The following is a 72,089-nucleotide window of genomic DNA, read 5'->3' as shown; positions in this document are numbered from 1 at the left end:
TTTCCAAGGAACTGCTTTCAATGTCTCAGGCCAATCAATTTGGTTTAAAACAGGATCTCTTATTTCATAATGCAAAAATAATTCATTTAGAGTGTATCCCGTTACTTCAGATACGGAATTATTTAAAAGTCCTAAAACAAAACTTAAATATTTTGACCAATGTTCATGATTTTTGCTTATGTACAGTCGTAATAATCTAATTAACTCCTTGTTGTATCGTTCAATAGGATTGGCAAACGGAGAATAAACTGAAGTTGTGATATGCCTTATTTTAAATTCTTCCACAAACGTTTTCCATTCTCGTAACTTGAATTGCGAACCATTATCAGACAGTAGACTATTACATACAGGATAATGATAAAAATATTGCAGTTTAAATTTATTAATTACTTCTCTAGATGTTGCTTTCCTTAAAGGATATGCCATAAGAAACTTAGACATTACATCTATTGCAGTCAATATAAATGTGTAACCTTGAGATTTCTGAAGTGGTCCTATCAAATCAACTGAAATCAAATAATGTGGACTGGTAGAATAAACGTGTAAATCATCCTTTTCATTTTTCAAAACAGCTTGTTTAGTTCTGGCACAAGTTATACAATTATTCAAATACTGTTTAATACTAAAGTTCATCTTTGGCCAATAATATAATTTCTTACATTTACTGAATGTGTGTGTGTATGTGTGTGTGTGTGTGTGTGTTTTGTGTTTGTTTGTTTGTTTGTTTTTGTGTTTGTTTGTTTGTTTGTGTTTGTTTGTTTGTTTGTTTATATTGTGTTATAGTTGTGATGTGTTTGTGTGTGTCTTGTGTAGTAGTTGTGATGTGTGTGTGTGTGTGTCTTGTGTAGTAGTTGTGATGTGTTTGTGTGTGTCTTGTGTAGTAGTTATGCTGTCTAATGTGTTTGTGTTCGTCTTGTGTAGTAATTGTGCTGTCTAATGTGTTTGTGTTCGTCTTGTGTAGTAGTTCCTCCATTCATATTGGGGGTTAGGCGTAGAGCTGACAACTCTGCACTGTAAAAAGACATGTCAAGAAACAGAAATATAAGGCCATGGATGTTCCCAAGGTAAAATATTCCGGAGGTAAAATAGTCCCCCGTTCGGATCTCAGGGTGGGGACTACTTTGGGAGGTCCCTGGACTAAGGATAAGATCTACGTTAGGAATAAGGATATTAAATTAGGCACCTGGAATGTTCTGAGCCTTTACCGGCCTGGGGTATTTCAGTGTACAGTTAATGAGATAGTGAAGTATAAATTAGATGTAGTAGCTATCCAGGAAGTTAGGTGGCCAGGAGAAGGGAATTGTAAAACTAAAAATTATACTTTTTTCTATGGTGGTACTGAAAATCATAATTTTGGAACAGGCTTTTTCATAAATAATAGAATTTTCTCGGCTCTTAAAACAGTAGAATTTGTTAATGATAGGATATCATATGCAGTTTTACAGGGAAGGTGGTGTAAAATTATTTTAAGAAACATACATGCACCAACGGAAGATAAAGATGATAATACTAAAGATGATTTTTATGCAGAGTTAGAACAGGTCTTTGATAAATTTTCTCAGTATGATATGAAAATTCTGTTAGGTGACTGTAATGCACAGATTGGCAAAGAATAGACATTTAAACCCACGATTGGTAAAGAAAGTCTTCATGAATTAAGTAATGATAATGGTATAAGATTGATTACTTTTGCAACCTCAAAGAATTTAATTGTGAAAAGTACCACTTTTAAACATAAAGATATCCATAAATATACCTGGTCTTCTCCAGATGGTAAAATTCATAATCAGATAGATCATATTCTCATTGATAAGAGAAGGCATACTAGTATAATTGACGTTCGTACACATAGAGGTGCTGACTGTGCCAGTGACCATTATTTAGTAATTGCTAAATTAAGAGAAAGACTCTCAGTGATAAATCATAAGCAACAAAATCTAAAAGTTATGAAATTTGATACAGGAAAGTTTGCTGATGAAAGAATTAAGAAAGATTACCAAATTAAACTGTCAAATAGATTTGATGTTTTGCAGGATTTAAATGATGATGAAAATATAAATGAAACAGACGTAAATAAGAATTGGGAGCACATACGTAATGCAATAGAATCAGCAGCTAAAGAAAGTATAGGATACCATAAACCAAGAAAAAGTAAGCCATGGTTTGGTAATGAATGTCATAATCTATTAGAAATAAGAAATCAGGCTAGACTTAGGTGGTTAAATAACTCGGATGATACAAATCTAAGCAATTATAATAGAATAAAGCGAGAAGTTAACCGCACGTTTAAAAGTAAAAAAGAGATTACTTGAAAAGTAAAATAAACGAAATTGAAACAAACAGCAAAAATAAAAATATCAGAGATTTATATAAAGGTGTAAATGAATTTAGAAAGGGGTGGCAACCTGAAGTAAACTTGATAAAAGATAAAGACGGTGATTTTCTAGCTGACCCAAGAGATATTCTAAATAGATGGAAGAACTACTTTAATGACCTTTTAAATGTCCATGTAGGAGATAAATCAGAAGTAAATGAAGTACACACAGCAGAACCTTTAGTTCCAGAACCTAACTTGACTGAAGTTAAAGATGCTATTAAAAGGCTAAAGAATAACAAAGCACCTGGCATTGATTTAATACCAGCTGAGTTAATTAAATATGGTGGAAATTCATTAATATGTCAAATTCATAAATTAATTTGTTTAATATGGAATAAAGAAGAAATCCCTCAACAGTGGAAAGAATCCATAATTGTTCCTGTGTTTAAAAAAGGTGATAAAATGAACTGCAGTAATTACCGTGGAATTTCTCTACTCTCAACAACATACAAAATATTGTCTAACATTCTTTTAACAAGACTAACCCCATATGCTAATGAAATTATAGGTGATTATCAATGTGGATTTAAACGTAACAGATCAACTACAGATCAAATTTTTCACATCAGACAGACACTTGAAAAAAAGTGGGAATATAATCAAAATGTCCATCAGCTATTCATTGATTTCAAAAAAGCATATGATTCGGTCAAAAGAGATAAATTATATAATATATTAGTAGAGTTTGGAATACCTAAGAAGCTTGTTAGTATGATAAAAATATGCACCAGTGAAACAGAAAGTAAAATTCGTGTGGGTATTAATATGTCTCACAAATTTACAATTCATGATGGGTTAAAACAAGGAGATGCATTATCTCCATTGCTCTTTAATTTTGCCTTAGAATATGCTGTAAGGAAGGTAAAAGAAACTAAAGAAGGACTAAAATTAAATGGTGTGACTCAGTTGTTAGCATATGCAGATGATGTAGACTTACTGGGGGATGATGTGAATACAATTAAGAATAATGCTAAAATACTTTTCAAAACTGCTAAAGAAATAGGTTTGGAAGTTAACAAAGATAAAACTAAATATATGCTTACAGGCCGAAACCAAGTGTTAGGTAATAATCAAAATCTAATTATTGATAACAACTCGTTTGAACCAGTTTCCAAATTCAAATACTTAGTAGTAATATTAACAAATGAAAATTATATTAAAGAGGAAATAAAAAGTAGGCTTAATTCAGGAAATGCATGTTACTTCTCTCTTCATAAACGTTTGTCTTCTCGTTTAATATCTAAGAAACTAAAAGTTAAAATATACAAAACAGTAATTTTGCCTGTAGTATTATATGGATGTGAAACTTGGTCCCTTACATTGAAAGAGGAACATAAATTGAGAGTATTTGATAATAAGATCCTTAGGAAAATCTTTGGACCTAAAAGGGATGAGGAGACAGGTGAGTGGAGAAGGTTACATAATTTAGAACTACATAATTTGTATTCATGTCCAGATATTATTCGAATAATTAAATCAAGAGGACTTAGGTGGGCAGGCCATGTGGCACGAATGGGAGAGGAGAGAGGAGTTCACAGGATTCTTGTTGGGAAACCAGATGGTAAGAGACCTGTTGGAAGGCCAAGACGAAGATGGAGGGACAACGTTGAGATGGACCTAAAGGAAATCGGTAGGGATGGAGAAGAGTATATAGATCTTGCTCAAGATAGGGACAGATGGAAGGCCTGTGTTGCTGCAGCCATGAACCTTCGGGTTTAAGAAGGCTAGAGAGTTAGTTAGTTTTTACATTTACTGAAAACCTTTCTATATCCAAAATGTCCTTGCAAATCATGCAGTTTATGTAAGATTTTCGGTATTAATGAAACTGGCACAACTAATCTCCAATTATTTTCAGAAACACATTTAAAAAAAAAATGCTGTCTTGGAAAGCATACTGAGTCTTACAAGACTTGGAAAGATTTCCGTTCTCAATCTTCTGAATTAAAGCACTACAATAGGCGTCACGATGTTGAGACTCCTTCCAGAATTCCAAAGTATCTTCTTCAATAATGTCCAATTTTAAGTTATTAATAAACAACTCGGATAAAGAAATATTTCCTGTAGTAGTATCGGGATATCGACTTAATGTGTCAGCCGCTTGATTGTTTACTCCCGAAACATGGTGGATATCATAATCAAAACCTTGCAGTTTTAAACACCATCTATTTAAACGTGGATTTAAAGTTCTTGCTGACTCCAGCCAAGAAAGAGATTTGTCATCTGTGAACAAATTAATTTTAGTTCCGGCTACATAAATATAAAATTTCTCAAAAGCAAAAATAATTGCTAAACATTCGATTTCATGTGTACTGTAAGATAACTCATTACCACGAAGAACTCTACTTGCATATTGAATAATCCTGGGATTATCTTCTGATGTCTCTCCATTTTGCCATAAAACACCTCCAATACCTTTCTTTGAACCGTCTACTTTTATGTTAAAAGGTTTAGAAAAATTAGGCTGTGCTAAAGCTTCTGGAGATATAACCAAATCACGTAACCTTTCAAAAGCTTCTACATGGACTTCCTTCCACGTCCAGAGAATATTCGACTTTAGAAGTTCATAAAGTGGATGGGCAACTTCTGCAAATTTATTCATGAATTTTCTTCTCCAGTTAACTAAACCCAAGAATTTTCGAAGTGACCTTTTGTTATTTGGGGTTGGAAAATTTATTATAGCATAATTCTTGCTACTATCTACCTTAATTTCATTTCCAGAAACAATATGTCCAAGAAAAGCAATTTCTTTAGAAGCAAATTTGCACTTTGAAAACTTGATGGACATATTAACATCTTTCAATTTTTGCAGAACAGCTTCCAGGTGTGTTAAATGCTCCTGCCAAGTTTTACTAAAGATCAACAGGTCGTCTAAATAGCAAACAACAAAGTTGTTGAATTCTCTAGTGAAAATTTTGTTCATCCTGTCTTGAAAAATGGACACAGCAGATCGTATGCCGAAGGGAAGATATCGAAATAAATATTGTCTACCACGATATGAGAAAGCAGTATAAAGATGTGATTCTGGAGTTAATGGGATCTGGAAATAGCCACACGATAAATCAATAGAAGAGAAATATTTTGATCCCAAAAATCGTTGTAACATTTCATGAATTGGTTCAACTCTAACTTGAGGACTGATGACATGCTTATTCAAATTTCTAAAATCCACTACTGGTCTCCATAAACCACCTTGTTTTGGCACAATGTGTAGAGGATTTAAATATGGGGAAGATTCTTGATATATGATACCCCAACTTTCCCATTTGGCGAGTTGTTCTTCTAAATTCTTTCTCCTACAAATTGGTATAGAATAAGGTGCCGTGGCAATAGGTCTAACACTGTCTAACTGTATCTTATATGGTTCTTCCTTGGCATGTCTTGGTTTGTCAGAAAATTGTTCGTGATAATTCCATAAGAGTGAAAATAAATAACGTTTCTGTGAATCACCGATGTCTTCAATTGCAAATACTTTCTCGTGAATATCCATCTGAGAAGGCATATAATTTGCTTCAATATCTAACATATGTACATATTTTAACATCCTACATGACTGAAATTCATTCTCAGTTATGTCAGTATCATGCTTCACACCAGATACAAGCTTGTCAGATTCAACACTTATCGTACTAGAATACTTATTATCTAATGTTTTATACACTTGCTTTCCTGATGAAGTTATTGAACTTATATTCTGGTTCCTAAAATCCACAATTGCTTTGTACCTTCGTAAGGAAGGAACACCTAAAATAATGTCTGCATTAAGTTCTTTTAAAATGAAAAATTCCATTGGAAAGTATTCGCTGTTAATCTGAATATTTATCGTCTTACAACCGACAATTTTGCACTTTTTATTTCCAGCAAATCCAGATAGTCTAATGTCATCCACCTTGTCCAACGTAAGATTACCAATACATGATGATATCTTACACCAAACTTCATAATTCATAACATTTACTTGGCTACCACAATCTATTATAGAAATGATAGGCAATTGACATATAATTCCATGTACAATTGGAACTTCTGTTAAAGGTACAGGAATATCTTCATCGTTAATAACCCAGTCAGGTTCTTCCTCAAACCATTCTAACAAAAAATTAATTTGCAAGTTACTTAATGCATTTTCATTCGAAAATTGCATAGAATCACAAACATTAAATAAATCATTTGACTCTTCCTTGTGCCTCTTGTAGGTAGTGCAGAGGGAAAGAGGCTCTTCCGACTGCCACTTTAATTTAAAGTAGACTGCCTTTCCAACTGCTGTTGCCTAGCATCATTAAATTGTAAAGACTGAATACCAGAAGTTGGATTTTGAGTCAAATTAGGATTTACACCAGTATTAGATGTACTCGTCATTATATTACTTTGCATATTGCTGGGCTGATTCCTCATTGTATCACTCACCACTGGCACATCTCGATTTTGTGGTGGACAGTTTTCGTAAACAGAGGGAAACAAAGATCTGTTACTATTATAGTAACCATTCCTAGAAAATCTGTAGTTAGGCTGCCTAAAATTAAGACCATTATCTTGTCTGGAATTCTCATTCGGGATATTTCTATTATTATTACGGTAAAACCTGCCAGTATTGTAAAAATTCCTAGGAAACATCTGATTTCTATTTCGTCGGAAATTTCCAAAATTAGTAGCATTATTTGCATTATATCTTGAACTCATAGATTGGTTTACATTGTCTGAACTATTTCCAACAGAGGCATCCAAATTATCAGAAGGCAGAGTTTGAGTAGAAGAAGAACTAGTACTTCTTGCTTGTCGAATATTTACTTGTCGTACATTTAATCTTTGATGTTCATTCTTCTTAAGACCTTTGTTAGACTTGTCGCAATCTAAATCTTCAGGTAAATGCATAAGTCCTTTCCTAGTAGTTCTAATAACATCTAATTTACGAAGCATATTCGTAAGCTGATCCATCGTCTGAACACTATGACAAGCGATATTGTTAGCAACATTATCAGGCAACTGGCTCATTATCAATTGTATAACATCAACATCATTCGGATTGTTCACTAAATTACAATATGTGGAATGTGTTTTTAGTGCAAAGGTTTCTAAACTTCCATGTGCATTTTGGTCGTATTTTTGATTCCTTAAAACAGCTAACTGTGACTGTAACATTTCAGGCGAAGCAAACTGCTGAATAAACTTACTTTCGAAATCAGTGTAAGAACAGAAATATCTTTTGTGTGTTCTAAACCAATAAGCTGCTCGATTTGTAAAACAATTCTGAATGCTCTGCAATCGTTTATCAGCAGGCACTCCTATCAGATCTAACGTTGAGTTTAATTGTTCCAAGTATTCTCTTGCAGATTGCTTTTCAACTCGACCTGAGAACTTTGGTAATAAAGACAATTCATTTAACTTCAAATGTCTATCTTTCCTCATGTACAAGGGCAAAGAATCAGAGTTCGGTCTTGCATTACAATCTTCTTGAAAATTATGTGTACCATTACAATTTTCTATTCCATTCACAAATGCACTATCATGACTGTTTGGTGACTGTTGATTACCAGCAAAATATGTGCAAGGGTAAGAACGATTAAACAGTTTCCTTCTAGACTCATCGTTATCATTATGAGAATTAAATGCTCTCTGTGTATTATTCATTCTTGAAGCTGTGTTATCAGACCTGTCTGGATTAATTTGAGTATAATTAGTAGAACCGGAACACCAAGTGCAAGGATAGTTTGTGTAATTCAAATTACAATATCCTCCATAACTGCGGAAGTCCTCTGGCCTACCTAACATATTTGATGTTGTTTCAGGAAATGCGTTATTCGAGGAAACATCAATGTTATTCTCAGTTTGCACTCTGTGTTCGTTTAAAATACAACTAGATCTATTCATACAAGAGCAATTAGAATTTACTTGCGTCTTTCTAGCATTATGTAAACTAGATTGTTTGCGAATTTGCTTCCAACTTACATGCTTAAGATGCGGTTCCCTTACATAACACGTTTTTACTTTAGTAGTATCCGTAAAGTTAATAGAACTTCCATCTTAATCACTCAAACCAGAATCATGATTATGACCAGTTCCAGAATCACGCCTTACATTTAATCTTCTCGATTTTCGATTTGTAACTTTATCAATACCATGAACTTGAGTGTTCGTATTAGAATATTTGTTATGAGAAGTACCTGTAACAGCACAATCAGCACCACCATAATTTACATTAATTGGTTTGTGCATATTATTCTCAATGACATCAACACGGAATGCAAGCTGTTTCAAATTATTATCGTACTGATTAACAATTTCGAAACACTGTGAAACCTTAGAATCGAATGTTTCAACTTGCGTACAACAATCATTAATTCCGCATTTGAGTTTACCTATATCGTCTTTTGCACCTTGTAGAGAACCTTCAATTTCATTTATTTGTTTCTTACGAAGATCTTGTATACTAAGAATGTCTGATATTTTACAGTCATAATTTTGCATGCTTTCTTGCAACTTCTGGTTTAATTCTGCATTTGAACTTACACACGTTTCTGCTAAAGATTCGATTCTTATTGCTACATCAGAAGCCAACATGTCTATACGGTTATTAACCTGCTTAAAATCAAAATTTATAGATTCAATTTTAGACTGTAATTCGACATTGGAAGCTTCAATTTTGGATTTTAACTCTTCGTTGGAAGCTTCAAGCTGATATTTTAATTCTTTGTTTGAATCTTCAAGCTGAGATTTTAATTCTTTGTTAGAATCTTCAAGCTGAGATTTTAATTCTTTGTTAGAATCTTCAAGCTGAGATTTTAACTCTTTACTAGAATTAACTACCACGAACTGAATGTTCTTGATTGTTTCTAGCAGATCGTTAAAATTAGGACTAATACTCTCTTTGTAAGCTGACAATTCATATGGATTATAGCTAGGTTCACAAGATTTACAAAAGTAATTCTCTACCGTAGTAGAATAAATAGACCAATGTACAACTAACAACTTAAGACAAGAAAAATGAAACCATGAAAGACATTTATAGCACTGAACAAATCTGATGTCAGCTTTCGTATCACCACAACATTCCAGCTTGCGAGTACTGGTATCATCAGAATTAACTTCTTGACCTTGAACGTTTGTAAACGTTGCTAGATATGTGCCCTCGTATTGCATAGCAGTCTTCTTTCTGCTACGAGATTTAGATGAATCTCTGGAAGACATTTTTCATTAACGAAAAAAAAACTTACACACACACTTAAAAACTTGAATATGAATCAAATGCAGTTAGAATCCGCTTCAATCCCAGACCTACTGAGATTATATTTCACATTATTTATCCGAAGAACTACTTAACTTCAGAGTCCTGTCACGGTCGCCACTTTTTTTGCTAGTGTCGTAGAGGTTTGAGCATTATACATTATACTCAGTAAATCACTGTTCTACCACACAGCAAATTATGAAATAACAATAATGTATATAGTTCAAAATTACAACACTGTTCTCTGATGAGTATACTTATTATTTGCACTGAATAAATACATTAATTATGCACCAATTAATATGATTCGAACTATATGCAAAACGTTCTTGTTATCTCTTTCAATTGTTTTTCAACAACTGGTTGCTACGCAACAAAACAGTATGCTATGACATTTCTTTCTTTTTCTTTTACACAAGAAGTGATTATACATTTTACAATTTGAAAAGAGTCACAAATATGAGGATCAAAGAACAGCCTCGTTGCGATCGCCGTCTATCAGCATCAACTAAATGCAAGAAGGAGAGATTTTCTTGAACCTAGGCAAACCAATAATGCTACTAATTATGTCCAGACGCTGTACTCTTCGCAACATGTTATTTGTCCACCCTGAAATAATTCAGTCCTGAATTCGTAAATTTGTAAACATGGCACTTCAGAGCAAACATGTAATAGCCAACTTTGCAACAATTCTTCTTTCTAAAAAAATACAGTTGTGATGTTTTTAAATTCTTTCACATTCCATGAAGTTTGAAACCCTAAACCAGTAATACAATACAGAATGAAACAAAAATCGTAATTAGAAATGCGAATGTTGGAAAAAAGAATAGGATACTTTGTTCTGAAATTGAAAATAGGAAACTTTTTGTGCAGTTTGAAACACTGAACATGTTCTATCCCACCTGGAGAGAATTGTCGTCACATTTGAATGCAAAGAAGCAAATTTCTCACGATTTTAGGCGAAATTTCAGTAAAGATACTTTGCACAATACCGGAAATGCAAAGTGCGTCTTTTCTTTGATCTGTGGCGAAAGTGGTTCGGAACTCCGGCACATGTTTGTTTTCACTGAGATGGGCGTGTTTTACAAAACTTGTTAGTAATCTCATAGAGTGGTTGGTTAGACGGCCAACCTGTTATACTTTCTCGTCAAGAATGAAACATCGTAGGTTCAAATCCCACCCTCTCCTGTTTATTTTTTTTTCTTGTTATTTATCCAGTACAAAGTGTCGTAATAATGTAATCCTTAGCGTATAATGAATAACTGTCAGTATTTATGCATTTGCTCGAGCCTGTAGAATAGCTGGGTACAGCATGTAGGCTTAAACATTGTACCCATTGAATAAGTTGAAGCGAAGACGGCGGTTTACGTAAATTTTCCTTGCTGAGGGATAATATATTGCCACTTTCCCACTTTATAATACAGAAAAATCAGGTTCATATTTCGAAAATGACTTTAAGACCAGTTTTCCACCACGAAAATAGGTTTTTCATAGAGGGTAGTTCATTAATATGCCCTTGTATGATTTTCCATTGTTTTAATTTCACCCATATTTTATATTTCAGAAGTTGAATATTCCTTTCCTCTCTCTCTCTTTCTCTCTCTCTCTCTCTCTTTCTCTCTCTCTCTCTCTCTCTCTCTCTCTTTCTACAGTATTTGGGAAGGCTGAAGTTCCTTGGCAGCCGGGGTGTGGTTCAACTTCATGCTTATCGCTTTCGAAATCCTACTTCCAACAAACAAGAAAATATTTCCTAACTAATCGATTGTATGTGGTGACGGAGGAACAGTGTGGGAGGGAGACCAGCAGTCGGTAGGTAAGCCAAGGCCCTTCAAGGTGCTGTAGATCTGTGGGTTATTATTATAATCGATTGTATGTTCAAAACACGGCATTCGCACATCATTCACAAAATATGACGAAACACCAATATAAATGTTCACCATTCTTCCTTTATCGATTTTTGATGAATACGTTTAGATTTAAAAAAAATATAATGAGGAGATTATAGACATAGTATCTCGTGTGCATTGTCTTCTTTAAACTGTTAGCTGATGTGAGCTATTTGGAGAAGAGTTAGCGTGCTTGATTCTGACGAGGGTGGTAGTGGGTTCGATCCTTCGACGAGGCAGGATTTTTTCAGGAGTCTAATGTCGGGCGTAAAGTTTATCCACCTTGCTGATAAATGAACGTTGGTCTCTGTATTTCACGAACTGAAAGGAAAGAATAGGAGGGAATTTCCGGAAGCTATTTCGATGGTAGGAAAAAGTCACGTGAAATGTGCATAATCAAGTTACGTAGAGCTAATGTGGTGATTGTTTTCAATATTGCAAATTTAGTAAAAAATTTGTTAGATCTAATACTTTTTGTTGAAAGAAGACAAGTATTTTGGATACAATACAGTGGCAAATTAAGTTCTGCAAACTGCTCTTTCTGAGATTTCTCATGCTCTGACAACTTTTGCCTTAAGCTGTCATTCGATGATTCTTTCAATTCCCGAAACATGACTAATAATTTAGCATTAAAATCTGAAGTACCCGTAGGTAATGGCACAATAGGAACATTCTTCGTTGACATTACACTAATTTGTATTCACAACAACAGAACGAAAATATGAAGTACACAAAGAAAGGAACACTAACAAGTCTACATATTATAATTCTTCAGTGTAACTAAAGTCCCGCACACTGGCCACCAATTTCTTGCAACTATACTTCACACTGAATATATATTGTACGTGAAGGATGAGCAGACTTTAACACAATTTTAAAATTAAATTGCATGTCCTCAGCGCTCAACTGGGTTCCATAATGTTATTATACTTACGTTACAAGAAATTAAACAATTCAACTCAGCTTCCTAAATATTATTTTACTTTAAATCATTCGTACAAACTCATTTTTGATTTTTAACACAAGACATTTACGTCAATCTTCTTACATATGACAAAAACGAATCGAAATCAACAATTTAAAACAAATATTGACTTTGATACAGCGTTCTTAATCTGAATGGTTCCCTGTTAATTTTATAAACTTGTATACAATAGAAATAAGGTAAATGTTAGTTTCTCGTGAATGTAGAAGACAGTCACACTATTCAACGTCTCGCGAAACTTAGCATACACCATTTGAATATTTGGGACTACAGCACTGAATATAATATAATGTTAATGAACATTTTAATACGTTATAGTACTGGAATAATTGTAAGACATATGCTGAAACAATGACACTAAAGAATACTAAAATAATATTTGAACGGACTCCACGTAATTCTTGTCCAAAAGAGCTAGGATTCAAATTTACAGAGTGACCTTATGCACCAGAAGTGGTATTCTGCGCGAAGTGTGACAACATCCTGTGTTACGGATTTTGGGGATTTCAGGTACCCCTACCAAATAACATTCATTAAATTACAACTATTAATAAAATATCATTTCTTGTAGCGTGTTAATGAAACATTTTTTTTAAAAAAAAGAATTTATAATTAATCCCTTTATTTTCAATTAGCCTTTTCCTGCTATTTGAAGTATTTACACTGTTACCATTTGTTCTTTAATAACTATGAAAAAATTCTTCTTAAAAGTTTGTTCCCTTCACCGAAATTTATCATCAGTTGAGATGGATCACATTTATAACTAATAGTTAAACGATCATCAATTTCGAGAAAATACTAAAAATAAATGCAATTTGCAAGACGAAGGAAAATGTTTGTACTGAAGTATTTACTTTAAATATACGGAAGCTGTCATGACGATAAAATCTGGTCTTTCTTATCTGTTTGTGATAATACACACTTTCGCCTTTTATCAGTTATAAGTGACAAGTGACAAGAGAAGTGTTAAATGTTTCAGAGTAGTATATAAAACAATATTTTTTTACACCGAATATAATCCTGGGCGCTAACTTTTGAAAAACCTTTTGTAGGCCGAAACACTTTTGAGTTGCTATACGTCCCGAATTTTCCGGGACAGTCCCGGAATGATATAATTTGTCCCGGTGCTCCGAAAAGTTTCTTCGGGACGCACTAATATTCCGGAATCGAGTGGGAAAGCATAAACGATTAACGATAGGCTTTCAAGAACATAATTTTTGTTTAAATGCGTCGACGTAATTTTAAAATGTTAAAATGTTAAAAATCGTTACTCCAGGAGCTCTTCGTTAAAGCTCCACACCCGATGACAATAAACAAATAAACAATGAGCTATTTAAAAATAAAAATAAATAAAGATGCAATAGTTTTAAAGGTTAGTTGCTTTTCCGAATGATTTTTCAGTTGATGTTGTTATTTACTTAAGAAATGCTGTCAATTCCATTTTCTTTGGCGGGGATAAAAACATCCCTTGCGCGGATTTTTAAAAAAATCTTCTGCCGGGAATAAAAATAAATTTTGAGAGGGAAATCGCCAGTATCACCCCCACCAATTCGCACACATCTTTGACATGTTATGATATTATTATTGATATAATTGATGATGAACATTTTTTTCGAACAATATAAAGATGAAGTTTTTTAGAAAATGATTACATTAGAAAGGATTGATTCAGTGCCAAGACAGTGATATTGGTTCCTTAATGAAAGAGATGTGAGTCCAAATGTTTAGGAAATTAGGCACGGAAGGAATAGAGGTTTCGGCCTTTTCTTCTGTAGTTGAATTCGGCGTCACTCTTTCCGGCACCAATGTATTAGTGGAGCGGTCGTTTTCTCCCACAACCCACCGTGGACAGATGAGCGAAATAAACTGGAAATAGATAACATAGAAGCTTGTGTAATTCTTAAATGATCATGTGCCCAATTGCAAAAAGGGATTTCCAAGCAGAAATTTGCTTGAAAAATCTACAGTAAAGACGAGATGACGGACGTCAAAAAGTCCATCTACGTCTACATAACCCAAGTTTTCATTATTTATCAATTACATTCCTATAAGGTGAAGTTTTCGTTTTATATTCCCTCAAATTTTGATGTTGTTTTCTACTGCAATTCGGTGTTATTTTCAAGGCAAAATTCGGTGTTATTAAATAAAAATTGCGGTTATTTTTACATGTATTTTTACTGTTCCTTTTAATGCTTAAGATGTTAGTTCTCGAAAATTGAGAGACATTTTAGTTTTATTGACAAAACAAATGGCTTACCTTTGTGAGAAATAACCAACTTTTCTTTCATTTGGAAAACTGTTTCATTTCATCAGTCACTTAATATGAAATGTTTATTGAATGACAACACCCAAATCTTTGAACACAATCATAAACATCACATTTTCCTAACAATGCCAAAAAAAACCTCCGCTACCTCAAAATACTGCACACATACACGACTTCTCAATCTCCGCCGAAACACAACAGGTGCTTCTCCCTGAAAATTCTCCCGTTCATATGAAATTTCTTTTCTGGGAAGATCTCTCGGAGCGAATTCTATTTCAGGACGAGTTCAAAGCACTGTCACGCATGTCTGCGCCAAATTGCAATAAATGAAGCGTGACAATCTCTTTGGAATCGAACTATCGCCAGCTAGACTACAAATGACAGAATTGCACTTCAGGAAGTTCTTTTGAACGTAAACTTCACGACCCTACATATAACATCAAAACCGTGACATTTACACAGGTCTCATCTATTGAAATTATTTTGAATCATTCAATGCACTTCCAGTTTATTTAGTTCAGTACTTTCTAGTCTAAGTCGAATTGGTTCTTTCCACAATGTCAATTTCGGAAGAATGAAAGCGACCAGAAATTTTCACAGGACTATAATTCGAAGTCTTGCCAATCTAACCATAACCAGGATGCAGCTGACGAAGCGAAACAAGTGAGTTCTCTGGATTGGGAGATCGGAACCAAGGGGAGGTAAGAATCCGTCGAGCAGTGACCTTGCATTAGAAACTATCATCATAGCAACGTTTAACGGCAAAAGCGTCAGAGACAGAGATATTGGTACTATTATAGTATGGGGGAGACACCTATAAATCATATATTTCGCATTTTTTTACATTGCTAACGTACTATTTTGGAATGCGGAACATTTCCTAAGGTGAAATAATGCATTTCTAACTAAGATAATGTATATTTCTTTCATTTACGAGTACTTACTGTTACTTGTTATTTCGATTCTTTAACACATTATGGCGGGCGATAGCGTACTGGTTCAGGGCGCGTTGTGCGAGTGTTTTGTCGATTTATGCAGTGCTGCAACCTCGTTCACTGGAAAATACCTACTTTCGTGCCCAGATTTGAAATTATGCTAATACCTCGCAAACCATTGACGTTAGCCTCACAAACCATTGACGTTAGCCCCACAAACCATTGACGTTAGCCCCACAAACCATTCACTTTAGCCCCAAAAACCATTTTTCGTAAGGTTAGGTTAGGTTAAGTTAGGTTATTCAAGCATAGTTAAAAGAAAATAATAAAAAAAAATACTCGACACGTCATGTTCTAGTGAAAACACGGCGAGGAGTTTGAAACACTGACTATGGGGTTACGTCATCTTAACACACGGAACATTGTGCTCTCGTGCAGAAAGCAAATGGCGGCAGCAGAAACAGCGTGTCGATTTTCGCCGAAAACAACATGTATTCGCATTAAAATGGATCAAAACTTCATTCACGAACTTCCACAACGCTACAGAAAATGATTTCCGTAAGTACTTTCTCCTGTACATTTGAAGAAATCCGTCTCCCCTATACTATAATGTTACCGATATATTTTTCTAGAAACAAAAAGAAGAGAACAATGACATTAGTATTTTTTGTTGCACTGAACACTGATTAGTAAAATATGAAACAAACTTTAATTATATCAATATGCATTGCCAACGTAATAGTAGGCCAAATATAATAAGAGGCGGGTCTTTAAATTTCATTCAGAATAAACTTAAAAGTAACGTAGTTGATATAAAGCAAGCTATAGAGTTGTCTGCTGAACAAGACTTCGAATCTGCAGCGATTGAAATAACTAATTACAACTTATGTGTAATATCAATATATATGGAGAGTCATTTAACATTACCACCGGAAATATTTAGTCAAGAACAACAAATATTGAAAAAAATACTTTCGCAGATATAAAGGTATTAGAGGGCTCATGAAATTAGTGGTCACAATACGTTCAACTAGGTAAGGAAGTACGATTATCAACACAGGCTTACGTTTTCTTAAAATGGAAAAACCATATTAATTTCAGTGCAATTGAAAGTAGGGAAAATGTCATTAAGAATGGCGTTTGTTACATTGTAATACGTCAAGTTTATCTCAAGTAATTGTAAAGTGAAGTTGATGCTTGAAAGAAACATCTCAGAAGGGCTGTGCGATAATTCGATATATCGATGTTGAGTCGATATTTTTAAAATATCAAAGCGTCGATATCGTAAAAACATTACGTCGATATTCGATACGTCAATACTATCGATATGGACATGTCGAATATCGAAATCGATATCGAACAGTAATATTGTGTCTTTCTGCTCACTACTGGTGAAAAATATGGCTTACACTATCGACCAATAATTTTTGTACACCATGTATAAAGGGCTCGACAAGCCTGTTATTAGTATTTTTAGTGCGGCATAGTGTTTTATTGTATTGTGGTTGCTTGGGAGGAATATTGATTGATTTGATTGATTGATTTAGTTTATTTTACTTCGCGTTTTGTGCTTCTTGGCTAATTTGCGAAGATGGGGATGAGTGATGAAATGATGAAATGGATGAAATGGACATTCACAAACAACCATACCCGACCGGGATTCGAACCTGGGACCCTTGGCGTCGCAGCTCGATGTGCTAACCACTTGGCCACAGGGTCGGGCCTGGGAGGAATATTATCTGTGAATTACCGTCAAACAATATTTTATTTGCACTATTTCTAGTACTTCTACACTGAAATAGGAAAGATTACAATATTGCGGAAAGATAAATCTCTTTTGACACATATGCAATGTGAAAATATGTTAAAGATTAGATGTGCAAAATATCCTGCTCATATCGTGAAAATCAGTTAAAAGATCAGGGGAGAATTATATTTGACACAAAGGTCAAGTTGAATTGTATACATTCAATTATTTTCTCAATTCATGTGCCAGTTATATTGAATTTGATTGACAGGATTGACAGGACAAAACATGTATCTCAAGTGCTGTACATTCCGCTGACATTCAGTTCATAAGCTATAAAAGAAAGCCTTTCGAGCTCAAGTAAACACATATTAAACGACTTCTTAGCAGACACGGAAACATTTGGCCTCTGTGACATTTTCACCAGGATTGAGAATACAAAGCAAGTTTTATTTCTTGTATGCTGTAAGTTGGTTATACTGATTTCAAATATTGTTGAATAATTGAACTTACTGAAACGAAGTATCAGGCAATAAATAAGTTCAGAGTTCCAATACGTATATTAGTCAAAGGCTAGCTCATGTTTCGAGTGCAGTGAAATAAATGTAGCTACTTTCAGTTTGACTTCAGAGACTTTTAACAGACTTTTGGTCACATGACTAGAATTTTGATTGATTATCTACCATATTGGATTAAAATGGTGGTATTCAAATCTAAAATCCCTTGCTTTCAGGCTATTTCTCGAATAATTTCAATATTTATTTCTTTGTTTGAATGCTCTAAATAAGATAAATAAGACCTTTAATTGATCTTATCATTTCCCCCTTAAAATCATCCGTTCTGCTATGATTTTGTAAAATTAAAATTACATATAAAATTTACAATAATATAGCCAATTCAAGCTTTATCTGAGAAATTCACCGGTTATGGAAGATTATGTGCTTCTTAGATCAGGAAAATCATTTTTATCCGAATTACGCTGGAGGAAAGCCGTTTATGGTGCAGGGTGCCTCGAAAGCAGAGCGTTCTGATTCCGCATTTTGCCCGTTTCGGTGGTAACGATGAATGAATCGGCTACTTTCCGTTCGTGCTCAAGAGATTTGCGGACACCAGTGACAATTTTGCATTAGGACATCTTCTGTATACCACGGCCAAGGACGTACTTAGGGGAGGGGTCCATGGGGTCCGGACCCACCCCCAAGAGACTGACCAAGTCCATAATTAAATTTAAAAATACTTTCTTTGGTAGGACAACTATTTTTATACAAATGTTAGTGACCTTAACTACACATAAGGCAGATAAAGACTACATGAATTTGTTTATCTGTGGGTGCAATCATTACATCAATAATAATTCTGCCCCTCAGTGCAAGATAATGGTAACACATAGTTTGACCGAAATTGAGTTACAATTGTTTCACGAGCCTACATATGCTAATCTTCCTTCCTGTTTTGTTAGAGTTCGCATGTGATACTTCCATGCATGTTTTCCGGTGTGAGCGAAATTATACCATCACCACATATTCGTAGCAACATGATGATGACCTACAAGGAAAGATGGCCAGCCGTGATGGGGAAGCGTGCATGTCCATCGGAGCAATTGGAAATTGATCTAGTCGGAGATATAAGTGATTTTCAAGATAGTGATTCATCGTACAAGTCATCAAGCAGTGGAAATTCCTGAGATAGTTATGAAATCATAAGTATTTGTTTCTCATTGTGTTGCGTACCATTATGTTGCACCGGAAAAAAAATATGTTGAATATCATTATCTAGCACCTAAATTATCTGAAAAATGTTTCGGTGTTGCCATTAGAGCTTGCTCCCATGACCTCGGAGTTACTGCTACATCAGATCTCGAGTTTACTTTTCAAAGGAAATCACCTAGAAACAGGAAAAGGAAATGCAACCAGTGGGTGCGGTATCAACAGAAAAAATTGCGGAACAGTGGCCATGGATGCAAATCAACTGCAAAGAAAAAGGTGAAAGTAGCTGCGCTCCTGGTGAAGAAAGAACTGCCAGGGTCTCCCCGATGGTTGCGTCCTCGCCTTGTAATCAAGGGGTCCCGGGTTCGATACCAGGTGGAGGCACGTAGTGGTTCGGATCCCACTTTATAAACTGTAGGTCCAGTCCCGATTAGCCTTACTGTGCATAAAGTGAACTTAAAACATCAAATCAATCACTCAATCAAAGAACTGCCTGCTAATCAAACAGAAAATCTGTTTACGGAGTTCTGGAAACATGGCAATATTGAACTCCAAAGTTCATATTTTTGCTCCTGCATGACACTGATTTACACTAATTCTTTAAATTGTAAGATAAAGTATTTGTGTTATATTTAGCACTTTTTTAAGTGGAAAAAATATCACCGAATTATATAATTGACTTGATTCATTGATGCCACTTTTGGCTAATTTTCAAAGATTGGGATGAGTGATGATATGATGAAATTGATGAATAGACACTGACAATCATCCATGCCCAGGCCGGGATTCGAACCTGGGACCCCTGGCGTCGTAGCGCGATGTTCTAACCACTCCGCCACGGGGGGCGGCCAATTGACATGATTTTGCATAACTTTTCTATTATATATATTTTTAGATTTTTGCTAGGATATTACATATTTTACAATATTTGCTAATGGTATTTACATAAAACAACATATTCGGTAATATCTTCTTATCTTAATTCTTACACCTATAATTTTGACCTCTGAAACATGATGAAGAAAATTTATAGCTCACGAGATATCACATTTTCCAATCAATGCTTACGGTCACCCAAAATTGACTGCCAAGTCAAAAGACAGGCTGAAGACGAAAATAATATGGGAACTGTTATTTATTGAAAATTGCTGCAGTCTCTCTCCCTCCCCCTTCTGCTTCCATATTTTAGTTTCGCTTTTAGGTTTAGGCAAATCACCTAGAAACTTTGAAACTTCATGCAATAGTTTGTGAATTGTGCTCTTTAAGTGTCGCCGGGACAGTGTTACTTTTATGCCCGTTTGCCGGTTTAAACTGCTTTACTGCGAGAGGGAGTGTTTATATGTGAGGAGGAGGAATAATTAATGCTCTTGCCCCCTACCAATATTTATTTGTGATTCACGTAACGAGGGGGGAGATCACGCCCGAGCCGGATCAAAAGGTAATTAAACACTGATAACATTGGTCTACGTCCATTTTGCTGACTGGAGGCTGATGGTTGTTCTTTAGTAATTCGAGGGTGGTAAATCCAAAACAGAAATCCGTTTTTTTCTATCCCGTCAGGTTTCGGAGGAAAATAGAAAAATATCTAATATTAGGGATGTATATTTAGAGCAATGAAAGAACGTAGTCCGTAAAGAGGTCACAGGATGGCAGCACATGGAATATTATAATGAATATTATTTCAATCAGAACATTGTTAACCTCAAAATAAAGGACAAATATTACTGACTTTGTAAGGAAAGCATAAAGTTCATATTTCGGAATTAAATTGGGTGACCAAGATAAATCCTGGGCACCTCATAAAGTATGCAGGACCTGTGTAGACTAAAGAAAAGAAATATGTTAGCGTCTGGAACAACCTTCATGTATCGGTACAGAGAGAGGCATCCATTAAGATATTTTCAAAGGGACGAAGAACTTGTCTATTGTACAGATGTGAAGGGACTAATTGAAGCTATGGGATGTACGTATAATGCAGAAGAATGGAGGCATTTTATTGATAGCTCTAAGAGGAGTTTAAGTGTGTGTTGCTGCATAATGGCAATAGTTAGCATCCATTCCTGTTGGCCACTCTGTACATTTGAAGGAAAGCTACGAAACAATGAAAGAACTGCTTCGAAAGATAAAGTATGCAAATGACAGTTGGCTTCTGTGCGGAGATCTCAAGGTCATTTCAATGTTACTTGGTCAACAAGCAGGTTTCACGAAATATCCATGCTTTTTGTGTTTATGGGACAGTCGTGCAAGGAACGAATATTGGGTACGAAGACTGTGGCCTGCTAGGAAAAGCTTTGAAGTCTGGGCGATAAACATCCTGAACAAGCCGCTTGTTGATCCTAAGAAAGTGTTACTTCCTCCACTGCACATTACGTTGGGATTAATGAAGCAGTATGTAAAAGCTCTGGATAAGAATGGGGCTTGCTTTAAATACATTTGCTCAAAATTTCCTGCATTGACGCATGAGAAAGTAAAATCAGGTATTTTTGATGGTCCTCAGATATGGATGCTAATGAAAGATGAAGAATTCTTACAAACAAAGAACCGCGCAGAGAAAGATGCATGGTGGGCATTTTCTGATGTCATTACAAACTTTCTTGGAATCTTCAGGGCGCACAACTACGAGGTTCTAGTTGAAAATTTGTTGGTGACGTTTTAAAAGTTAGGAGTAAATATGAGTGTCAAGCTTCACTTCCTGCACAGCCACTTAGATGTATTTCCGTCCAATCTTGGTGCTGTAAGTGAAGAACAGGGCGAACGCTTCCACCAAGACATAAAAACCATGGAGCACCGATATCAGGGGAGATAGAATGAAAACATGATGGCCGACTATTGCTGGTGTATGTTAAGTTCTGTGGTGTATGTTAAGTTTAGCATAAGTACAGGCATCAGGTGTTGACTGTATGTGCTCGTAAAACAAATTGATCAATTTGCCAGAATTGCCTAAACTATGTGTGCATTAAGAACTCCCTATTGAGAAAATAGAAACGTATGTTTGTTAAACAACGTGACGTGATACTCTGCATGGACATCTGACTACGTCGCATTCTCTTTGCAAGTGCTGTTGGAATGTAGCCGGATATAATTTTCTGAAGATTTTGAAATGTGACTTGTGAAACAATGCAACTTAATATCTGTTATCAGCAAGCCACCTATGTATAGTCCTATAATTTCATTATGTGCAGATAACTATATGGAAAATTGTTGGAGTTTAGCCCAGTTTTATAATATTGTGAAAATTTTCAAATGTGATTTGTGAAAAATTGTGACGTGATACACTTTTTCTGACTACATATTTGGAATCAGCGACCTCAAATTATATAGAATCACTTAAAATATCTAAGTCAGCAGAAAAAAATTCATATGTAGACCAGTGTAATAGAAGGACCCGACATCTCGTCACCGAGGATTTGGCTGGTGTTTGCTGATTTAGCATTTAATGCCGACTCGTGACAAAAATATTGTGGTCGACGAGCATGCACGAGCAAAGGTGCTTGTTTTGTATTCCGATGTTACTAGTTATCTTATTATAATCTTACACGTCGCCATGAATTAGCTCAAGTGTACACATTTCGGCCTACACATACACAAACATGGCGACTATCTTTTATTGTATTTTATCTACAAGTTCTCTTTTTTCTCACTACAAATTGCAATACTCGACTATAGTGATGGAACTCGAGTGTTCTATACGTTGTCCACTTCCTCCTAAAGGAAACGGGACGAGACACCGAGGGCGGAACACCTAGCCTCTGGGGTGGAGCAAACGACGAAACAATACAACTAAAATGGTCTTTAACCGTCAACTCACCCTCTCTCGGTGGCTGGTCCAGGAGCCTAATCATACCTTAAAAACCCACTACATTAAATAGAGCACTCGAGCCATACAAATCCTCAATTTCTTAGATTCTGGAACCACAGAATCCGTTACTTACAGCCATACCAAACTTCAATATAAACTGCAAACACTTTAATACTGTGTCCAAACACTATTTTATGTAATCGTTTCATGTACGTAGTAATGTGATCTTTTTGTATACTTTCAAATATTGTAATGGGAAAATTTAATAAAGTGGTAGAGCAAAACAATAACGGGGGAACCGTAATTCGAGCAAAAGACGTCCCAGTTTATTCACAGAGGCACTGGGACAAAGCGTATGCCCTCGAATGCATACGGTTGGAGATTTGGAAACATTCGGGGGTTCCCCCTTATTGCATTCCAATGCGTGGCCTACAAGTTAAAAGTAGGCAACTGCGCTTAAAGTATTTTTCCCCAATTTGATTTACTTCACCTGCTTAGCCCATGCTCTCCAGCCTGTTGCTGAATAAGTAAGGAGCATTTTTCCAAGTGTGAACAAAGTAATTTCATCCACGAAAGAAGTGTTTGCGAGAGCTCTACAGCGTATGCAGTTTTACGAGAACCATTTACCAGATGCATGTACTACCATTGCCCCCTGAACCTGTGTTAACAAGATGGGGTATGTGGATTCAAATTGACCACTTTAACAGTGAACATTTTCAAACTGTGAAGTCTATTGTTGAGTCATTTCTAATAGAACCTCCTCTCTCTGTAAGCGAATCACACACACCTTACATTTAATGAACCAAAAATTGAAAAATTGCTTCTGGTATTGCGTGTATTCAAAGTAATTTTTGTGTGGATTCCTGACAGCATAAAGAAGTTAGAAGATGGCGGACTATCCCTTCAGGAGTCAATGAGTACACTACAAGATGCCGATATGACACTCAGTGCTGTACGAGGAGAACTAGATGTGAAGATTTTGAGCAAGTTCGGACAGTCTTGCAGAGGAATCCAGGTTACTCTACTTTCACGACAATAGGCAAGATCCTGAACGGAGAAGACATTCAGGAGAAATCCCAACCTGTGACTTCTTGCGATGTTGAAAGATCCTTCTCAGCTTACAAGAACATTTTTATCGGATCGACGGCAGTCTATGACAGCTGAAAACATGAAAAAGTACCTAGTGGTTCACTCCGTAAGAAACCATAACCTGTATGCATTAATTCTTCTTGAATCTGCTCCTACATTTACATATTCCACAATATTTTTAGATGTGAAAAGTAAATAACAATTGACAAAATTGGTTTCTTAAATATGTACACGTTGCCGTACTTTCTTGAGTTTATAAATTTGATACAAATTTTAATGTGAACAATTTATGTCCTTAAAATTATATTGAATATGTTCAAATAAAATCCATCTAGTAGAATTCTTGAAATTTCTCGGATACTCTATTATTATTAATATTGCATATTCTTTGATACTACATATTTTAGCTGGATATACTTTTGACAATACATATTTAGGTACATATTTTTTCAATTACTGTTACATCACGTACATGCGGGCCATATAGGGTCTACCGTTGCCTTATATTTTCTTTCATAAATTTGAGTATATGTGACGTAATATGGTCAGCGACCAATTCTTCAAGTAGCTACTGATCATGAATGCAAAAATGTTTTCTCGCCCCTAGTGCTCACATGTTCTCTTCGAGATGGAGACTGGGTGATGTTCTAAGTGCCTTTAGGTCTGTATGATTCGTGGGTAATTTATTTGTAGTATCGCATCCTGACATGAGCTAGTGCACACGAAACATGAGTTAGCTCCATGACTAATATGAACAGTTGTACAGCTGTGACATTTGTTCAAACAGGACATTGATCTCAAAATATAATAATTGATCTATTTATTTTACATGAAAAATAAATACAAAATGTGGAAAGGAAATAATTGTTTTCCTTATTGGCTATGTAGTACAATTAAATTCCATGTAAAAATATGTAAGTCATTAAGTTTTATGGAAATGTAATTTAGAGTATACTTGATTAAACCAAATTTATATATTGTTGTAATCCCGTCTTACCAGGGATCTGAGGTCACGGGGATGCTTCAACAACACATTTAGGTAGAGCTTAAATATACTTGTGAGTTGAACCTGCTCCGACTAAAAGGAATGCGATATGGAAGGTTGAATTTAAGGTTATTTACGCTTGTTCATACCTGGTAGGCGAATGATGTTTCTTGTCCAGATGCTTCTTGCAGACCGAATTGTGACTGATGCCAAGGTTCGATACTGTGACCCTTGACTCACTATTCCGAGCAATCCCGCACGAATTGCTGCAGGCTTATGCAGCCGTAAACTTCGTACCCCGTCGTTGTAGTTTGTTCGTTGTAAAGTGTATGAGTTAAATAAGAGTAATGAGAGCGAGCTTTAGGACGAGCTTGCTTCGACGCTGGATCATGTTAGATCCAGTCAATGCTTCGAGGAAGTTATGAAGTTTGCGCATTCTTGAGATTGCTCGCTGGTCGGACAATTCCAGTGAATAAACAAGCATAAAATATCGTATTTTTAATCACCATATCTCTACAATATATTAATTCAACTATAGTAAGAAATGTAAAAATTCTGCACATATATTGAGAGAAAAATAATTTAAAATATTAAATTCATAATTTACATGTATTAATTAAAATGCGCACTATTTGTATTAAATTGCAATTGACCACGAATGACGTAAATACACTCCTTTTGATCAAGACCATTCAAATTCTCGTAGTCAAGTGTAATACCTGATGTAAAGTATAACTATGTTCCTTGACTTACAAAGTATTGCACATGCAACCCGGTATAAAAATATCTGTAGATTAGGATGAAATCTTTGATATGTTGTATTTTCTGAACATTCATGCGATGAGAGTAAATATTTGCATTCCGTCATAGCATCGAAATTTGGATTTCATTCCTGCGTGAAAGAAAGATGATTTAATGATATTTTCTTTTCTCTTTTAGGTTATAACTTCTTAACAAGACAATGAAACTCCTCTCCATTGTTCTGTTGACATTGTGTGTCATTTCAGCATTTGGACTGAATGCAAAGACCTTGGTGGCAGGTAAGTTCACCCTTTTCCCCCTAGTGACGTCAACAAGAGACGAAGGGTTAATTTTGTTCTCTCTCTCTCTCTCTTATGCTTCACAGAGTCAAACCAGTCAAAAATGATTGATATGAATGATATCAGATATCACCTCCATCCGGACATACATACTCAGAACTTCCAATATTATTTACCCGAACCACAGGATAATGTACCTTTTAACATTGTCTTGTGAAAATTATAATATTGAAAAAATACTCAGTGCCTCTTTATTAGTCATGCCAACCACATATTAATTTAATATTTTTGGCTGATTCTTGATTCTTGAATATATGAAAGTAAAAGTCTTGGTAAATTGATGATGCACTTAATTAGAATGGAATGCTAACACAATATTAGTCAATATTTGAGCAACTATTAATTTTTAGGCTTTTTCAAGTATTAGTGTCGGTATCGGTGGGGAATCAGCCAGAATATCGGCGTCGGTATCGCTCAAAGTGGTATCAACTCAACAGTAGTTTTACACTGTGTTTGTAAGGTATTTGATCAAGAGCGCCCGCAGGATTTTTCCTCAGGGGGAGCAGAGTCATAGAAACGTGTTGTTGCTGTTTTTATTATTATTATTATTATTATTATTATTATTAGTAGTAGTAGTAGTAGTAGTAGTAGTAGTAGTAGTAGTAGTTCTTGTAGTAGTAGTAGTATTATTCCTATTGTTGTTATTATTATTATTTTATTTACTACTGCTACTACTTTATAAATCAAAATTCAAATTGAATTGAAAATACTTTGGCGTTGTATACAAGTTCAGACTCGAATTGGTTGGCTGAATTGATGTTTTAAGTCCACAGTAAGACTAATTGGGACTGGCCCTACAGTTTAAAGTGGAATCCGAATCACTATGTGTCTCCAGCGGGTGTCGAACCCGAGATCCCTTGACGACGACGCTACCACTGCACCACCGGGGAGGCCCTAACTTCAGATTCGAATCTACTATTTAGATAGAAACAGGATTCGCTTTTCCTCCTTTCAATAAACATCTAGCCTATCAGTTTGTTGATAAGCAGTTCTTTTTTTATTTTTGTACTCTTTCACAATGCACAGATATGAATCAGAGTCAGAGACCACTTAACCTACTGCCCTTCATGGTACCTCTGCTTCTTGTTTTTAAGTGCCGAAGGGTACTGTATAATAATAATTACAGTTGCTGTAACTACGGCCTGTAAGTTACAGAAAACAATATTTTTGGTAAAAATGTAATATGTGGGAAATTGATTTTTTCAAATTTACAGGAGAAAGTACTTACGGAATGGAGTTTCTGTGTAATTTCGGAAGGTCGTGGAAGTGTTTTCTCCCATTTTTCAATGTATTTGGCCGCTAAATCATGTATTTTTCTATAATAATGTCCGTCCGATGCACGAAAGCTGTTGCTTGCATTTCCATCCATGTACTTGAACCGGATGTTGCGAGCATCTGATGACGTAATCCCCGGTAAGTGTTTCCAAACACACAGTTTTTTCACTATATTGTCCAACCTAAAGCAACCTAACCTAACCTTACCGTGATGGTGCGTGGGGCTATCGTGGATGGTTATACGATCCGGAAAGGTTTTTTGGGCTATGCGTGAATGGTTTTGGGGGCTATGTGAGAATGTTTTTTTCGGGAATGGTTTTTGGGGTTATTCGTGGATGGTCATACTATCCCAAATGGTTTTTGGGGCTATGAGTGAATGGTTTTGGGGGCTATGCGGGAATGGTTATCGGGGCTAAGCGGTAATTTTTCTGTTAAGAAGGTTGAAACACTGCTTTGCCGTTTGAAACACAACGCTAGTCAAGGTTTTCCCGCCATTTTGCGTGTCCAGCAAGCGAGAAAAGAACGAACAATAATTACTCGACATGTCTACAATAGATATTAATTTCGTTAAAAAAAAGCGAAATCCCTTGTTAAACAATGTTTCGCAATGCAGAATAGGTAAGCACGAATGTAAAAAGTAGAGAATGAACGAGTTAGAGCGATTTTCCGCATATTATTATTTATTATTATTAAAGTAGGGTTACAATTAAGCTTACATTTTTTTACATTGATTTCGAACTACAAAAACAGCTTTTAGCCCTACATGAATTAATATACAGTTACGCTATTTGTTTATAAGTATACATAAAATGTAATGTTATAAATTTATATAATTGAAAAATATAAGAAATAAACTAAAATAAACATTTTTTGCAGCTACGTTTTATGAAGGAGGCAAATAGGTAGATGAGGCACAGTGTCAGTATTCATAGATTAATGTCCTAATCTGTTGTTTAAAATTGGCCAAATTTCTCTTTTCTGCAATTTACAGGCAGTTGGTTCCACGCTTTACTTGCCAGAGATGACAGGGATTTTGATCCGTATCTTGCCTTGTTACATTTTGGTACTCGGATACTGTTGGTGTTGTTGGATCGCAGATTGGGATAATGTATATTACTAGATATCATTACTTTGTCCTTTAATAAGTGGTGGTGATTGTTAATTGCCTGGTGAATTTTTAGTAGAAATGCATATTTTCGTCTGGATTCCAGCGTGGGTAATTGGAGTTCTTCTCTGCTTGCACGTGAGGTCGTGTGCGCTGTATTTCTTATGCAGTATTTCTTATAACACTTTTACCATATTTTTTCTTATAAAATATCTCTACAATATCACCATTCGAATTACATTAACTCTTTCCTGAAATCTCATAGGGGGCAAGTGCCTCTCCTGCTCCCCCTCTGCCGCCTTCTTATGTGCCTGCATTCTGTGGTGAAGATGTAAACTGTGACATGCTATCAGTCAAGTGTTTCAGATTGTATGCAGTGTAACTACTGACAATAAGATTAGTAGTTGTTTTTAGAAGTGCCTTATTATCGAAATTTGGTATTATAGAATAATTGATAGAGGTATGGTGTTTTGATAATTGCAGATATTGGAAGCAGAGTAATTGAATATGAACCAGGGCATCATGTGGGACGTTACATATACCACACGGAGCAAAGAGTGTGGGATGATGCAGCGGTTATTTGTGCCCTGCAAGGAGCACACTTAGCTGTCATCAATTCAGTTGAAGAAGAGGTCGCTGTTGCGAACATTGTTTCGAGTATCGGCGCGGTAAATTATGTGCACATTGGATTTCATGACAGGAACACAGAAGGACTCTTCGAGACGGTTCTAGGTGAGTGGTTTTCTCTTAGATCAGAACTTGATGTGAAACGACTGACACATTAGTGTAGAGTAAGGGGAAAATTGCCGTTGTTATTAAATCTTTACTACACACAATAAAATTTCCATAATGTATGTGATTGTGTGGCAGACAAGTAACGTAAGCCAGAGAAGGGTAGAAACTCTGAGAATAAGCAAGGGGATGATAAAAGTTAGGAGGTAAAAGGCAGTGGACGTAACAAAATAAAAGTAACGCCAAATAATATTATTACTAGAATGAACCAACCTGTTGCACCATCTCCACGACAAATCATCATTCCTATCCAGGGACGGCGCGACGGGTGGGTGAGGGTTGGCAAGCGCCCACCCCAAAATTCCTCTGCCTACCCGATTTCCAACTTGAACAAATTCAAGACATGTGTTTAGGAAAATATGAATGCCTCAATAAAAATTAAGTACAGTCTAGTCTTGACTCTGTGCAAATTTTTCTTATGAATATGGTCGATACTAGAAAGTCTCACAAATCATTACATAGGAAGTTTCACTGTTTTTCGATTTATATTAGTTTACTGAGTAAGATAAGGAAAATCGTTAGAAAATATGTTGAATGATACCTGTCAATTTTATTTCCTATTTAAAGCTTGAAACATATGATCCAGTTAACACTTTTTTTTGTGACTTTCACGTTTTCCGAGGTGAGGAGTACCCAATCATAGAGGATAGAACAAATATCTTAAAACAACCAAATACGTAAATAAAGACACCTTCTTCATGCTGTTTCCATGTCGTGTGAAAATAACTTCTATCCATGACTAGGCTTCCGTATCCTAGCATTTTGGGTAATGGGTGTTTTATTTCGATTGTGTAATCACAGGGTGCCAACTTCATATAAATATTTGGGGGAGCAATATTGACAACAATAATTTTTATGTATAATTTGTATACTTTTTGAGGAATTCTGCAGGAGGAGAAGTGCGTTGCTCCACTCAAGTAGCCGCATGTGGTGGTAATTGTCAGTGAATGAAACTTTTCCAAGAGTTTTAAAGCGATATGAACAAGAGAAGAATTGCTATGTGTGATTTTTTTTTGTCTAAATTACTTTCTACAATGTACGTAAAAGTATTTGTTTTCTCAAACGCTATGCATACGTGTATTTCTATTGAACCCTATGTAGGATCTCTCTTCCTGCATTGGCCAGATGAAGATTTACTTAAGTAAGTGAATGTAATGGCATCGATTTCTCGATAATCATTTTGCGTAAATTTCCTTATTCCATTTTGTGTGAAAATTCTCGTTTTTATGCTGGGAAAGTCTATTGCAAAATGAACAAACATTGTTCGTTTCTTGTATGTAATAAGACAATAATTAAATGCAAAGATTCACATGCAGCCCTGTGCCTAAGCGAAGTAATAAAATGATCATTCATTAACCCTCATCCAGAAAGAGGTCCTGGGTTCAATACCCAGTGGAAGGACATGGTACAGTGGTTCGGATCCTTACTTTAAACTGTAGGTCCAGTCCCGATTAGCCTTTCCTGCATAAAGTAGACTTAAAACAAAAAATAAATAAATAAATCAAACCCTCATCCAGGAAGCACTTTTTCCAGTTAAAAGCTCACAATATTAAAACTGCATATCCAAGTTCATTCATTTGAATTATGGAAAAAACAAAAAAAAACTTCACGTTTGTCGGTGTTTACATACTATCTGCCTTCATCTTTGAAAATGTAATGTACACACAGCATGTGTTTATATCAAGAAGAAAAAGCAGAGAATTTCGTTTTGTAAAATACGTTAATAGTAGCAAATAAAGGAGGACAGGTAAAATTGCACAACTGTAAATAGCGAATATTGGCTTAACTTGTTTTCCAAATCTAAATACAAAAATCGCATTTAATGTTTTTGAGTTCTTGTTTTAAGTATTTAAGAATAATTCTAAAATATTTTTCAAAGCAGCTAAAGAGGCCGAAACCAAGTGTTAGTCAATAATCAAAATCTAATTATTGATAACAACTCGCTTGTACCAGTTTCCAAATTCAAGTACTTAGGAATAATACTAACAAATGAAAATGATAGTAAAGAGGAAATAAAAAGCAGGCTTAATTCAGGAAATGCATATTACTTTTCTCTTCATAAACTTTTGTCTTCTCGTTTAATATCTATGAAACTAAAACTTAAAATATACAAAACAGTAACTTGGTCCCTTACATTGAAAGAGGAACATAAATTGAGAGTATTTGAAAATAAGATCCTTAGGAAAATATTTGGACCTAAAAGGGATGAGGAGACAGGTGAGTGGAGAAGGTTACATAATTTAGAACTACATAATTTGTATTCATGTCCAGATATTATTCGAATAATTAAATCAAGAGGACTTAGGTGGGCAGGCCATGTGGCACAAATGGGAGAGGAAAGAGGAGTTTACAGGATTCTTGTTGGGAAACCTGATGGTAAGAGACCTGTAGGAAGGCTAAGACGAAGATGGAGGGATAACGTTGAGATAGACCTAAAGGAAATCGGTAGGGATGGAAAAGAGTATATAGATCTTGCTCAGGATAGGGACAGATGTACCCAACCACTATGTGTCTTCACCGGGTACATGTCAAAATTACATTTTTTAAATTTTTGTTGACTGACTCAAAGGCTTCCCTCACGTAGCGCGAAGCCTTGCCCCTCTCACTATAGGGGTGCCGCTGGTTCCTAATAGCCTTCACTGCACTTTGCATTGTTATTCCATAAGTTTCATAATTTTCGCATGAATTAAACAGTACAGCCCTATTGCTGCGTTCACCTAATAAAGTAGTATGGGGAAAATTCATTTTTAACTTCTGAAACAGAAAATACAATATGATAGCATGGACAGGGAGATAATATGAAAGAAAGATATAGAAATAGGGAGATTATATAAAGACTGACACAGGAAAGACAAAAAAATTGATAGAGAGGGGAAAACCCTGAGCAGCAACAGATCTTTGAGGGCCAGGACTTGCCAAGTGTTTTTTTTTTAAATGTGACGTCATTGGTGAAAACCAACAAGTGTAATATGTCAAATTAAAGATAAGCGTTTACGCTACAATGTTTGTTTGGAACATTTTCTTCTCAGATGCCTAGATTATTAATAAATTAATGATAAATATAAAATTAATAGTAAAAAAAACCGTTTTTTTTTACAAATCCGTGATTAACTACTTAACGGTTGCTCCTATCAAAAAACCTAAGATAACATTAAATATAGAACATATATTAAGCTTTCATTTAAAATGTTCGTTGAGATCGGGCCGTTGGTTTCAGAGATATAGTCATTTTTTCAAATGTCAACATTGCCATCTTGGATTGCCCGCCATTTCTATAAGCTACCACTTTGAGATGGCAAGCATGTTTTTTTTGTATCCTTACACACCCATATAACTGTGGTATAAAGGAAAGTTAGTACCCCTAAATTATACCAACATCTTGGCTGGCCCATAGACATATTAAGTGTCTTGAATTAATTACTTAGATTTATTGTTGACAAGACATAATTGAGTTACTGCTGCATAACATTATAAGAATATTGCACAATCATGTAGCAATTGCCTTTATTCTAATGCCATTATGTAGTTATTAAATAAAGATATGCTACCTACATTAAACGTGTTCTATAACAGTAACGTTTGAAGCATTTTAAAAATGAAGCTCTTATTTCTCGTAATTTAAACAATAAATATATAACATTGTCCTGTTTCTTTATTGGAGAATTCAGCCCCCGTGATGGAGTGGTTAGCACATCGCACTACAACACCAGGGGCCCTGGATTCGAATTTCGGCCTAGGCATGAATGTTTGTGTTTGTCCACATCAATTTCATCATATCATCAGAACAGCCACAGGCAGAACCTCGCCCTTTAATAAAGAAAATTTGAATTGAATTGAATTGGCACAAAAGCGAGGTAAAATAAAGTCAATCAATCAATCAACCTTTATTGGAGAAAGGTGGAATGTAACAGGAGGAGAGTAGAAAAGGTGGGTAGGGGTGTGTGAAGATGAAAGGAAGGGAATGCTAAAAATTCACCTCACCTGGATTAAAAGTTTGTCTTGAGCCTCCCATAGGGAGGCCTACGTAAATATGTAAATTACTGGTTATATCATATGAACATTTACTTATGGTACATTTGTTTGTTGTAGGAGACGATCTGTACGGCATCTACAATTCTTGGAAAGATGGTGAGCCTAACAGTCTTGGTGGAAATGAAGACTGCGGGGCAATCAACATTGAAGGAAAACTGATCGACCAACATTGTGACTACAAAAAAGAGTTTCTGTGCGAGAAGTATGAATTCGAAAGCAAATAATTTTTTTTGAAAATTCTTAACAGCATGTAAAGATAAAATAATATTAAAGTACACAACATATTTACAAAATAGTGTTTACATCATTTTCTACCTCATTTTAGCATTGAAATATGTTGCAACATTTAAAATGAAGTGATGAATTTTAAAATATTTCTTTCACATAAAAACCGCATACGATTGTAGCATGTGTTTTACAAATCAATATAATTATTATACAGATGACTATCCGGCACATTCACTTCTGCTTACGACGTCTCCGACATATTGTGAATTACTATAGTTCTTGCCCAAGCTTTACATGCTGGCAAGGGAAGTGGGAAGAGAGGGAAGCTACCAATCTAGCGCGATAAGAAACGCAGCAGCCTGTAGAACGAGACTCACGTAGTACTTCCTCCCGCCACTCCCTATTTCTCGGCGCCACCCACCGCTGTTTTCTGGTTAGTCTGCGGCTCATCGCCTCATTCCCTTTGCAAGCATGTGGAGCGTCCGCCGTAAGAGTAGACAAGAGTTAAAGTTAATCGAAATGAAATAAAATGTATAATACTTGCATGTAACATTCATTCACTTCACAGTAGGGGAGAGAGGGCCTGATTGTAACGCATCCAGGTTGTAACAGAGCTATTAACTTCGTTACTATATGGTACATGGAGTTGAAATTTCAGTGAAGGGGCAGCACTTGTTAGTGCCTCAGTTGCCCATTCGGTGAGAGAAGTCGTCTTGACTTGGAGGTGTCAGAAAACTGTCCCTGTCTTTTTTTTTTTTTTTTTTTTTGCTTCATGAGAAAAATAATGCTGTTTGTAAATACGTACGTAGCATATAAAAATTGTATATGTGATCACAGCATGATTCAGTACAATTTTTAGTACCAAAGGAAGAATTGATACTCATTTGCAACGTTGTTAGCAATATAAGGATAAAAATGGCTACTGCACTATGGGGCAGATTGTAACGAAATGCGTGTGTCTGGTTGTAACATTGTAATTTAGTCAATTTAGATTATTTTTAGGCTACTAACTTTTTAATATTCAACAAAAATCTTAATTTATATCGTTAAATTAATTGTGAGGACATGTGATGGATCCGTGATGAACAAGTCTTTTGAAAGTTACTGTGAATTTTAATGTTAGGTATTGTATTCTGAAATGTTTCTCTAATATGCCAGTTTTCTGTGTTTCACTGCACTTTGATGTACAATGATTTCATAAACATAACTAGTAAACGTTTACTTGTATTTTGTCATCTACAAAACACAACTAGCGCACGATATGATCTCCCATTTTGTTCTAGGATAAAATCTATATTATAAAGAAGACTTCAATAAAACTTATATCAGAAAAGAGGTCACACTTTGGAAAAATGTTCTTCTGCAATTCATGCTCAATATTACCACCGTTGATATTGATAACCCTCATCAAGCGAACACCAATGTTACCAATTACCCTACGGGACAAGAGTTCCGTAGTTTCACTACAAGCTACGTTAACCTTTTCATGAAGCACTTGTGGATTCTCAGTTGCCCAAAAGCGAACATTTTGTTTGTTAACCATACCATCCAAATGAAAGTGTGCCAAAAACCAAACGTTATTAAGTGTTGCGTTGTTATCCACAGTCCAATGAACGAAGGCCATTCTCTGCTGTTTGTGTTCATTTGTGAGTTTCTTGCAGAACGATAATATTGTATGGATACATATGGAGATTATTTTTAAGAATCCGTTGAACAGAGCGTCTTGATATCCCTAGTTGTGTTTCTGCTCCTCTAACAGATTTGCTGGGACTTCTCTGCATAGCGATTCGAATAGCTTCAATATTCTGAAGCGAACGCACAGGTTTGGAACGATCACGCTTCGATTTCAATACTGGTCCTTCAATTCGAAACTTTTCATTCATGCAGTTCGTGTATCATTTTTCTACAGGTGTCCCACAGCGTATGGGAAATGTGCAGGAAAACGCCTCTGAGTCACAACAATGCTTCTTGTTTCAGTAAAAGATAGCACATTTGCTGATCTCTGTTGCTTTCTAAGTCTTTCTTTGTCCGCCATGTTGTCTACTCTAGCCTCCTAGCGGCAGCAACATGAATTACGCTTCTCATTTCATCACACAGCTTTTCCAATGACTTCTGCAACTACTGTTAATACACAGGATGTGATTCCTCATCTCAGATCCGAAAAATGGGGGATCACATCGTGCTCCACCTTGTAATCAGATATTACAGCGTGTTAATTTACGTTACAACCTACTTCTCTCAGTGTTACAACCAACCTCCAGAGGACAGGTTGTAACAATTGAATTGCAATGTTACTTTTGACCTTTAATTTCTCACAAACGGCTCAAGCTAGTTTGCAGTTTTTGCATGATTTAAAACTAGAAATACACTGCATTTTTTGTGATAACGCATAAATTCTGATTCGAAGGATAACTAAATGTTGCAGAAATTATTGGAAATAAGAAAACCTGAATATATTCAACAGAAAACAAATTAAAATTTATTGTTAATAAAAATTAGAACAAAACGAAAGTTACAGAAAACTACAAAAAAAAATATGAAATTTTAGAAATATTTTTTTTAATACTGTTAACTGGTAATGGCGGGGTACCAGTAGAGGGTGTTGTTACATCCCCGGGAATCAATTACAGCTTGTAACCGCCGTGGCATACTTCGAATGAGGTTGGCAATCACTTCTTGGTCCGATTCAGTGGCGCAACCACAGGGGGGCAGGGGGCATTGCCCCCGCCAACCTTGGTCGGAAATGAGATCTAGGGGGGCAAGGGGAGGCAAGCATTGACGGCTAAGTGTACCTGCAGGGGGGCAATTACCGCCCAGAACTTCAAATTTTATGCAAATGAAAATACTTTTCGTAAAATTTCCTTGCTCGCTTCGCTCCCAGAGCCTACTTCGCTTACTTTTATGAAGTTCAGAACCCTTGCTAGAGGACGGCGGGAGACGGCCCTGGGCGCCGAACGATCTAAATGAAAAAAGTTGTAAAATTGATTGATTGATTTGATTTTGTTTAAAGTCTACTTTATGCACAGAAAGGTGAGACCCTATAGCTTACAGTGGGTTCCAAACCACTATGTACCTCCACCGGGTATCGAACACGGAACCCCTTGGTCAAAAGGCGACGATGTTACGACTACACCATCGGAGAGGCACAAAAGTTGTAAATGATATGATGCCATGACGTTCCGTGAAAATATTTGCGCCCCATTCAATTAATATTGATTTCAGCCTGCAAAAAAATTGAATCAAAAAATGTTCTTGTTCGCTTCGCTCGCAATTTATATTTCTTCGTTGTAATGCACTGTAAATCACCAGACAGAGAAATAAGACTTGTCCTAATTGATTTAGTTTTCAATGCATGAACAATTGTTTGGTGGAAAGGGGGCGTTCACATTCCAGAGACAATTTATGTCATTTTTGCTGTTGGTTTATTGTGAGATACTTAACTGAGAGCGTAATTCATAAGTAATTGCAATTCAGATGTCAAATATTAAGGTGTCCTGTTTTTCTTGTCCAGCACTATATATACTGTCGGATTAAAAATTATAGATACTCAAGTTTGGACTCCAATTAAAAATTAACCAGTAGACCCACATAAAAACGAGTTACATCACAATTTAGCTGATTCAAGTCTGCGTTAAGCTATGCTAATAAAGTGTTTATTCTGGTATGCTTTCTATTTTTCATCGTCCTGAGAACAAATAAACTGTTTTTTTTTGTTGTTTTTTTTGTTTTTGTTTTTTTTTAAGTTTTGCAAATCGATCGCTTTCTTATAAATTCTATGAATAAAAAACTAGTTGTACGATTGTGATGAAATTTTAGTATGGTGCAGGTAGAAAGGTTTAAGCACAAATTATTAATTTTCATATTTTAAAAATTGGTCAAAAAAACCGTTCTTCCAAATTTGTGAATCAACATTTTCTTAGTAGTGGATAGTCCTACAAATACAATGTTGTTCTTGTTTTGAAGTTCTTTGCATCTGTTTTTAAAATCCATTATCATTTTCAATACACATTGCGAAACCGATTTTATACAGATTTTTATTCAGCGGAGTAAAGATGTACGTGGAATGTGGCGACACCACACACAGCAATGTCTGTTGAACCGTTGAAACTGCCGTCTGTCACTGGGAACCAGTGCATGAGGTTCATTCTCATCAGGGGCGGCGCCAGGGGAAGCTTGCGCACCGCTTAGTTCTCTTCCTCACCCCCTTCAGCACCCCCTTTTCAAAACCAATTTTCAACCGAGAATACTGTTAACTCTTCACAGAGGAAAAAATTTGAAGTATCCAAAGACAGTTTCTGGCAACCAAATAGCCTACATGCTTAAACAAACGACAACTGATTATTCACTAGTACTAAACGCTATTTAGTAATCGAGCACATGTGTTTGTAGTTACCAAAGAATTTGTTCAAAATTATCAACTTTAAAATATGGTTTACAGTTTTGTAAATTCAACCAAATTAGTTTTTTCGGTGTTGCAGTGTCATTTACGTTATGACATACGATTGATTGATCTGTAGTTGATCTGTTACGTTTAAATCCACATTGATAATTATAATTACCTATAACTTCATTAGCATGTGAGGTTAGTCTTGCTAAAATAATGTAAGATAATATTTTATAGGGTTGTTGAGAGTAGAGAAATTCCACTGTAATTATTGCAGTTCATTTTATCAGCTATTTTAAACACAGGAACAATTATGGATTCTTTCCACAGTTGAGGGATTTCTTCTTTATTCCATATTAAACAAATTAATTTATGAATTTGACATATTAACGAATTCCCACCATATTTAATTAAGTCAGCTGGTATTAAATCAATGGCAGGTGCTTTGTTATTCTTTAGCCTTTTAATAGCATCTTTAACTTCAGTCACGTTAGGTTTTAAAACTAAAGGTTCTGCTGTGTGTACTTCGTTTACTTATGATTTATTTCCTACATGAACATTTAAAAGGTCATTAAAGTGGTTCTTCCATCTATTTAAAATATCGCTTGGATCGGCCAAAAAATCACCTTTTTTATCTTTTATCAAGTTTACTTTAGGTTGCCACCCCTTTCTAAATTCATTTACACCTTTATATAAATCTCTGACATTTTTATTTTTGCTGTTTGTTTCAATTTCGTTAATTTTGCTTTTCAAGTAACCTCTTTTTTTTTTACTTCTAAACGTGCAGTTATTTTCTCGTTTTATTATAATTGCTTAAATCTGTATCATCAGAGTTATTTAACCACCTGAGTCTAGCCTGATTTCTTATTTCTATTAGGTCATGACATTCATTATCAAACCATGGCTTACTTTTTCTCGGTTTATGGTATCCAATACTTTCATTAGCTGCTGATTCTATTGCATTACGTATCTGCTCCCAATTCTTATTTACATCTGTAGTTTTTCTATTTTCATCATCATTTAAATACTGCAAACTATCAAATCTCTTTGACAGTTTAAATTGGTAATCTTTCTTAATTCTTTCACCACCAAATTTTCTTGTATTAAATTTTATAGCTTTTAGATTTTGTTGCTTATGATTTATCACTGAGAATTATTCTATTAATTTAGCAATTACTAAATAATGGTCACTGGCACAGTCAGAACCTCTATGTGAACGAACGTCAATTATACTAGTATGCCTTCTTTTATCAAAGAGAATATGATCAAACTAATGGTGAATTCTACAATATGGAGAAGACCAGGTATATTTATGGATATCTTTATATTTAAAAGTGGTACTTTTCACAATTAAATTATTTGAGGTTGCAAAAGCAATTAATCTGATAGCATTATCATTACTTAATTCATGAATACTTTCCTTATCAATGGTAGGTTTAAATGCTTTTTCTTTACCAATCTGTGCATTACAGTCACCTAACAGAATTTGCATATAATACTGGGAAAATGTATCAAATACCTGTTATAACTGCATAAAATTCATCTTTAATAATATCATCTTTATCTTCCGTTGGTGCATGAATGTTTATTAAATAATTTTGCAACACCTACCTTGTAAAACTGCATATGCAATCCTATCATTAATAAATTCTACTGTTTTAAGGGCCGAGATAATTATATTATTTATGAAGAAGCCTGTTCCAAAATTATAACTTTCAGTACTACCATAGAAAAAAGTATAATTTTTAGTTTTACAATTCCCTTCTCCTGGCCACCTAACTTCATTGACAGCTACTATATCTAATTTATACTTAACTATCTCATTAACTGTACACTGAAATGCCTCAGGCCCGAAGAGGCTCAAAACATTCCAAGTGCCTAATTTAATATCCTTATTCCTAATGCACATCTTATTCTTAGTCCAGAGATCTCCCAAAGTAGTCCCCACCCGTAGATCCGAACGGGGGACTATTTTACCTCCGGAATATTTTACCTTGGGAACATCCCTGGCCTCATATTGCTGATTCTTGGCATATATTGTTTTAAAAGTGCAGAGTTTTCAGCTCTATGCCTAAATCCCAATATGAATGGATGACCGCACCTGTTGCTGGTCAGTGGATACCTCGGATCTAGCCGAAAGAACCACATAGTAGTCCACCAACCATACCCCACCTCTGTCAATTGTGGGATGCTCATAGAGCCATGACAGGACAGCTCTGTAAATCCCAATAATGAAAAATGTTGACGATTTCACTCAATCAATCAGTTAATCAATTAAGGCTTGGTGTGACAAGTTTCTAGCCACTTGGAGTGTTAACCGACAGTCAGGTTTCTGGCAGAAAACGCACATCTGATGAAACGGTAGAGTCAGGGAGGCCTTCAAGATTTCCCCTCTGAATTTCTTCTTGTGGGGTTATGTAAAAGACACGATATACACTTCCCTTGTACGTGACCTTCGTAATTTCTGTAGGAGAATTGGAAATGCCATCTACTTCATCACCCCTGACATGCTTCAGAGCACATATGTCGAGATCGAGTATCGGCTAGACATTTTGAGGGTTAGGAAGTAGAAGTGCACTAAATTTTAAGGAAAAAAAAAAAAAACTTTTTGAGTTGCTTTACATAATGCCACAAAGAGCAAGGCTCTACGTCGAATACTTTCCTCACAGTTATAATTTGAAATCAGGAAGATTTCATGTGGATACCCTATAAGTTATCACAGGGTCCACACATGGAGCATACATCGAATATACTTAAGATCTATGTGAAATGGCAAACATTACACTTTCAAATGGTGGTAATATCACGTATTTCTGTTTACTACTGGTGAAAAGTATGCCTTACAAAATCGACCAATATTTTTTTAACACCGTGTACGCGCTCGACAAGTCTTGTTAGCATTTTTACTGTGGCACTGTATTCCATTGTGTTGTTACTCTATAGAGGGAATATTTTCTGTGCATCATTGTCAAAAAATATTTCATTTACTATGACTGCACTGAAATAAGAAAGATTACAAGATTACGGCATGTTAAATCTCTTTTGACTCATATGCAATGTGAAGACACGTTAAAGAAGATTAGATGTGCAAAATTTCCTGCTCATAACTTGGAAACCAGTTAAAAGGTCAGAGAAGAATTATATTTGACATGAAGTTCAAGTTGATTTGTATATATTCAATTATTTTCATAAATTCATGTGTCAAGTTGCATTAAATTTGATTGGCAGGATTGACAGGACAAAGAATTTCTTACAAATGCTGGAATCGTCTGACTTCCTTCTAAGTGCTATAAAAGAAAATCTTTCAAGCTGAAACCATATGTTTGACGATTTCTTAGCAAACACCGAAACACCGAAACACCTCGCCTTTGTGCCTTTTCCACCAGGATTGAGAATAGGAAGTAAGTTTTGTTTGTTTCTTGCTTGTTGTACGTTGGTTATAGTGATTTTAAATATTGTTCAATAATGCACTTAAGAAAATGTATCAGTCAGAGTTGCAATGCAATATATTAATCAAGAAGCTAACTCATGTTTCGTTAACAATGACATTTTTCCTCGGTTTAACTTCACAGATTTTTAACAGGATTGTGGTCACATGACTCGAATTTTGATCGCTTAGACGCCATATTGGTTCCAAAATGGCGGATTTCAAATTTTTAAATCGTTTGTTTCTCGGCTATTTCTCAACCGATATCAATATTTATTTTTTGTTTGAATGCTTTGAACACGTTTAATTGTTTTTCTTATAAGTTTTTTCCTTTAAAATCAACAGTACTGTTAGAATTTTGTAAAATGAAAGTTATGTATAAAAATGACAAGGACATAGCTAATTTATGCTCTATATGTGAATTTCACCTATTTTGGAAGGTTATGTGGCATCTTTGATCAGGTAAATCATTTTTATCCGACTTTAAGCCGGAGGGAAACCGTTTATGGTACAGGGTGGTTCGACAGTAGTGCGTTCGGATTCCGGATCTGGCCCGTTTCTGTGGTACTATGCTTTCAGCGCCGTGCTATGAAGGCACATTTAGGGGATGTTGGGTTAGGCCTCCACAAATTCTCCATCTCGGCTACTTTGATGGTGATGTGATCAGCACCTCACTTTACCCCTAGGACTGTCCCGAGGTACCCTTTGATTTTAGGCTGGGTGCGCCCCTGAGCCACTTTATGGAGGGACGAAGACTAAAGAACACTAATATTAGATCACCCACCCCTGGAATCGAATCTGGGTCTCCCGCGTGGCAGTCAGACGCTCTACTGACTAGACCAACGCGTGAGCACAAATTAAAATATAGGACACCACTGTATACCAGGGCTACACAAACGTCGGCTCGCGGGTCATGTAAAGCTCACTGTTGCATCTTAGTACTTTTTTTTTGTTTTTATTCATAAGTTTAGGTACATATGATGTAACATAGTCCGCAGCTAATTGTTCAAGTAGCTACTGATCATCAATGAAAAAGGGTTTGCTCGCCCCTACTAAAAAGTCCAACAGAATATGGGCAATTCATTCATGTGCTCAGAGACCTCACATGTTCTCTTCGAGATGGAAACTGCATGAGCAGTCTTTAAGTGCATGTTTTTTGGATAATTAACTTGTGGTATCGCATCCTCACATGAGCTAAACGGAACATGAGATAGCTCCATGACTTATGAACAGTTGTATAACTGTAACATTTGTTCAGCTAGAACATTGATCTCAAGATATAATAATTAATTTATTAATAATTGAAGTTGAAATATAAATATAAAATATCCAAAGAAAATACTTGTTATTCTAAATATCGTTCAATTACGTTCCAAATAAAAATATGTAAGTCATCAAGTTTCAAGGACATGTAATTTAGAGTATTCATGACTAATTGAATTATTATTTATTAATTCAATTATTGTGAGAAATGCAGAATTTCTGGGTACATATTGAGAGAGTATATGTATTAAATATAAATTTACGTGTATTAATTAAAATGCGCACGGTTTGTGTTTAATTATAATTGATCAGGAATAACGTAAAGACCAATCGAATTTTCGTGATGGTCCTCTAGTGTTCTCACTAGTCAAGTATATCGAATATAATACCTGCTGTAATGTACATATTTTTTCCTTGGCTCACGAGGTATCCTGTGTGATAAAAATAACTGTAAATTTACAACGACATCTTTGATATGTTGTGTTTTCTGAACACAATCTGGATGTTGGATTAAGATATCATTTGGGTGCAGAGTTTCAAATTTGATGCTCTGTTCGACTCCTAATTTCTTACATGATCTGAGTTCATACCGGCTTGAGTCAGGTTGGTTTGAGATTAGAGTAAATCTATGCATTCCGTCATGGCATAATAATTTGGGATTTCATTCCTGCATGTAAGAAACATGTTGTAATTATATTTTCTTGTCCTATTTTAGGTTATAACGTCTTAACAAGACGATGAAACTCCTTTCGGTTGTTCTATTGGTATCGTGCCTCATTTCAGTGTTGGGACTGAATACAGAAACCTTGGCATCACGTAAGTTCAATTTTTTTTCCTAACTGACGCCAACATGAGGCTTCCCTCTCTCCCTTTCTCTTTCTTACACTTCACAGGGTCAAACCATTCAAAAATTAAATTATTACCAAAACGATCGGATAATGTACTCTACCTTTTAACATCGTTTTGCCAAAATTATAACGTGGAAAAAATACTCAGTGTCTCTTATTAGACATGCCAACTACATAGATACATACATATACAGGGTGATTCAGTAAAAGTGTGCAAAAACACAACAGGAAATTGGTGATGCACTGTATCACTGAGCAATTTGAGGTAAGAAAATTAGCGTAGCAAGAAATGGATTGAAACATGTCGAGCTGTAATATGTACCATAGTCCATAGCAGTGACAAATAAATGGTATGCATTGACACCGATAACCTGCAGTGAGCAACGACATTAATTGATATTGATTTACCCGTGTGAGTTACATGCTTCATGTTGGGAAACTAGTGTCATAGCTAGAGCCCGGAAGTTCAGGCATTTATTTTCGTTAAAATAGGCAGGCAAAAAGGCATTTATAATGTGGAAAATAGGCACTAAAAATGAAAAAAGGCAAAATAAACAAAAAAAAGCACATTTGGAAGTCGCTTACTTTTATCTATAATTTCTGGCAAAATGTTAAAATCTACATTGGGAAGAGCATTTCAATTTCACCAAATTCACGCACGTAACCATGTAACTTACCACTTAATGGCACACTAAATTTCTGCATGATGACAAATACACGATCGTTTCCCTCCAAAGTGCAGAACTAAACTAAAGATAGAGAACTTGATTTTGGAATGCATGCAAAGGGCCTTGGGCATTAGTGCTGTTTCTTGTCAATAACGTCCTGACACCGGCGCTGGACGTGATGACGTAATTGTGCAGATGTTCTGCAACAGGTTTTCAGCAGTCAATCATGCACAAGGAAATGTTAACCGAAAGCCAATATCCTAACTCAGCATGAAATACTTTTCTCTCACACTTTTCTCCTTCAGCAATGTTGAAACATGCGTGAGTTCAATATTACTTAAATAAAGCGAAAATTATTCACATAATAAACGGAAGAAAAATAAATACCAAGAACGTTTTTTGGGAGAAAAATAATTTATATACACACTTTTTTTTAAAAAAAAAAAATGGTCCAATTTCATTGAAAAAGGCAAAAAAAGGCATTATAATTAAAAATAGGCAGTGGGGTCCCAAATAGGCAAAATGAAAAGGCTTCTAAAACATTCGAAACAACATAACAAACGTATATCCGGAAAAATTTTATCAATATATCCAGTAGATAAAAAGAGGCATTTTGCCAAACTTCCGGCCTCTAGTCATAGCATTGACAAGTAGGTTTCAACAAAATACAATCAGGTGCTTCAAAAAATATCCTGACGCGCTCTTAAAATGTAACTGGCGGGTTACGAATCACATCACAATCCTGGCAACTGCTTCCATGTTCGTGTCCATTGGGATCTCATAAACAAGTGATTTGACATATCCCAGACAAAAAATCATGTAGATTCAGGTCGGGTGATCTTGCAGGCCAGGTAGGGCGATCCAATCCAGTTAACATCCAGATGGTTGCGGACATGCACACTCAAGTGAGGTGGTGATCCGTATCTCAATGCGCCGGCTTCTCTGACCCTAGGTCTCTATCTCAAATTGTTCAGTAGTGCATCACCTATTTCCTGTTTCCTTTTTGCACGCTTTTACCAAATTTCCATGTACATCTCCCTCTATGCCGGGGTTTCTACCTTAAACAGTGATCGTGAAAGCGCTCTACTTCAGTGGTCAGCGTTGAAAGAGTCCCGAAGTAACAGGGTAGTCAAAGTTAGTTACTACGTTCTCCTGTCATATTGGGGATCACGTTGACCAAAAGGGAGGCTAAAAATTCGGCCAGGGGTCATAGTGATTCGTCCTTAATCTGAAGATACAGAAAAAGGACGACCATTAGATGGAAGGTTTGATAATTCTTTTGAAAACTTCAAAGAAAGTTATTCAGTATAAAACCCAAAGAAGCCATCAAGTGAGGGGAGAACAGAACTCATTACCTGCCATCAGACCCTCTCTTGTTAGACTTCGGAGAAAATTTTACCTCCGAGCAGTGCTGTAGTCGCAAAATGTTCATAAGATATATGCTAAGTTTCATGGAAAGATAAGTGGAGACCATATTTCCACCAAATTTTTATTATGTTTCCACTAAATGTATGGATATATGGGTTCAACTTCTACAAAAACATGGTAGAATACTGTTGATGATACTATATCCATAATTGGCAAAAAAAGAGGTATATGACTATAGAGAAACCTGTTCTTTTACTAAATTTTCTTCTAGATATTGCTTGTGTGAATTATCAGTTTGTATACTTTTTATAACTTTAAGAATACTGCTAATTACAGGTAATATTAGAAAATTGGAAAAATATGTACATAAACAACAGAAAAGCAATACTTCTATCCTCTTTTGTTCTCTCCGTGTATGAAACTGAAATAGAACAGGCATCAAATGTCGCGTCTGACGATTATAGTCCACCGCCAGTTGTTGTGACTAAAAGATATAAGAAAGTTGTCGTCATTTTCAGATGGAAGTTACTCGTTAAGTGCTTCGAAATCTCAAGTCATGATAAGTCAAACTTCTAAATTGTTTTTTTTACAACAAAAGGCAGACCTGAATAAGCTTACTACAGTTACGGCCAAATTACATAAATAAATATAAACAAACCAAAACTAAATGGCATGTGCATTGTAGCAATAGCTATATTCAAATGAGTACGCTTAACCACGTATACTGCAGTACACCCTCGACTACAACCCTGTTTTCGACCCTCCATCGGGCATATTTGGAAACCAACCTTGCAATCGGTTGAGTGGATAGAGCTGTAGAAAATCCAACCTCCGTCCCCACCGGCAGTACAGCCGACTACTTGCGTAGCAAAAAGTGGCGCCCAACGTGGGGCCATTAGCGACAACGCCAAAGCGAACCGCTCAGTGAAGTACTATGGCTTAAGGCAGGATCAGAACTATAATATTCAAGAGCCAGTTTTAGACCTTTGTTCACATAATAACGCTCATTTAGAGTGGGCTCTGTTGGAGGCTCATGCAGCAACCTAATTTGTTATCAATTGTGTCTTTTGATACGTTGCTCTATTTGAGTTACAGCACTGGAGTAATGAGAATTCTGAAAGTAAATGTATTAAATTTTGGCACATTCAAAGTCCTAGTAACTGCGTTAGTGGTCAGCAACGTGTTTATCATGTTTAATGTATGATCTGCATTTGTCATATTTATAACTAGGTCAGAGCCAATACAAATGCCGATATAACGAGATCAAAATATATTTACCATACCGACCGATACTTTTAAGGCATTTTGGTATTTCACCGGATCCGAAAAAAATGCTGTGCAACACTTTCGGGGAGTTTATTTATACTGGAAATGTCCCAAAATTCAAAGTTTCTTCTTATTTAGCATCATTTTCCTCCGAAAAAAATGAATTTGTGATAATGTAACGTGTAATTTAATATTCTTAGGTGATTCTTGAATATATTAAAGTAAAATATCTTGATATATTGATGCATTTAGTTAGAGTGGAATATTTACACAGTATTAGTCAACAATTGAACAACACTTCATTTTTACACTTTTCAAGTATCATTATCGGTATCGGTGGGAATCGGAGTGTGTACATCGGTATCTGTTCAAAGTGATATCGGCTCAGCCCTAGTTTTTTTATTGTGTTTGTAAGGTATGTGATCCTGCCTTCCGTTAAAGCAGATAAGAGTTAACTGTGCCACGCTACCAGTCAATTCTTTCAGATTGTATCTACTGGTAGTAAGATGATTAATGTTTTTTAGAAGTGTGTTATTATCGAAATTTGATGATTGTAAAATAATATAGGTATAGAGGTGTGGTGATTTGATCGTTACAGATAATGGAAGCAGAGCAATTGAATATGAACCAGGGTATCATGCGGGACGCTACATTTACCATTCAAAAGGCAGAGTGTGGGACGAAGCAGTGGTTATTTGTGCCCTGCAAGGAGCACACTTAGCTGTCATCAATTCAGCTGAAGAAGAGGCCGCTGTTTCGAACATTCTTTCGAGTATCGGCGTGGCAAGCTATGTGTACATTGGATTTCACGACAGGAACACAGAGGGACTCTTCGAGACGGTTCTAGGTGAGTGCTTTTCTCATAGATCAGTAAACGACTGATCCATTTGAGTAGAGTAAGGCGAAAATTGCTTATTATAACACAGAATAAATTTTATAAAATGTATTATACAGGGTGTTCAAAAAGTTACGCAATCTTATGGGAAAACATTTCTTATTACATTTTGTACATTAAGTGCTGAAAGTGACTGCCGTTTTGTTCTTCACATAAGTGGACACGACGAACCATGTTGTTGAAAAGGCAGATGTTACTAACACAGCTACGAATATTGTCTTCCAATTACGGAATACTGTGCGGATGAGTAATGTAGACGGAGTCCTTAATATAACCCCACAAGAAGAAGTCTGGAGGCGATAAATCTGGAAATCGCGGTGGCCATAACCCCACTGAGATCATTCGTTCTGGAAAACACTCTTCCAAGTAACGCATTGTGTTCCCAGCTGTGTGGGCTGTGGTATTGTCCTGTTGAAACCATTTGCGTTCCAACTTCTCAGCTGACAACGTTTTAACAAATTCTCTAACTATTGTCACATACCGTTCAGAGGCCACTGTCTGTTCAAAGAATATAATGAACACACGACTACGTGATATGGCACACCAAACCCCAATTTTCTGTGAATGCAGAGGCAACTCCTTAATCACATGTGGGTTGTCACTGGCCCATACCCGAAAATTTTGGGAATTAATGTATCCATCCAGATGGAACCATGCCTCATCAGTCCAGTATCAATCATCGAGTTCCTTCCCTTCTGGCGTTACAGATTCCATGAACCAACGACAATAGTCTTTTCAGGTATGCAGGTCTTCAGGCATCAGTTGCTGGACCGCTCTAACTTTATAGGGGTATAATTTCAAACACTTGCTAAACGCCGTTTGTGCACTGCCAATAGAGAGCCCGGAATGGCTTGAAAGGCGTCACACTGATTTTTTTGGACTCGCAACATATGCAGCTCGCACATCGGTCAATTTTTCTTCTGTTAAAAAACTTGAATGACAGCTTCTCGGTGCTTCCCTTCACCTGGAACTTGTCGTACAGCCGCTTGATGGAGGATTTGTTTGAAGTATCTATTCCGTACTTCTCTGCGTATGCCCTCTGGGTCAAAGCATAAGTGCTGGTGCGGATGTACTTTGTCAAAATGAATATACGCTGTTGCAACGTATAGCCTATGGCTGCTCAGTTATTCAGCACCTATAACGAAACAAGAACAATTCATGAGATTTTCCATAAGGTTGCGTCAATTTTTGAACACGCCGTATTTTATTGGATGGCAGTCAAGCCAGATAAGCCATGGAATAAGATGAGGACTGGTGAAAATTAGGATTTGACCTATCTCAATTTGTTAAATAATTTGGTACGACATAGCGGTGTATCGTAACTTACGTTGTTGTGCCAAACAAAGTAAATCCAAAACTGTATCTCAAGTTGGCGTATCTCGTGTTTATAGCAGCAAAATGAAACAATAGAATATTCGCAGAAAAAGAGAAAAAGAAAGTAATGCAGAAATATATATTTCAATGTTTACAAAGTCTGACAAGTCTTACTGCGAAGTCACAATGTAACAATAGCAGCACAGTCTGACAAAGCATAATGGAAGCAAAAGGTAAAATGAACTATAAATAATTTGGTACGACATAGCGGTGTATCGTAACTTACGTTGTTGTGCCAAACAAAGTAAATCCAAAACTGTATCTCAAGTTGGCGTATCTCGTGTTTATAGCAGCAAAATGAAACAATAGAATATTCGCAGAAAAAGAGAAAAAGAAAGTAATGCAGAAATATATATTTCAATGTTTACAAAGTCTGACAAGTCTTACTGCGAAGTCACAATGTAACAATAGCAGCACAGTCTGACAAAGCATAATGGAAGCAAAAGGTAAAATGAACTTTAACACCTTTTGTTGAAGGAATGGCAGATGGAAGAAGCTGCAAAGTTATTCTTGGAAAGCAATGTTTCAATTCGACAAGCAGCAAAATGGCACAATATTTGTCATGTGGCATTGACCCGTTTTGTTAAGAAGAGAGAAGAAAACGGAAATCCTGTAATGGGTTATAAACCACACAATATAGTGATCTCTGCCTACATGGAGACCCAGTTAACTGAGTATATAAAGACATGTGCAAATATATTTTATGGACTCACCCCAAAAGAAGTCAGCCTACCCATATGCAAACCAAAATCCGTGTAAGTTTCCAGAGTCCTGGGCAGATCGTCAAATGGCTGGTGCAGACTGGTTTACCGCATTTATAAAGAGAAATCCTACTTTAGCAATAAGGACCCCAGAGTCAACATCCTTAGCGAGTGCTATGAACTTTAATAAAGAGAATGTTAATTTTTGTTTTTTGAAAACCTATCGAAGGTTTTGGAGCAATATCAATTCGAACCTCAAGACATCTACAATGTCGATGAAACAGGCATATCAACAGCCCCTAAGCCAGACAAGATAGTCGCACCAAAGGGAAGCAAGCAAGTTGGAGGAATTAATTCTCATGAGAGGGGCACCTTGGTAACGATGTGCTTAGCCGTTAGTGCCATAGGCAACAGCATTCCACCCATGTTCATTTTTCCACGGAAGAACTTTCGGGATCATTTTCTCCAAAATGGTCCAATAGGGAGCACAGGAGCAGCAAATGGTTCGGGGTGAATGCAAGCACCAGAGTTTTTACAATTCTTGAACATTTTAGGAAATATGCCAAGCCGAGTGTTGAGAGAAAGGTTTTGGTTATCCTGGACAACCATGACTCGCATGTTCAACTTCCAGTCATAGACTTTTGCCGACAGAATGGAATTGTTCTCCCTTCTTTCCCTCCTCACACATCGAACAAGCTCCGACCACTGGACAGAAGTGTTTATGGTCCGTTTTAAAAGTTTTCCAACACCTTTGCTGACGGCTGGAGAAAAAACATCCTGGTACTCGCATGACAATATACAACTTGCCAGGAATTGTTCGGGAATGTCTGCCATTAGTGATTACACCATCCAATGTTCAAGCAGGCACAGGAATATTCTCCTTCAGCCGATGCATATTTCAAGAGCACGAATTTGCCCCTTCTAGCGTCACTGATAGGCCTGATTCTGCGGCACGAACAGAAACCCCCGACGAGGCACCTACTAATGATGACAATGAAGTTAATGAAACAGAACAATCAAGTAAATTGGAAGAAACTAGTTGTACCCAGAACAAAGAGCGATGCAACCCTAGCAATGAACCTCTTCCATCCACCTCAACAGCTGTTTCTCCGACTGACATTCGACCTCTGACTCATACAGAACCTAAAGAATCAGCACGTCGAAGGAAAAGAGAGAAAAGTGCTATATGGCACAGCAAAGATCGAGACAAGAAAACAGCAAAGGGAAAAAGATTCTGTTCGACAGAAGTGACAGTCGTCAATCAAGAAAGAAGAGAACTGCAAGCAGAAGCGCAAGAAGGTGTCAGGAGAGCAGCTCTGAAGGCGACGAATGTTTTTGTTTAGTTTGCCTTGAAGTGGTCGAATAGTGCATCTGGTGAGCAATGGGTGCAGTGCTTAACTTGTGACAACTGGTCACATGAGAAATGCACCAAAGGAGACAGCTTTTACATTTGTCATAACTGTCAGTCAGAATGATCAGATATATCTTTGTTAGAAACAGTGTTTGGGATCTGGTATGGTTCGATTAGCTTACTTATTAACGAATGCACAGTTAGTTAATTCTTAATCATTGTGTAAGGGTAAATGTTATTTCCAGCAAAAAAATAAATTGTATTTCTGGTAAATGTTAGTATGTTACATTTGCCCCTGTAGTGTGTTACATTTGCCCCCGAGCAAGGGTCAATTGTAACATTTGTCACACATTTTTAAAACATTAATTATGATTAGCATATTATATATGGCGGGATCGTGACTGCATAATATCAAGAACAACATATTGTAGTGTTTTCATGCCGATTTTCATGCTGCAAAGATAAATAGTTTAATACAAAATGCATCATTTGTCAAAATTGTTACAATTGACCCCGCTCTCCCTACTCTGGGAAGATGGCTCAAGAAATATTGTATCCGAGTAGGATACTCGGAAAGAAAAGAAACATCGAAGCCGGGAAATCTGTAAAATTTTACTGGCCTCCAGAAAGGAAGTGGTACATACTACAAAGGGGCTCTTATGGAAATAATTAATGAAGGATCTGCTGTATCATCTGATAAAGATATGTCTTCGTCTCAGCTGCTATACAAATGGAAGGTAAATCATCTCCTACTCAAGAACAGGACGAGAGTAACTTTGATATCGACAGTTAATTATCTGAAGAAGATGTCAGCGATCCGAATGATCCTTATTATGTGACAAGAAAATCGCAACATTGTGAAGCAAGAGGATACAAGTATGTAGTCTTCTCCTCGTGCTGCAGGTGTCACATTCTGCTTTGCTGGGATCATTTCGTTCAAGATAGTGGCTGTACATTTTACAAGAAAAGTATACTTATTGACAATTCAAAATATAAGATAAACAAAGTGCAGAAGGACAATTCTTTAATACCTGGTTGCATTGCCAGCACAACAGACCACATTGCAACAAATCCTGCAAATTGTGATGTCGACGATGCACCAAAAGTGTGGCCGCGGTGGCTCAGTCGGTAACGCATCTGACTACCATGCTAAAGGTCCCGGGTTCGATCCCCGGCTGGTTCAAATCCGGGAACTTTTCTAACGGTGAAAGCGGCCCCGGCGCCCACCCAGCGTCGAATAACATGGGTACCTGGGGGAAACCCTGGGGGGGTAAAGGCGGTCAGGGGCGTGATGCTGATCACATCACCCCCACTAACGACCGGATCAAGAAAGTGTGGGGCGTTACCCCCACACCCCCTATACGCCTTCATGGCGTGGTGCTATGCACAGGGGAACACTTTACTTTTACGATGCACCAAAAGAAGACACCACTACGGCTTCTCGAAAGTGAGAAAAAAAACTTGAGTAAGAAGTTACGTAATGAAGGCTATGAATACATCAGTTCAGCTACAGTTGTGTTGGCCAAAACAGAATAGGATTGTAATGGCTGTATTGATGTGTCTAATATTAACAGAGAAGAATATAAAATAAATTGTGCTGAGATTTGTTAGCTCCATGTTGCTGTTTCTTGATAGGGGCATTTGGGAACCGTGTGTTGCTGCAGCCCTAAACCGTCGGGTTTAAGAAGGAAGGGTAGAGAGTTAGTTAGTTAGTTAGCTGAGACTTTTTTTAAGCCACATCATGTGCAAAACGATTGGGAGACTGCCCACAGTGTCATCTCTAGATCGCTAAGGCAAGTTTGAGAAATCTTTGTTCCCTCTCAGCTTGCACCAATGATCCAACTGACACGAAGAAACCATCCTTACATCGTGCACACAATGCAGATGAAACATTTTCTAGAAGATAAAGAAAATAAGCCTAAAAGAAATAGACAGTTTAAACGATTAATACATTGAAATTTGTTTGTTACATCAGAAAGCATTTAGTACTGTTGCATAGAGAAAGTCTTCAAGTTTACGACCTCCGTTTTTCGTTTGTCCTCGTGAAGTCAGCATCACGTGAGCACCTTTGACGTAAGTCGAGCAGTATGGCATGTGGAGAAGCCTTCCTGCGTAATTGAATTTGCAAAAACCAATTCTGTTACTATTGTGCAGCTTAGAACACGATATGGTAAACTACCACCCACAAAGGCAGTCAATCTACGATTGGAGCAAGACATTTGAGGAAACTGGTTGTCTATGCAAGGAGAAAAGTAGTGTTTAGAAGAACTGAACTTTAGCATTGCTATCTGTCGTGTTACAAAAGCCTCACACATAGCACACTTGTAACTTACCAATGTAAACTTCAGGACTTACCCTTCAAACCATGTACGTATTTCAGTCCTATTACTTCTTTCTGCAAAACTTTGAAAGTGTCTATTTCTTTTAGGCTAACCCTGTATTTTGAATTTACTACAGGCAAAATAAATGTACCCACAATTAATTCCACAAAATCCATTACCAAACATTTCAGTTAAAAATAATATTGTACTTTTGCATTGACCATATTTAAAATTAATGGCTTAGTTGCTAAAAATACCATGTTAGTAAGTTAGAGTAGCAAGTGCATTGTAACTTCACGGAACAACGGAGTTATTTAATTCACTTATGAACTTCAGCTCTTGTCCAGTCTTACGGCGGACGCTCTACATGCTGGCAGGGGGAAATGGGGAGCGGGGAAGCGACCAATCCAGCGCTATAGAAACGCAGTAGCCTGTAGAACTAGGTGTGCGTAGCAATTCCTCCCGCCACGTCGTATTTCTCGACGCTACCGCTGTTGTCTGGTTGGTCTGCTGCGTATTCCCCACTTCCCTTGCCAGCATGTGTGCCGCCCGTCGTAAGAGTAGACAAGAGCTGTAGCCTTTCTCGAAAAACCAGAACGAATCATTAATTGATACTTTCGTGTTCATGTAACCAGAGAACCAGAGTACTGAAAGTTAGGTGGCAGGGTAAAAAGAAGGAGCCGTTGGAAATTCACCTCGCCCAGGTGAAAATTTTATCTTGAGAAGCCCCAAGGAAGGCCTATGTAAATATGTAAATTACTGGTTACATTACATGAATATTTGCTTATGGGAAATGTGTTTGTTGCAGGAGACGATCTATATGGCATTTACAATTCTTGGAAAGCTGGTGAGCCCAACAGTAGTGGTGGCAATGAAGACTGCGGGACCATCAACAGTGAAGGAAAACTGAACGACTATGATTGCAAATACGCAAAAGGGTTTCTGTGCGAAAAGTATGAATTCGAAAGCGAATAAATTTTATGGAAATTCTTAAAATAGATAAAATAAATTTAAATTAAACAATATTTTTAAAACGTGTTGTTTACATCTTTTTCTACCTCATTTTAGCATTAAAATATGTTGCAACATTTAAAATGAAGTGGTGAAGGTTCAAATATTTATTTCACATAAAACCGAATAATATTGTTGACATTAACACGCTAATAGCATGTGCTACAAATCAATATAATTATTATACAGATGGCTATTCGGCACATCTACTTCTGCTTGCGAAGACTCCGACATATCGCGGTTTACTACAGCTCTTGTTCAGTCTTACGGCGGGCGCTCTACATTCTGGCAAGGGAAGTGAGGAGAGGGGGAAGCTACCAATCTAGCGCAATAAGAAACGCATCAGCCTGCAGAACGAGGCTCACGTAGTATTTCCTCCCGCCACGTCGTATTTCTCGGCGCCACCCACCGCTGTTGTCTGTTTAGTCTGCGACTCATTGCCCGCTCCCCATTCACTTTGCAAGCATGTGGAGCGACCGCCGTAAGAGTAGACAAGAGCTAAAGTTAATCGAAAGGAAATAAAATTTATAATACTTGCATGTAACATTTATTCACTTCACAGTAGGGGAGAGCGGGGCTGGTTGTAACGCCTTCAGGTTGTAACAGAGCTAATAATCGGTTACTAGATAGTATTTGGTAGATGCCATTGGAATTTCAATTTCATTGTTGGGGGCAGCACTTATCAGTGCCTCAGTTGCCCATTCGGTGAGAGAAGTCGTCGGGACTTGGAGATGAAAAAGGACTTTTCCTCTTTTTTGAGGAGGAAGTAAACATTTGCGTCATCATAATAATAGTTTTGTTTGTAAATACATAGCATATAGGTTGGATATGTGATCGCAGCATGATTAAGTACAATTTTTAGTACCAATGGAAGAATTGATTCTCATTTGCAACAATGGTGTATGTAAATATATAGATAAAAATGGCTGCACCACTATGGGGCAGATTGTAACGAAATGCGTATTTCGGTTGTAAATTTGTAATTCAGTCAATTTAGATAATTTTAAGACAAGTAACGTTTTACTATGTAACAAGAATCTTAATTTCTATCGTGATCTTAATTATGGGGACATGTGATAGACCCGTGGTCTATAAGTATTTTGAAAGGTTCTGTGAATTTTAATGTTGGGTACTGTATTCTGACACTTTTCTCTAATATGTCATTTTTCTGTCGTTTCACTGCACTTTGATGTACAGTCATAGACATACTAAAAGTTTGGGCCTCCCCGATGGCACAGTGGTAGCGTCATCGCCTTGTAATGAAGGACTCCCGGGTTCGATACCCGGTGGAAGCACATAGTGGTTCGGATCCCAATTTTTACTGTACGTCCAGTCCCAATTAGCCTTACTGTACATAAAGTTGACTTAAGACACCAAATCAATGAATCAATCAATTAATAAGTGAAAGTTTACTTGCGTTTTGTCATCTACATTCAGATATTACTGTGCGTTCATCTATGAAGGAAAATGTTACAACCTCAGTGTTACAACCAACCTCCAGAGGGCAGGTTGTAACAATTGAATTGCAAGTTTACTCTTGTTCCTTAATTTCTCAGAAACGATTCATAGTATGATAAATTTCTCGGATGAGGCCGGGAATACCAGTACACGTACCAAGATGTTCTAAATCGGGGGCCATAGTACATCAAGTAGGACGTCGTATGGCAGAACAAGTACGTCAATCAGGACGCCCTATCGTAACACAAGCGATATCGGACAACAACACACCGCAGGGAACACATTCAAATGTAAGCTTTGATGCAGGACGAACAACATGGCAGGAAAATCGACCATATTTCTCAAGAAACGTTGTTCAGATGCCATATCCAGAAAGACGAAGAGGAAACCAGATCTTTCATACTACCCTTAATGACAGACGGACGGACATAAGAAGAAGGAAAAGGAAAAAAATATTTGGCAAATAATGAGGTCAGGAAGTTCAGAAACAACATTTCGTTTCCCTTGTCAGCATAAGCATTCCTGGAGAACGAGTTCCGAAACATCGAATTCCAGATACAGAACAATTTCACCCGGAAAAAACAAACAACAAAATCCGAGACAGCACGGAATTCACAATTCACCTTCGAAAACATGTCTCGAACAAAAACGACCTAGTTTCACTATCAAGGAAGTCCACAGTCAAAGTTCGAAGCCCGGAAACTGACCAAAGGCCACCGTCAGCTTCTTCCAGCGATTGTCAGCAACATGCCGCCGCACTCTTGCCCCGCAAACCGAGACACAGTGGAAGAATGCGACGCCAGCATGACGGGAAAGCAGAATCAAGATTGCAAGGTCGGATGACGTCAAAGGTCGACAGCGCAACAGAAATAAACAAAATAAAAATATTGAGCATTCCATTCAACATAAAGGATGGACATATACTAACTATCGCCACAAAATTTGAAAAAGTACAATCCACACCTTGGTGGATACAGGTGCAAATCTGTCAACTGTATCCAGACACTACTTAGCCAAAAAGTCCTGCCTGATAAATAAGAGAACAAGACTCATGACCGCCCATTACGCACATGTTTGGTCGAATCACCAAGTCAAATTGGGATTTGAAATAGGAGGGGAACGTTTGCTACACACGTTTAGAGTTGTCGATACGCCACTGCCACAACTCCTTTTAGGAAACGACTTCTGGATTACAAAGACTCACTCTGCACATACCAAACAATACAGAGTACATCACACATTTCGGCGGCGGAGTGGAACAAACCTCGGAAGAGAGGGACAAAGAAACCCCAAAAATATCAACGCTGACCAGCCAATAATTTTCTCAACGATTAGCACCAATGTATATTCTGACTAAAGACACATCATCTCTAGAAGTAGATAATGAGATGCACACCAATGATCTGGAGATATGCAATCAGGATCGTCTAATATCGCTCGAAGAAGCAAGGAAATTGGCCACTGGAAAACTCTTGAACCGCTTTCAAACAGACAAAGCGAAGGAAGACCCAAAATTTTCAAAAATGAATTTTAAAATGGACAAAGGAGTTGTGATATATGACCCGGCAAGAAAGAAAGGACAAGTGAAAGCTTTTTCGGGTAGATACAAGGGACCAGTCTCCAATACAAAAATACAAATACAAATTTATACAAATTCAATCTGTGTGAAAAACGACTTGAACCACCTTCAAAATAAAATAATTGTAGCTATTACGATAAAATTTTCAGCTATGTTATTTATACAGAATTTCCGGAGACAACAAGTAACATCTGATCACATCAAAACTCAATCTGACCGAAATTACTATGAAAAAAAATCACTTGATACACTTTTTTAAATTTAAAAGAATAAATAGTATGTAGCTTTAAAATAAATTAAATACTTAACTTTTAACACTGCAACAACACATCCATACTCTTCAAAACACTCTCACGATACTGACTGATCTGTAATACGAAAACCCTTTAAGTAACCTAAGCGCGGATGAAAACATCCGAAACAGTAAATCAATCAGAAGACACCCATTACGTCATAACCAACAACACGCTAGATACGGGTCTGCGTATTAACTTGTTGCGTAAACATTGCGTAATAATTTGTTGCATAACATGGGTGTGCGTGTGTGTAGGTGTGGGTATGCGTAGGTGTGCGTGGGTGTGCATGGGTGTGCGTGGGTGTGCATGGGTGTGCGTGGGTGTGCGTGGGTGGGTGTGGGTGTGCGTGGGTGTGCGTAGGTGTAGGTATAGGTGTAGGTATAGGTGTGGGTGGGTGTGGGTGATACGTAAAAATTGGATGTCATAGGGGAAATTATCTAAATCTTAGATTTTTTATACAATAAAATTGAAATTTAAGCTCTTGCGTAAAACAAATTTTCAGTTTTTTACACTTGGGAAATCAGCTAAAATCATAATTTTCAGTTAAATTTCACTAAGAGAGCTCACTATGAAATTGTTAAATTTGGGTGGGGGGTGTTTGCTCGTGTCCACTTTCCTACTACTAACAATGAAAAGAGAACAAAATTTCTTTAAATCTCAACATACGAAAAGATACAAGGACCAGGCACGATACTCTCCGATAAATAGAATTACCGCTCCGCTCCGTTCCTCAGGAGGAGAAGCCAACGAGCACGCTAAGGATAGAGATAGGATCGCGAGAGCGCGACAGTGCCGAACGGGGAGAATCGTCTACAAGGCCGCCCAGAAGCCAAAACCGGGGCCTGTCCAAGGCAAGACTCCTCAGGCCAGCCAGCAGAACTTTCGCCCAACCGACCGTTCCAGCGTCTAGGCGATCAGGAGATAAGTATCTGCCCTTTTATGATGCTAATCCTTCTCCCTCTTAATAATCTAGTGGAGTGCTTGCCAAAATAAACTCAGTCACTTAACTATTCAATTAGTGTTTATTTAATTTAACTTCTCTACCTCTGACTTGTTGCCCGTTGGTCAACGGGTCCTACCCTCTAATACAGATTTGCTTTCGTTTTGATACTTTTCGCAGAGAAATGCTCTTACGTAGTCGCACTTATAGTCGTTCAATTTCCCATTGATGTTGATTGTCCCACAGTCTTCATTGCCGCCACTACTGTTGGGCTCACCAGCTTGCCAAGAATTATAGATGGCGTAGAGATCGTCTCCTGCAAAGAACACATTTATTGTAAGCAAATATTCATCTGATGTAACCAGTAATTTACAAATTTACGTAGGTTAACCCGGTTGTGTAATGCTCAGCATTGCTGCCCTGCAATCATGTAAATTATATATAGTTGATCAATCTGGGCTCAATGACCGACCTGCGTCATTGAGCACCAGCGATTCCAAGTTCGAATCTCGGCCTGTGAATATTTTTTTTGTGCGTGAGTGTCCTTTCATCAATTTCATCATATCATCTCCGCGATTAGCAAAAAGTGGCAGAATAGCTAATTCAATCAATCAAATATAATGCGTGCTGGTTCCACTTTAAACAAAGGTTGTTGAAGGTCCAGGAACGTATAAATTATAATGGGTTATATTGCGTTCTGCAACAGGACCGGAACCTTTTTTCTCGCGGAATTTAAATTCGGTCCAAGCTTTGCACTTCCCCGCAGAGACAATCTGAGCATGGAGTGGACTTTAATCATTTTTTCAAATTTATCAGACGCAAGTAACTGTTATTAGATTAATTATTCGATAAGTAGTAACAACTGTGTACATTGTGAGTTACTTCTATACCGTGGACTGCAGTTCCAGTTTGTATTCTCCACGGCTACTTCTTACCTTGTCCGTACCTCTCTCCCCCAACTGAACCGAAATCCAGGGGCGGCGCAAGGAGAGCGCAAGGGGGTCCTAGCGCACCCCTTAATTTTCTTCCGCATCCCCTTCAGCACCCCCTACGTTCAACTGAAAACATTAACCCTTAGAGTGTCATATTATGTCATGTCGTCATATTGAGTGTCGAATGTAGGTACTGAAGTAAGACCGTTATTATTGTATGCAACAAGCAAGCACTGAAAGAGATACCGATATACATACCTTTTTGTATTGGCGGCAACCTCTATGAAGATCAGCTGCCGTTTTTATCATTCGTCAGCATTGTTAAGAATTCTCTTCTTTTGTTTCTTCAAGAGTTCTGTTCGTGGTTTTTGATAATTGCCTATAGCTTAATTTGAGTTATGTTTTTCTTTTTCTTTCTTGCATTGTTGATAAACGGTTATTTTCCGCCTGCTTGTTCTTTCTCGCTTTAGAACAAGAATTTCAGCTGCTTTCAAGGCATCACCAGGTCACCAGGTCAGTTACTACGTACTTGCACAGAGACTTGATTTCCTTCGCCTGCTCCAGATATAGATGTGACAGAGTGTAGGTCCAATGAAACACATAACAGGTATCTTAAATTCCGTGGAATTAACGGCAAATGGCTAAACAATCATTCTTTAATTTCCTTAAAATCATGACACAATATCATTTCTTTTAGATATCTAGGTGTTAATTCTATTTACATATTGACAGAGAAAGATTTAGATTTTTTGGCCTCTACGTAAAAGGGGTTCCTGTCTCAGTGTCCTTAAGCTGCCCTAGCACACAAGCTTCTCGAGTCTCGCTAGCGGTATAACAACGAACCAACAATGATATTGCCTCGTAGCACATTGCAATTCTTCATTCTGTCCATGACGGCGCCAGTCGTTGAAGACCATTGTAAAGTCATTTTCCAATGTACCATTATCGTCCCATTTTCCTTCAAATGCCACTGACGACAATAAAAACAGGCAACAGGCAAATTAACATTTTCCTCTGCAACTTTCTTGTAGCAGATCACGATGCTGAATACTGCACCAACATATGCTGCGCCACTCTAGCGAAATTGCAGGCAATTATGTCACAGTGGTTGTGAACTTTCTCGAAGCATACCGAATTTATTATCTCTTTTTAAGTCCCACTTATACTACTTATAAGTTTATTATTTTGTTGATACTAAAAGATTACATGTAACATAGTGGGAAGATGTACAAAACTTTACTCTGAATTGTTGAGACATTTATATAGGGTGTTTTTTAGACTGATAGAACTTAGAATTGAAATAAAACACATAAAAAAAAGTTTTAAGCCAATTGTGTTTTCATTTGAAAGATAACTTTCTGACATTTACTTTTTGAAAATAATTTCCGGCATATGTCCACCACGACTAGCTGTGATGAACCGGATTCGATCAGTCCAATTTTGAACCACTTTTTCAAGTAATTGGGGACGTATGTCGTTAATAACACGTTATGTTGGCTTCCAAAGCGTCAATTGTTACTGGTTTATCAGCATAAACCAGAGACTTTAGATATCCCAAAGAAAATAATCCAGTGGCGTTAGGTCCCATGATCTTGTGAGGCCAATTCACTGCGAGCACCGATATTTCCGAAGTGCTCTATACGTTTGGCGAACAGAACATTGATTTTGGAAATACATTTCCACAATTTGTAAACGTTGTTGCAGCGTCAGTCTTTCCATGATCATTTGCCAATGCTCACTGATATGAAGTGACAAAACAACATGTCATCAAAACAAAACAAATGACAGCTATCCCTATCGAAAGTTCTATCACTCTTAAAAAAAACACCCTTTACTTACTTCTTAAGTGATAGTGGTGATGATTTCCAATGGAGATGTTGCAACAGTTTGGTTCCTCCTAGAGTCAGAGTAATATTTGCAATTACTTGCATTTTGCTACACCCCATGCATACCACCTCTAAATCTTTACCACTCCGTGAGTTATTCGCCGGCTTGTTTCCCAGAAATGGATCATTGTAGATGTAGGTTAATGTGTTTTAACGACTTAATAACAACGACCATTTTTACCCTTACTCTACACGAATGGATCAATCTCATTTCATCAAGTGTTGGTCCAAGAGTAAACCACTCACCCAGAACGGTCTCGAAGAGTCCCTCTGTGTTCCTGTCGTGATATCCAATAAACACGTATTGTGACCCAGGGATACCAATACTCGAAATAATGTTGGAAACAGCGGCCTCTTCTTCAACAGAATTGATAACAGCTAAGTGTGCTCCTTCCAAAGCGCAAATCACTTCCGCATCGTCCCACACTCTTTGCTCCGTGTGGTATATGTATCGTCCAACATGCTGCCCTGGTTCGTATTCAATTACTCTGCCCCCACTTTCTGCAATTGATCAAATTACAACACATTCATACATTGTACGTTATTTTATAATAATCATGATTCGAAAATATATCGCGATTCTAGAAACCATCAACCACCTTCTTATTCGTAATTCGACTAGATGGAATCTGAAACTATAGACTGATAACATGACATGTCTTACACTTATTTGCATTATTAGAAGACATGATGTCATATACAGTAAAACCTAGTCAATCCGGGTTCCGATAAGCCGTACTTCGCTTAATCCGGACAGGCAAAAGGCCAAAAAAAAGCTGAATGCAAGGTTTTAAATGTGGCTAGAAGTCAACAATCGCATAATATTGGCATCCCGTATGTACGTACTGCATTGTATGTAGAATATTGCCCTTTAAATACACCATAATATATGTGTTTTGTTGCTATAAACGGAGTTTTAATGCACTTTCTACTGTTCTTTTAGGTTATTTCAGATAATCCGGACTTTCGTTAAACCGGTCAACTTATCCCACCATTAGTCCGGATTAACGAGGTTTTACTGTACTACAAACAAAACGTTAAAATGTATGAAAAATACAGATCATTCATCAAAACATGATAAAACACGTTGCAGGCCACTAATGCTGTTACTAATTTTAATGGACCGAAATTTATAAAATTTATAACACACACAGTATTCCCCGCCGGCATTGTTTCCAATGGGCCCATCCCGGGCGCCATTCATGCTACCCTCAAGGTTGGATCTATTGCAGAACGGCCCGATCCACCGAGTTCATAGCAAGGTTGGTTCCACATATATCCGATGTAGTCTGGAAATTACAGTGTGTACAGAAGTCGCCGCGCCCCTATATTATTATAGCCTAACATATGTTTATATTCATCTACATGATAACATACTTTCGAACTTTAAGGCGAGGAGATACAATTACGCACCAATTGTGCATTTATTTCATTATCGCCCCAATGGACACTGCTACTAAAACAAACCCTGGGCGTATCCAAGAGTATGAATTTCTCTCCATGTTGCAAGTGCAAACATTTTGTTATGTTGATTATTAAGCTGGACACGATGTTTGAAAAATATGATGAATAATAATTTTCGGAATCCCATGTATTCCTTATGGGGAATCAACTTCAACATCAAGTTACGGCTAATCAAATGGAAGTTTCGACTTTTCCGCTGGTGAAATTCATCTTCAAACTGCCCTCTTCCCGTTGACATATCTTTCTATTACATCGGAAGTTTTATATTCACAAGAGAATGAATCATATCATACTCCCATATGATCAATGCTTTTTTCCTTGCCTCCTGGCAGTGTTGCCAAACCTGATGGCCATAAAAGAACTAAATTTCACCTTAAATGCAGTTAAAACTGACTCAAATGGAGCTAGATTTACGATGGCTGAAAGTGCCTTCTAGGGTAATGTTAGTTGTCAAAGGGGTGGGGCACTGCTATTATCGTTAACTCTAAATCGATGACAATTTATTCTTAGTTTTCAACATCTAGATCCGGCGGCATCGCCAATCTCAATAATCCACCGATGGTGGTATGAAATCGAAAGTAAAGAATTCCCTGACGACAATATTATGTCAATTTCACGTCTAACATTGCGGTATAAATAAGTAGCTGGGGAGATAAGAGAGAGTGGGGCGACGCAGCCAATATAACAATATCAAGTCACGTGTAAAATGTATAATTATGACGAAAGGTTGTCTATGTGGGTAGGAACCAGAGATGGCATCATAGTGGGGCACGGGGGGTAGGCGTCCCAGTTCACAGCCGAACGAGTGCACGAAAGATTGATTGATTGATTGATTTAGTTTATTTTACTTCGCGTTTTGTGCCTCTCGGCTAATTTGTGAAGATGGGGATGAGTGATGAAATTGATGAATGGACATTCGCAAACAACCAAGCCCGAGCGGGATTCGAACCCGGGACCCTTGGCGTCGCAGCGCGATGTGCTAACCACTCGGCCACAGGGTCCGGCTAGAGTGCACGAAAGAGCCAGATCTGGCTCCAAGAGAGCTAAGTTGGCACACTGCCAAGGGCTTGGGAAGACTCCCGTGGAAATTGTATCGCATGCCCTTAAGTTACAGTATGTCGTTTGCTTCGTGCACACACACACACGTGACTAGCCGTCCCTCACCACTGCAACTATATTCTCTCAGCCATGGCGCAACAACTGACATACGAGTTCGTTCTGTGTGATCTTCAGAGCAGGTAAACCAACCACGAAAACGAAATCATTCCGAAGCAACCAACCACAATTTTCAACGTGGTCGCAACTGGATACAAGCCAGTACAAGTAGGGGTAAGGGGACTTCTTCGATATACCGTGAAATTTTCCCCAAAACCTAACGAGAGGGTGCTTGAAGGGGAATAAGAATTTTCGCTCTCTCCTTGATTGATGTCCTCTTTGGCTCTTGTCATGAGTAACTTCCTTTGGAGGTCTCGAAATCTTGACTCAAATGGTCGTCCCTTTTTCGGGATGTTCAGATGGAGGAAGAATCAGTATGACCCTGGCCGATGTAATCCTCAAGAATAAAATAGGACGCAGTATTTGAATTGAAATTTAATTTTAATGAAATAGTTAAGAAAAGTTGGAAAAAGAAAGTATAAAATTAGGAATCAAACAATCAGGATAACACTAATTTCCAAACCAGTGGAACAAAATGTCATACAGACACAACTGAGATGCCATCTAAACAGAATGAAGGATGGAAGAATACCGAAGGAAGTATGGGAGGCAAGAGCAAGAGGGATGGGGAAGAAGAGGCCCCAAGAAAGACCACAGCAAACATGGAACAAAACATTCAGCTCACCCTGAACAGAAGAGGAATAAAATGGAACCAAGGAAGGAATCAGAGTAAGTATTTGGTTTGACTATGATCAGTTTCCTCCAAAGTAACAAGACATCGGGAGGGACAGTTTCGGGATATTTCTCCTGAAAGTTACTTTGAACCTTTCCTTTTGCTTCTGGCTACATCTCAGCACTGATCTAGAGTGCATTTCTTATCTTTGTTTAAAGTGACATAGTTGGGTCTTAATATATTTGTTGAATTCGACACTCCAGCACACAGTCATGCATGTAGGCATCTACAGGCTGTCCGAAAATTTCCGCACCATATACCAGATCACAGTTTTTGTTCAATATGTCCTCTGTCCAGTTCCACGCAGGTTGTATAACACATATAACCTGAGGTTATGGCATGGAGTTCGTCCAAGATCCTTGTGCGGAGTGGACCAGACAGTGGATCTTCACGCCGCACACCCAGAATTTCAAATCCCTCCATAACCTAACGGATCAAATCTGGCGAGCGTGGGATCCACACAACGGGTCCTTTGTGACCAAACCGGTATTTCGGAAAAGTGGTATCTAGCTAGAATCGCAGCCTTGGTGTAGTGCGATGAAGCAACAAATGAACAAAACGCAGTCAATATTATCATTTGGCCCATGGTTTCGGACACCCTGTATGTTGTTGGAAGAACTTAGAGTGGCTTAGATGATTTTTTCCATGTTATAATTTTGAGCAGACGTTACATTAAAAGGCAGTTTACATTACAACGGTGGTTTGAATATTAATTACAATTTGGGTGTGAAAGAGTTTACTCTAATTTATAATTTTAACTAAGAGCAGATTTATGTAGATTGACAATTTTACTGTTTAAGAGTTACAATTAACAGTTTTATAGAGTTCCTGCAAAAGGACGGAAAAATACAGTAGCCGTGGAGTAGTTTCTAAACCACCGGATTTGTAGAAGGTCTGTCGTAGGTTGGATCTCCACCACCGCCAAAGATAAATTTGACAAACCTGAATACGCGAGAAGAGGGGCTCTCACAAAACGCAATGTTAGAATAAGTATAATAAAAAACATTAGATAATATCCAATTAACATTGCATGCTAATGTAGAATCATTTCCCACTAACATTCAGAGTATAATCTCAGTTGAAGGTGGGAAATATAAGTAAAACTTTGAATAAAAGTGAAATATTAATTCGCAAATAAATGACAAGTGGGCTATGATATTTTATATCCTATAGATACAAGTTTTACATGTGGAGGAAGAAGTGCTAACAAAAGAAAAAACGTTCCCTTCCCCTGCGGCAGAAATTTCTCGTTCCAATCTTGGAAATGTTTGAGCCTAGATTTCGTTTCTTTCCCTTCTACCTCAGTTTCCACCGCTTTATATGCACAAGTTATATATTTTTCCAACGTTTTTTGTATCATTATTTTATTTCCCTTTGGACGCATTCCCCGCTACGTTTTACAACACACAATGTGGTTGGTAGTATGTCGTATTTCGCAGAATATGTGTGTTTCTTGCAATACTTGCACACGCTGTCTCACAACAGGAAGTGACGTCACTTAGACGATTTAATGTTGTGTTGGGTTGCTAGCATGCAGACGGCAGAACGGGCTCTTTTAACGTCTCTCATTTATTTTCTCAATGTTTTCAAACCCCTAATCTCATTTTGTAGTGAGTGGAAGAAAAAGGTTGAACTTACTTGAGACCAAGGTTTCTGCATTCAGTCCAAATGCTGAAAAGATGCACGATACCAATAGAACAGCTGATAGGAGTTTCATTTTCTTGTTAAGAAAGTTATAACCTACAAAAAGAGCAAGAAAACCATTATTTAATCATCTTTCCTACAAATAATAACCCAGATTATCATGTTACCATGCATGCATTTACATCCATTGAATGGAAGTGTGGAAATTCAACATATCTTCCTCAACCAGAAGCCAAACTTTGTGTAAAACTTTCGCAAGTCTCGAATGTTTGGAACATTTTACACTTACATAATAATATGTTTGTAAAGAATCGCAAAAGAGCTCGGGGTATCAGATTTCCAACATCAAGTTTTTCGCTGGAGAAATATATAAACCGCGACTCGAGATCTCCAAGCAAGTGTTGTGTGCTGAATCTAGTGAAGTTCCAGTAGAAATTGTTGTAGAGTTCATCAAGAAGTTTCCGGACTTCGCCAGTGGCTTCAAAGATTACAACATCCTTAACGCTGATAAATGTCGACTCTTTTACGTTGATGCCTGGCAGAAGCCTCATTGTGAAGGGTGGTAAATGTAAGAGTGGAAAACTTTGTAAAGAACGTTTCACAGATCTGCTGTGTGCTAGCTTAAAAGGAGATTGATAAATCTGCAAAGCCACGGTCATTCAAGTACCTGCGGAACCTTCCCGTCACATGGATAACTGGTACCCTATTTGCGGAATGGGGAAGATGTATCGACTGAGAAGCGAAGAAGAAGAAACGGTCCATTCTCCTTGTAGAGGACAATTGTCCTAGCCATCCCCAAGTGAATCATCTTACAAACGTGAAACTGAATATTTACCTCGAAACACTGCATAAAAAGATCCAAACACTCGACTAAGACAAAAAAATCAAAACATTCAAAAGTCACTACTGACCCCAGTTTGTGCAGTGGGTCATTGCTAAAAACCCCACCCTATGGTCCGTCTGCAGAAGAAAATTCACCCACTGCATCTTACTGCTCTGGATGCTGTTATCTGGATTAGTTTTGATTGGAATAAAGTTCAGCCTGAAACAATATAAAAGTGCTTCAAGAAAGCTGGATTTGTTTCAATCCAGGAGCAAGATCTTGCAGCTCCTCTAGACAGCCCACTTCCCATGGTGGAAATCCAGGGAGTACATTTTGAAGATTTTTGTTGCAATGGATGACGACGTGACAATCTGCAATGTACCTTACCCAGAAGCAATTTTCCAATCAGTATTGACCGAAGTACAACCCAGCGGAAAGTGCTGAAAGAAACTGATGAAGCAGAAGAATTAAGTAAGGACTACACAGAAATTCCAGATATTCCGAAAGAAGAATATGTCAGTCATTTCATAATGCAGTTAAAGCAATTTCACGTTTAAACATTTCCGGCACGACGTCAATTTATCAATTCATCATATCATCACTCATAACCATCTTCGCAAATTAGCCAAAAGTGTCACAAAAATCGAAGTAAAATAAAACAAATCAATCAATTCACATGAAAACATGCTCAGGTATGCTTTCTCAGCTTACCTTCATAGAAAGAATAAGAAACAGGTTAAAAATGACTCATTCTATATGACCATCTCTAATAAAAACTGTACAATAAAGTGAAATACGTGTACATATCACTACAGTTGTTCTGTATGTTGACTAATTTTCTTCAGTTACTTGGGTGGTCAACGTGCAGAGGATTTTTACTATATATTAAACCACATATATTAGCAATTAATTTGCAGTTTATTCCTTCCAATTTCAAAGCGCTCTCGTGTCATTTGATATGAATAAATGTGTTCTGAATCCCGTATAATTTATATATTGAATATAGTTTTGACTGTTTCGCTGTGAGAATCTAATTTAAAGACGCAAGCGACAGAAACTCGCAAGGCGCACTGGAAGAGGACAGAAGTTGAATTTTCAGTCTTCGAACATAAGTAAAAGTAAACACTGAACAATGCCTGATCAATTATATTTGATAACATAGAGTTATTCATTAATATCGAAAAAATATAGTTAATGTGTAATAAACTTTGAGTGAGTTACATTATCCCACAATATTTAAGATCAACAAATCGAACTTACAGTATGCACGAAATACAACCTCCTTTCTCTTCTCAATCCTGGTGAAAAATACACGAAAGTCAAGTCTTTCGGTGTCTAACAAATCGTCAAATATGTGATTATTTCAGCTCAAAGGACTTTCTTTTATAGCCTATCAAAAGGACGCCAGACGATTGCAACATTTGAGATAAATGTCCTGTCCTATCAGTCTTGTCAATCAAATATATATAAATGACACGTGAATTGAAGAAAATACAAGTAGGTGGTTGTATAGAATCAACACAAACTTCTATTTCTCACGTGACTTCATAACGTTTGCGTTCGAGATAAGAGAAAAAATTGTGCACGTTTTATATTATTAATCTGCAGGGTGTACAAAAAAAATATATATACAAGTTAGAAATATCAAAATTAAGTATCCATTGCATTTTGAAGCAATGGCAAAGTTACATTAGTGTGATAATAAATATCATGTGATTACGCACTTAATACATTTTTCTTTATAATTTTGGGAATTTCTCTCATTCCTACTCCTTGAGTTCAATTATACATACCATTACGAAACCAGAAGAAAAAACATAAAGCATAGTGTAGAATCTAAGTTTTTGTATTAGATCCAAGGCAGCTAGGGACGACACAAATTCACAAGTTTTGTGCTCTTTGTGCATAAACATACTATATTTTGTGATTTCGAGCTATCCTACCGTTGCGTTTTAGTAATTAATATATTAATTCTTAGGTTCAGGAGAATGTAATATTTGGAAACTTATGACTTGCTACATAAGCTTAAAGTTTTACTAAGCACATGTTTATTATCGATTTATTTATTTATTTATTTATTTATTTAATTGAAACACAACAGGCGCATGCCCAATTACAGTGTTCAATATGGGATGACACCATTACATAAACAAGAACATAACTAAGAAAATTAACAAGAAATATGAATGACGCAATATACATTTTACGTTTAAAAACAATTGTGAGAAGAAATTAATTATTAGATTATAGAAGCAAAGGGAACACAGAGACAATACAATAATAAATGAAGCTAAACTGTTGGATATAACCTTACAAGCTGAATGAAAACCAAAATTCAATGAACAAAACAAAACAAAACATACAGAAATTCAGCGATTAGATCTTATGTTACAATTACATTTAAATAGGTCTACGCTTGGATTATTCTTAGAAACTGAATTAAATAACTTGCACATTCTCCTCATGGGTTCAGCTTCGCTCATTTTGGTTCTTCCAAGGGGGATTTGAAAGAGATCAGTTCTGGGCCTTAACATACAGTTTGGCACATAAAAATTTAAATTCGACAACAGATTAAAAGAATCTATTTTACCATTGATAAGCTTGGAGAGAAAAGTTATTTGACTTGTTTGCCTCCTTTCGTCGAGTGACGGAATATTAAAGATTTCGCGTAATATGTTGCTAGGAGTGAGTTTTGGATATGTACCATCAAGTTTAAATAGTAGATATCTGAGAAATTTATTTTGAAGCTTTTCTAATTTTTCGATATCTTTCTTGAATTGCGGGTTCCAAACAAGAGAAGCATATTCGAGTTTAGATCTGACGAGCGTATAATATAGCAAGAGAAACGTTTCCTTTTTTCTAAATTGATGACCCATTCTCATTATGAATCCCAAATTTCTGTGAGCTTCGCTTAAAATGCGGGAAATATGTGATTGGAATGTTAACTTTTGGTCAAAAGTGACCCCTAGGTCGGTAACTATATTCTCACTTTGTACTAACACATTAGAAATAGTGTATGAATGTTGAATAGGGTGTCTGTTGTGGGTGAATGATACAAGTTTACATTTCTTTAGGTTTAGGCTGACTTTATTAATTTCACACCACTGAAGCAAGTTATTCAGCTCTTCATGTAATATTGTACAGTCATCAGCGTTTTCGATATTTTTGTATATTTTAACATCATCAGCAAAGATTAATGTCTCACATTTTGTGAGTAGTTCTGGCAAATCGTTTATAAAAATTAAATAAAAAAAAATTTACACGAGAAACTCTTACCTTCGTTGAAAATAACGTTTGAATAGCCATCTCATTGCACTCCAATATAACACTTAGGACAACTAAATGACAAACGAAATTGCTTAGGGATACAACGAATGTGACGCCGCCACTGGAAAAGTTTGACAAAGAATAGCCCCGTTTAGGTGGCAACTTAGTTTGTTATTTTTTAGCATGTACAACTCAAGGATAAAACTATGTAAGTTGGTGGTAAGCAGGACGCCAAAACATTTTCTACGTTAACTTTATTTTATCTTTAATATTCACAAAATCTCTTTGCTATCGTTTTCATACTTCTCGTACAGAAACGGTATTATTATTATTATCATTATTATTATTATTTCTGACACACTTGGTCCGGATACCCTCGGAAATATATTTCTAGATACGTGCCTGATTATTTTGTATCAATTTTTATATTTTATCTTGGTAACGTTCGAGTTAGAAATTGACGCTGCGAAGTATAGTATGTTGCAGTTACTTACTTCCTCTAGTCCCCTTCTGCCATCATAGCGTAGGGTTGGTTGCCTCGATCGATCTCCTCCATTCCTGTCTGTTTCTCATCATTCGCTTCATCATATTTATTGTCTTATTCCTTTCTCTTCCAATCTTTTCCATTCTGTCTTCAAACATTATTCTTGGTCTTCCTTTACCTCTCCTACCTTGCACCTTTACTTCTAGAATTTGCTTTACCTTTTTGTCTTCATTCATTCTGAATACATGTCCCCACCACTTTAGCTGTCTCTTTTCAATTATTTTCTCTAGCGACTCCTGTTCCACTTCTCTTCTTATTCTTTCATTCCTCACTTTATCTCTCCTAGTCTTACTAACAGCTCTTCTCAGGTATTTCATTTCACTAGCCTGAATTTTACTCAGATGTTTATCTTGAAGTGGTAAACTTTCCGTTGCATATGTTAATGTAGGGACCAATACTGATTTGTATAGCTGCATTTTTGTTTTTACTGCCACTTCTTTTTTTTCCATTATTGTTTTACTGAACTGATAATATACTGTATTTGCTTTTCTTTTCCTAAATAGGATTTCTTCGTCACACCTACCATCACTTGTTATGATGGTTCCTAAATATTCATATTCATCTACTTCTTCCAAGTTCTCGTTTCCATATCTAATTGCTATTTCATGATCTTTTTCTCCTTTTGCCACCTGCATAACTTTACTTTTCTTAATATTAATCTTCATCCCTTTTCTCGGAAGTTCTTCTCCCCATTTTATTACGCTCCTCTGTAAATTCTCTTCACTGCTAGCAATTAAGACTATATCATCAGCATATAGCAATACTTGCAGTTGTACTACTCTCATATTCCAATATACTATTTGTACTCTTGGGGTTCTTCTTTTGCAAATTTTAGTTACTTCATCCATTACATTAATGAAAAGTAAAGGACTGAGTCTATCTCCCTGTTTAATTCCTTTTCCTATTTGAAATTCCTTAGACTCGTTTTCTTCTATTCTTACTATTCCTTTTACATCCTTATATAC

General features: G+C 36.8%; 3 protein-coding genes across 3 annotated transcripts; 2 read left to right on the top strand and 1 right to left on the bottom strand.

The window, feature by feature from the left end:
• Positions 1-17,780: 17,780 nt before the first annotated feature.
• LOC146005404 (hemolymph lipopolysaccharide-binding protein-like) lies at positions 17,781-33,591 on the top strand. The gene is made up of 4 exons (XM_083144642.1): positions 17,781-17,880; positions 25,934-26,034; positions 28,958-29,206; positions 33,356-33,591. Exons 2-4 carry the CDS (start codon positions 25,956-25,958, stop codon positions 33,520-33,522), a joined length of 495 nt encoding a protein of 164 aa, XP_083000768.1. The 5' UTR covers positions 17,781-17,880; positions 25,934-25,955; the 3' UTR covers positions 33,523-33,591.
• Positions 33,592-41,282: 7,691 nt separating this feature from the next.
• LOC146005513 (hemolymph lipopolysaccharide-binding protein-like) lies at positions 41,283-54,367 on the top strand. The gene is made up of 4 exons (XM_083144757.1): positions 41,283-41,311; positions 43,316-43,416; positions 47,349-47,597; positions 54,201-54,367. Exons 2-4 carry the CDS (start codon positions 43,338-43,340, stop codon positions 54,365-54,367), a joined length of 495 nt encoding a protein of 164 aa, XP_083000883.1. The 5' UTR covers positions 41,283-41,311; positions 43,316-43,337.
• Positions 54,368-58,739: 4,372 nt separating this feature from the next.
• LOC145977706 (hemolymph lipopolysaccharide-binding protein-like) lies at positions 58,740-68,672 on the bottom strand. Its single transcript, XM_083109931.1, has 4 exons — positions 68,574-68,672; positions 66,485-66,586; positions 61,741-61,995; positions 58,740-58,992 (listed from the first exon to the last, which is right to left on the bottom strand). Exons 2-4 carry the CDS (start codon positions 66,561-66,563, stop codon positions 58,802-58,804), a joined length of 525 nt encoding a protein of 174 aa, XP_082966057.1. The 5' UTR covers positions 66,564-66,586; positions 68,574-68,672; the 3' UTR covers positions 58,740-58,801.
• Between the last annotated feature and the right edge of the window lie 3,417 nt (positions 68,673-72,089).

Source organism: Lepisma saccharinum, chromosome 23, assembly GCF_977018435.1.
Source record: "Lepisma saccharinum chromosome 23, izLepSacc3.1, whole genome shotgun sequence".
Classification (NCBI taxonomy): domain Eukaryota; kingdom Metazoa; phylum Arthropoda; class Insecta; order Zygentoma; family Lepismatidae; genus Lepisma; species Lepisma saccharinum.
Note: the sequence above shows the minus strand (reverse complement) of the source record. Positions and strands in the feature narration are given on the sequence as shown.

Bases quoted from the DNA above. Each gene is read 5' to 3' on its own strand.
- LOC146005404 (XM_083144642.1), top strand. From the start codon at position 25,956: ATGAAACTCCTCTCCATTGTTCTGTTGACATTGTGTGTCATTTCAGCA. The intron at 26,035-28,957 runs GTAAGTTCACCC...TGATAATTGCAG, and splicing joins TGCAAAGACCTTGGTGGCAG to ATATTGGAAGCAGAGTAATT. The intron at 29,207-33,355 runs GTGAGTGGTTTT...TGTTTGTTGTAG, and splicing joins ACTCTTCGAGACGGTTCTAG to GAGACGATCTGTACGGCATC.
- LOC146005513 (XM_083144757.1), top strand. From the start codon at position 43,338: ATGAAACTCCTTTCGGTTGTTCTATTGGTATCGTGCCTCATTTCAGTG. The intron at 43,417-47,348 runs GTAAGTTCAATT...TGATCGTTACAG, and splicing joins TACAGAAACCTTGGCATCAC to ATAATGGAAGCAGAGCAATT. The intron at 47,598-54,200 runs GTGAGTGCTTTT...TGTTTGTTGCAG, and splicing joins ACTCTTCGAGACGGTTCTAG to GAGACGATCTATATGGCATT.
- LOC145977706 (XM_083109931.1), bottom strand. From the start codon at position 66,563: ATGAAACTCCTATCAGCTGTTCTATTGGTATCGTGCATCTTTTCAGCA. The intron at 61,996-66,484 runs GTAAGTTCAACC...GATCAATTGCAG, and splicing joins TGCAGAAACCTTGGTCTCAA to AAAGTGGGGGCAGAGTAATT. The intron at 58,993-61,740 runs GTGAGTGGTTTA...TGTTCTTTGCAG, and splicing joins ACTCTTCGAGACCGTTCTGG to GAGACGATCTCTACGCCATC.